This window comes from Dama dama, chromosome 5 (assembly GCF_033118175.1).
Source record: "Dama dama isolate Ldn47 chromosome 5, ASM3311817v1, whole genome shotgun sequence".
Lineage (NCBI taxonomy): Eukaryota > Metazoa > Chordata > Mammalia > Artiodactyla > Cervidae > Dama > Dama dama.
This window is the reverse complement of record NC_083685.1, coordinates 4,092,493-4,142,978: the sequence shown is the minus strand read 5'-3', so window position 1 is coordinate 4,142,978 and position 50,486 is coordinate 4,092,493. Positions and strand designations below refer to the sequence as shown.

Sequence of the window (50,486 nt, the reverse complement as noted above, 5' to 3'; positions counted from 1 at the left end):
CATAAGAGTGTTGAGGAGGGCTTCCCTGGCGGCTCAGTGGGAAAGAATCTCCCTCCCAATGCAGGAGACATGGGATTGATCCCTGATCCAGGAAGATCCCACGTGCGGCAGCGTGGTGAAGCCCTGCGCAGCACCTACTGACGCGCATGCGCCCTAGAGCCCGTGCTGCGGGATTAGAGAGAGCACCGCCCCCGTCCACAGCTGAGAAAAGCCCAGACACAGCCCCAAAGACTCAGCACAGCCAAAAATAAATAATAAATAAAATTTGAAAATAGAATGTTGGGGAGACGCCAGCTTGGGGGTACAGGGGAAGTGCTCACAGGAGAAGAGGCCCGCGTAGGAGTCCAGGTCATGGGGAATGACGTCATAGAGAGAGATAAGAACGCGAAGGATGCTCTAGGCGTGGAGCACGGAATGCTGGATTCACAGAAGCAGGGAAGCGGGGATAAGCGCGTCGGGTCCTGGAAGCACAGGCAGTTTGGTTTTGCTGGAGCGTAAAGCAGGAGGTGATGGGGAACGAGCCTTGGAGTGGGCGGAGCACAAGCTGAAGCCGTGGACTTGATCCTGAGGCTACCGGGGAGCCACCGAGGGCTTTAAGCAGAAGCCGCGTGGGCCGATTTGTGTTTCAGAAAGATTACTGGGGCCCCAGCTTTGAATCAGGGCCCCGGGGCCAGGCCTAGTGTGTCTGGGGGCATCTCTACAGGGACCGTTCCAAGGGCGCCATGTGCCTGGCCTGGAGGTCAGCTCCGGCCTCTGGCTTAGCAGGTGGGAGACCAAACTGCGCTTTGGGGCAGAAGGACCTCCGCCTGGTTGGCTCCGCTCTGTCGCCCCTTCTGTTAAGGAAGCCCAGGTCGTGGGAAGTCTGGGGAAGTGGAAGAAGAGAGTCTGCAGACAGAACTCAAGTGGGGTAGGCAGACAGAGGCCTCCGGGAAAGATGCCTTACAGGACACTCAAGGAAGCAGGCGGCTCAGTGCTCCCCACCGTGTCCACGGAATACAGTTCTAGAAGATCTATGGAATGCTGCACGCACCCCTCCCACCTGACCTAAAGGCTCTGAGAAGTCCCGCAATGAAGACATCTTTTCGATTTTGTTTAATACAGTGTTTCCCAAGGTTTTTGATGTGACGTCCTTTCATTCTCTGAACACCAGTGAACTTTCCCTGAGGGTGAAGAGCAGTAGGTTTCGACCGTCCTCCTCCTCCCCGGGGCCACACTGGTCCCTTGCAGGGACACCCGCCATATCTCTGTGCCTCCGTTTCTTCCTCACTGTCTCCTTTTAAGCAGTTATCATCTGTATTATGGGTTTCCCAGGTGGCGCTAGTGGTAAAGAACCCATCTGCCAATGTGAGAGACGCGGGTTCCATCCCTGAGTCGGGAAGATGCCCTGGAGGAGGGCATGGCAACTCACTCCAGTATTCTTGCCTGGAGAATCCTGTGGACAGAGGAGCCTGGCGGGCTACAGTCCATGGGGTCGCACAGAGTCAGGCACGACTAAAGTGATTTAGCACACATGCACGCTTCTCTATTACGGCGTGTGGTATGTCTTCTGTACTGCATGGCCTCCTTTTAAAAGGGATCTTGTTTTTATTTCTTTGTTTTTAGTGCCGTCTATGGGGTCGCACAGAGTTGGACATGACTGAAGTGACTTAGCAGTGTTTGTTTGGCTGCAGTTGGTCTGAGTTGCGGCATGTAGGCTCCAGCTCCCCAACTGGGGCTCAAACCCGGGTCCCCTGCGTTGGGAGCTCGGAGTCACAGCCCCTGGACCCCCAGGGGAGTCCCTAAAAGGGGTCCTGTGTTTTCACCACCCCAGCCCACCCCCAGGGGTTCTAGTCCCCGGCACAGAGCCAGGCACTGAATAAGTACATGAATGAGAGTTTCTCAAATGAGACCTGACTCTTCAGTCGGGTTATTAGGAAATTAAGCAAATGAATGCCTATGAGATGAGTTTTACATTAGTAAACTTTATAACCCTGCTCACCTGTAAGGAACTAGTTTTTCATATACACTGTAATCCAAGGGTCTTACCCCCCACGGACTTGCCATGCGTCTAAAATTCCACCATTAGTCACTCATTTGCCTTAGGGCGCTGGAGACCCCAATTAAAATGTAAATGTGTGACTTAGCGGTGTCTCCACTGGGCTGCCAGCACCCCTGGGCACAGCATCGTGCCATCATCATTAGTAATTTGTGCATCAGATCGATTCAGCAGAAAACCAATCCAGGTGAAAGAATTAAGAGCTGAGAGGCTCCTCAGTAGAAGAGGGAATAAAACCATGTTGCCAGGGGTTCTGGGGCACAGGGAGCATGAGCGGGGCTACACGGCAGGCCTGACGGCCGTCACACAACCCCATCAAGCACCGCTCCCCTCCAGACAGGGCTGGGCCGGGTTCCTTACCTCCTAGGGTGTCCAGGCCAGGCCCTTGGAGGGGGACAAGCCAAGACTGGGAGGAGCCTCTGGCCCACTCTCCCCGAGGCTGCGGGTCGGCCCAGGGGGTCTGAGCTACGCTCTGCAGGAAGCCCCCCCTGATCTTGACTAACTCTGAGATATGTGTGTGCATGCTAAGTCGCTTCAGCAGTCATGTCTGCTGGTCCCCTGGCCTGGCCACACGGCTGAGCCCAGCTTGGCCAGCTACGGGTTTGGGACAGGACACTCCTGGGAATGGGCGCAGGAATACAGGAAAGGGGTAGCTGCTGGCCATGGTCAGAATTCGGGCCTTCCTCCATTCCCCCAGCTCCCCGCCTCACCCCACTCCTCTGAGGTGGCAGCCCTGCTGGCCAGCAGCTTCTCCCTAGACCAGAGGAGAATATGACAGGCCCCCCTCTTAGGGTTCTGACGCAAAGGGGCTTGAGAAAACATTGCCTCTTGGCCAGAGTTGATCCCTTCCTGCCCTCAGCGGCCCCAGGAGGCAGCAGGTGGGGGAATCAGAGGTCCTTCCCCATCACGGTCTCGCTCACTCGTCTCTTCCCATCCCCAGGTCCGCCACAGCCTCCTGGTACTTGCCTCTTCTGCTGACACCAGCCTGCGGACACGTGGTTTTGATCATCCTCTCTTACCCCCGGGACAGCAGGGATGCAGCATCTATACATGTAGGTAGTTCATGTTTAGTGACCATCCTCGGAGCAAATGAAGGAAGTAAGAACTGGGCCCAGTGGGCTACCCTGGCGGCCCAGTGGGCTACCCCGGCGGTCCAGTGGTTAGGACTCCGAGCATCCAAGGCAAGGGGGTAGTGGTTTGCCCACTGGTTGGGAAACCAAGATCCCGCAAGCCATGAGGCTTGGGCCTGGGTCCAGAGCAGGGAAGGGCCTTTTCCAAGGTCACTTGAAGGTCAGCAGAGAAAAAAATTTTTTAAATTAAAAAAAAAAAAGAAAGTCAGCAGAGGGCCAAGTACAGAACCCTGGCCTCCGTTCCCTGAGGCCAAGGCTTTCTGATTTCTTGCAGGTTGTGGCCACAGGATAAATGCAAGGGCCCACCTTCCTTTGCACAACTTTCCCACACTGCCCAGAAAGGGGAGCAGTTCTTTCATGGGCTCTAGACACACTCCCACCACCCTGAAGCAATCATTTCCCAACTTAGGCCAGGGTTCAGCATGCTTTTTCATTAAAGGATCAGATACTATTTTAGGCTTTGCAGAACAGTCAGGTCTCTGACTCTTGTTATAGCACAAAAAGCAGCCCGAGACAATGTGTCAACAAACAGGCAAGGCTGTGTCCCAATAAAGCTTTATTTGCAAAAGCAGGCAGTGGGCCAGAGTTAGCAAATAAGAATACAGGACATCCAGTTAAGTTTGAATTTCAGTGAGCTGTATTTTATCTGCAACCCCAAGCTGGTGGGTTGCAGCGTGCTGGCCCCGGCAGAGATTCTGGGTGGGTATGAACCTCAGAAGTGACAGGGTAGGGCGCCATCAAGGAGTGGCTGCCACGTGGCAGCACTGGGCTGGGAGGCGCCTCCTGTGTATGATCGCCTTTCATCTCCCCAGCTACCCTCTGAGGCAGGACGTGGGGTCCCCAGTTTACATACAAGGAAATGGGACTCAGAAGAAAAGTAAGGAGCCCAGGTTCCCATAGCTGGTGAGGAAGAGAGCTAGGATCCGATCTCAGGGCAGTCTGGCTGAAAGCCTGTGCTCCCCTAAACCAATCTCTCTGATGCAAAAGCCAAGGCTCAGAGAGGAAAGGGGGCGGGTCTGGGACACACAGAACCAGGATGAAGGCCTCCTGGCCCCCCATCCTCGGAGCTGCCCACCACTTCTGTGTGTGAACTCACCTTGTTGTTGACCTCTCAGATCACTTCCTACGTGCGCGCGTACCTGCCTGTGCTCACACAACACGAGGCCTGAAGCCATGATCAGTTTTGGGGAGCTGCATCTTGACCAGGAGCAGATTAGATGCTGAGACGAGGGGTTTGTTTCATGGAGTCATTTTGAACTGGGCAGAGCCTCTTCGCGATTGACACCGGGGCCCATGAGTCCTCGAGGGGGGCCGTCCTGTGGTTTATAGGATGTTTAGCCGCAAGCCTGGCCTCTACTCTCGATGTCAGTAAGGGGCACACCCACCAGCTCCGTGTGACAACCGGCAATGTCTCCAGGTGTTGCCGAACGTCCTGGGGCTGTGGGGAGGGGAGGGTTGGGATGAAATCATCCCAGCTGAGAATTACTGATCTTGACTAACTCTGAGATATGTGTGTGCATGCTAAGTCGCTTCAGCGGTTATGTTAGACTCTGTGACCCTATGGACTGTAGTCCGCCAGGCTCCTCTGTCCGTGGGATTCTCTAGGCAAGAATACTGGAGTACGTTGCCAGTTCCTCCCCCAGAGGATCTTTCTGACCCAGGGATCGAACCCCCGTCTCTTGCATCTCTTGCATCATCAGGCGGATTCTTTACCACTAGCGCCACCTGGGAAGCTCCAACTCTGAGATTTGAACCTCCTTGAAAATCTCCTGAGGTTACCCATGCTCACCCATCCTTCAGAGGCCCACAAACCTCCCCAGGCCTTTGGCAGAAACATTCTGGCTATCCCGACCAGTGTGATGGGGAAAGGTTAAAAGGTGGGAGAAAGACTTTATCTTGGCCAAGCTGTGGGCACAGAATCAGCCCATCCAATGCAGGCCGGGTTCTGGAGGCAGCAAATGATGCCTGGAGCTGGAGGCTCTGGGCCCTGTCTGTACCCTGAGCACCCTAAGCTTGTTCAGAGGCCCACTCTGGGTCTGTCCTCATGGACCCACTCAGACACTGAAAGGTGATCTGGAAGGGGGTCTGTCTGTCCCATGTGTTTCCACTCGGCCCACCCAGGTCCATGCCTCCAACAGGTGTTTGGGGGCCGCTCCTGTGGGCCCCTCGGAGGGTGGGGAGTGGAGGGAGTCGGGGGCCCAGGGCTGCTGCCGGGGGAGGAGGCCTGGATGTGGGACGGGGGTGTGGGAATCCTGCCACGTGGGTGGTGCTTCTTCTCTGCCTCGGGCTGGTCTGGTGGAGAGAATGACCTCACCTGCTTGGAAGAGGCCTTGGTGGTTGCTTGGATCTGGGGTCGGGGAGGGGTCCTCAGGGCGAGACGGAGAGGAGCTGGGGGGCTGAGAACGCCTCCCCCAGGCCTGGCAGTGGCCCAGCGTGGCTGCCTGTGGTCTGGCCCTGGAGTGGGGACAGACCTCCGCCAGGGCTGGCACCCACTCAGCGGCCTCTTCCAGGGAAAGTGAGAGGGGCTGACGTGGGGGCTGACCTCATGCCCAGCCCCCACCCCCCTCCTCCAGGCTTCCCTGGGGGTTCACTGCTGCTAGCAAGCGGGACCTCCCCGGGGGAGGGGGGTCCCTAGTGGGAGGGGCAGTGACTAGAGGATGCAGCAGGCTGAGCTGAGTTGGGGGTCCTGGGGTCCCCAGCCCTGGCCAGGGGTAGGAGGGGAAAGATGAAAAGGCCCCCCTTGCACCCCAGTGCCACCTCTGCAGCCTCCAGGAGAGCCGAGGTTTCCCTCAGGAGGGTCGCCGTGGCGGGGGGCTTTCGGAAGGTCTGGAAATCAGTCTGGAACAGATGGTCCTTGTGCTCAGGGTAGGAGGAGGCAGCTAGGACTAAGATAATCAGATGCTACCTGACTGGCCCACCCTGTGTGTCGGGCATTATGGCCTCTACTCGCAAAGGCCATCGGAGAGTCACGAGACAGAGGAGGAAAGTGAGGCCCCGCGGATGGCAGAAACGTGCCTGAGCTCCCCCAGCTGGAAAGGGCTGAGCCAGGATTCAAACCCAGGGTGTCAGAGCCCTGGCCCCGTGCTGGGCGCTGCAGGCCAGCCCTGAAAGACTCCAGTGGACAGGATCCTCGGAGACCCACACTGAAATGCAGCTTCCAGCGGGCTTGTCCGAGGCGGGGCCAAGACTCTGTGTGGTGGTTGTTCGTTTGGCCGCGCTGGGTCTTAGTTGCGGCATGAGACATCTTTAGTTGTGACGTGTGGGATCTGGTTCCCTGACCAGGGGTCGATCCTGGGCCGCCTGCATTGGGAGCGCAGAGTCTCAACCACTGGGCCACCAGGGAAGTTCCAAGATTCTGTATTTCTTTGCTCCCAAGAGCTGTGGACGGGGCTGGTCTCATTTTTCATTGTGTAATGTGGTTAAGTGTCCAGCACGGGCCTGTTGTTTTTATTATCCATATAAAGTGCCTACTGCATGCTCTGTGCATAGTAGGTACACAACCAACAGTAGGTATCATTATCCTTGTGAAACATGATCATATAAAGGAAGAGCTTGGTGAATTCTAGAGCCCTGTGTGAATATACGATTGGAGCTAAAAGGGACTTAGGACGGTCAAACTGAAGGGAGTCAAGGAAGACTTCATGGAAGAGGTGACATTTGAGCTGGGCCTTGAAGGACCAGAATTTCCCATGTAGCAAAGGAGGAAAGGTGTTCTCGACAAAGGCAAGAGCCCGAGCAAAGGTGTCACGCAGTGATCAGATGGGACCTTTAACAGACCACCACGCCACATGGCCAGAGGAAGGGAGGCAGCCGCGTCAGGGAGGTCAGCAGAGAAGGTGAAGTTGGGCAGGGCCGGCAGCGTGATTTGCAAAATGAAAACGCAGGGCTCCTTCGAGGTGTAGACGGGTGTGTGAGTGTGCTGGGGCGGCTATAACATTCCCACAAACTGGGTGGCTTGAACAGTTTCCTCTCTCACAGTTCTGGAGGCTGGAAGTCCTAAATCAAGGGGTTGGCAAGCCTGTGCTCCCTCTCAAGGCTCCAGCGGAGGATCCGCCCCACCTCCTCCAGCTTCTGGTGGCCCCAGGCATTCCTTGGCGTGTGGCTGCATCTGCCTTCGCCTGGCCCATCTCCTCTCCTGTCCCCTGTGTGTCTCTTATAAGGACACTTGTCCTTGCGCTGCGGGCTCTCTCGAAAACTCCCGAGATGAGCTCACCTCGAGATATCCCTAACTCAGTGACATCTGCAAAGATTCTTTTCCCAAATACGGACATGACTGCCCAGGTTCCAGGGATTCCGACGTGAACGTGTGTGTTCCCGGGGGTGGGTGGGGGGCACCGTTACACCCCTGCAGCGGGCGATGCCCCCTCTCCAAGGCGGTAGAGGGGGAGCAGAGCAGGTGGAGATGGAGGGCTGCCCGCGTCTGCTCTTGGCGGGTGAATCACTCCTCTTTGAAGAGCCGTCCTCCTGGGGAGCTGGGAGTATTCCAGCTGGCCTGGTGGGGCTGGAGAGGTGGGGCCCCGGTGAGCGGTGGGGCCAGGAGAAAACCTGCTGACAGGTAGGGCCCTCCCCGGCTTTGATTCATTGACCGTCTGGGCAGGAGCTGGACGGAGCCTCTTGGAATTGCAAGAATGCCTCACACATATTTTCCTCCCAGCCAGCGGTTTTGTTCTCAGCCAGCGGAGAGGGCCTGTCTGCTCAGCCTCTCATCCCCTCTCCTGTCTGCGGCTCCCCCCGCACGCCGCCCACCACTCCCACCGGGGACATCCTCTCCTCGCCGCCGTCACTGAGGCTGGAGTGGGCAGGGTCTGACCGCGTCCTCATAATTGAAATATTTGGCCCCTGAAGCCCGGCCAGGGCAGGGCGGTGCTTCCCCCAAGTCAAAGCGACAGATTCAAGCTGGGCTCTGCTCGGGCTGGAGGGCGCACGGGAAGTGTCCTGGACGCAGAAGCCGGGGGCCCCAGGGGACCCGAGTAGCCTCAGAAAGAAGTGGGGAGAGAGGCTGGAGGTCCACGGACCCCCTAACCCCCCGTCTTCATCACAGCGCCCTCTGTCCCACCCCGTCTCCTCATGCACACCTGGCATCACTCTGGCCTCACAGAATCTTCCAGGAGGAAGGAATTCATCTGATGTCCGTTAGATGATGTAGGCATGTTATACATCAATAAAAATGTTTTTGGAAATTCTGGGGATGGGGGAACTTCTGAGGCACACTCAGCACTCTCAGGACTCAGAAGTTCACTCCTGGGGTCAGGCCAGGGCCTTGGTCTGTAACTGTGTCTCCCGGGGCTCTCATTGAGCCCCGTCACTGGATTTGTGGTAGATACGGAGCCTTTGCTTTTGCAAAGACCAATGCAGAAACGGCCCCCAGGCATTCACTCGCTGCGGGTGGGAGCCATCACATCACCCTCTACCCCTGTGGGTCCCCAGGGAGGAAGCCCCATCAGAACCCAGTCCCAGGGCAGGCTGATTTCCATGAGGCTCAAGAAAACCTCCTCCTTTCTAACGATGAGAATTGCATAATAGATCACATTTCCCTTTTTCCTTCAGCTGCCAGGAATCTCAGAGCCAGCTCTGACACGCAGCCATGGCCATCATGAAGCCCCTGTGACGGGAAACATGCATTTTCTTTGTCTCTGTGGACTTAGTTTTCTCTCTGCTTCTGTCTTCTCCAACACTGATCCTCTTTATCAGTGTTTTTATGACGTGCCTTCTGGTGGAAGATGCTCTCTGTGCTCTTTAGGACAAAGAGGACTATAAATAAGGAAATAAATATTAACTGTTTCCATTATGATGTTAATTTTATGGCTGAAAATGTGGTTGCCTAGCATGAGAACATGATTCCCCTTACTGCCTAGTCTGAATTTAGGGCAGAGGTGACCGAGGAAAGCCTTTTTTATTTTTTATTGTGGTAAAAGTCACAGAATATAGAACATACTATATTAACCATATTTAACTGTACATTTCAGTGGCCCCGAGTCCATTCGCATTGTTGGGCAACCGTCACCATCATCCATCTGACCTGGGAAAGTCTTTCTTCCACCCATAACCCTCAAGCTCCTTGGGTATATAGCCTGGCCTGTAGAGTCTTGACCAGGTGAGTGGACAGATGATGATCATAAGGATGAGCGAATATAAAGAGCCTCTCTCAAGAAGCTGTCTTCTCTGTCCCTTTGCCTCCTGGGGCCTCAGTTTCCCCACCTGCAAAATGGACTTGTTGGGGGTATCTCTTGACGAGTAAGAAAATGCACTGTAAGCTGTGAAGTGCAGGGCCATCACAGGGCCTGTGGGACTGCGGCCCCAGCAGCCTCTTGGGATGAGAGGGGAGGGTCTCTCCTGTTGACCTCCTGAGAGCCAGGGTGGGAGAAAGCTCAGCTGGGTACCCAGGCTGCCCTGGCTCATCTCTGGGCTGGCCTCCTCCAGGCCTGCAGCTCAGGGTAGCATCAGAGGAATGATCCCACGAAAGTCTGTCTGCCCTGCTCCCCCCCGCTTCCTCAACCTGGCCGCCCAGCCTGGGACTCAGCGTTATCACTCACTCCTGCCCTCCCTGGGGTGAGGACCCCCTCTCCCCTGCAGAGATGGCCCCAGGATCTGAGCTGGGTTCTCTTTTCGCCATCTCCTCCCATGGATTCATCAGATTCATCACAGTGCCTCTAGCTGCCTGCCTGCGGGTGCCTTTCGGCAGCCTGCAAAGTCGATAGAGAGGCGACATCGGTCGCTGTCCCTCTTGCAGTTTCACCGAAAAGAGAGCTGAGCTCACCCGGGAGGTCACAGGACTGCACGCGCAGCACCGCAGCAGGAGAACCCGGGCCTCGAGGGCACGGCCTTCCCAGCAGAGTGGGAGGCGGGGAGGGGGTGCTTTCTTTCTCCCCTCCACCAGCTGTTTCATCTTTTACGGGAGGGTCACCCATGACCAGTTAACCCTCTTTGGTTCCTCTGGCCAGGATGGGGCACGGCAGGGCAGAGAACAGAAAAGCTTCCCTCTCCCGGGGTGAGAACTCCCCTCGGAGGTGAGGACAGACCCCAGGGCGGGCCCAGCCAGCCCCCAGGACAGCACCAAGGCCCTGACGTCCCTGCACCTCCCTCCTGTCTGGGCTCTGGCGTTCACTGCGTTTCTCTCTAGTAAAGTTTTCTTTCCCAAAGCGTCAACCTCGTCTCCCATGAGAGAAGGAGAGCTGGGGGCTGCTGAGGGCTGAGGCCTGGGGAAGGGATTCAACCAATCCCCTCGCTCCTACCAGGACTTTCAGGAGGGAAGCCTGCAAACAGCATGGGTTTGGGGGCTCCCAGGGGGCCCCCAGCCTCTCCCTCCCGGGCAGCCCCCTCCCTCAGAGACCTGGCATCTTGTGTCCTGGTGGGCTCAGGAGGACGGAGAGGTGGAGGAGGGGCAGGCGGCCCTTCTCGGCCTCTAAGGTACACTCGTATCTCATGGGCTCTTTTTCAAGGGCAGATTTCAATCCGGCAAGATTCCGTCCCTTCCCCACCCAGATGTGCCGAATTGAAACCTGCCCTTTAACAAGGTGGAGAGGGCAATGGCAGCCCGCTCCAGCGCTCTTGCCTGGAGAATCCCTGGACGGTGGAGCCTGGTGGGCTGATGTCTATGGGGCCACAGAGTCGGACACGACTGAAGCGACTTAGCAGCAGCAGCTTTAACAAGGCGCGGAGACGAGGCCTCCGTGATCCCCGCCAGGCGAGGCCAGTGTTGCTGCGAGTCCAGGCCCTTCACTGCACAGACAGCAGCAGCGAGCAGAGGGTCTCGGCCCGCTGGGCAGCGGGGGCGTCTCTCCACCTTGGCGCAGGACTTCCTCTGTGCCATTTCCATCAGTGAGCACAGACACACACACGCACACACTCACTGCCCCACTGGCCTGGGAGCACACACAGACACACACACATACACACACACATACACACACATGCACACTCAGTCACTGTTCCACTGGGCTGGGAGCTTCCAGAGACACGAACTCTATCCTATGCACCTTTGGAAACCTACACGCGACCTGTCACTGACAAACATTCCTGAAAGAGCACGTAGGTGGCTCTCAGAAAACTGCCCACATCCCTAAAGGAATCTCAGCTGGGGGAGCCCCGGACCCAAACCCCAGAGCAGAGGACCAAGAGACACTGGGGACTGCTCCGGAACCCATAAATCTGTGGCCATCCGGTTCCAGACTCTCCTGTTCCCCAAGGAAGGGGGTCCCAGGCAGCTGGGAAGGTTACAGGGAAAGGAGGTCCCCAGGTGTGAGGCAGGAACACGGGTGCCAGTGGGAGAGCTGGCAGGGCCTCCCGGCGACACCCACCTTGTCTGAACGCGCCCACATTCTACCCACCCTGCCCCCAGCCACGCGGACACCCTGGCCCAGTGGAAGCACCCCCTCTTCCCACCGGCCACTCCGGCCCCATCTCCCCACAAGAATACAATCCAGAAAGCTTGCCAAGAGCAGATTCTTTATTAATTTTTTTTCTTTAAAAAAAAAGTATTCCTTCAGTATAAAAAATAAATATCTTAAATATGGACATTGAATAAATAAAAATAATCTGTCAGTATGAAACATTCCCACAGGGTACATTCATCAAAGAGGAATTTGTCCCCCAAGGCCAAGTCCTCTCCAGTAGAAAGAAGGGAGGGAAACAGGGAAGAACGCACAGAGCTCGCCATGTGGATGGGAGCGATGCCCAGGTATGGGGTGGGTGGGGGGGAGCGGAAGGGGGGAAGTGGGGGGGATCCAGAAGTGAAAGGCATCTGTACCATCTGAAGGGAAGCTAATTTCTTGCTTGGTTCCGGCCTCCAGCCCCACGCGCGATGTCTGTCGTGGAGAGCCCAAGGCAGAGCTGGACTTCTGTTTGGGGGCACGTACCCAGGGAGGGGACAAGAAGAGGGGGACAAGGACGAGGAGGAGAGACAAATAAATAGTGGTGCTTTCTCATTTTAAATTTCTTTTTAAATAAATAAGGTCCCCAATACCGCTCTTTCAATCAACTGCAAAAAAAAAAAAAACAAAACAAAACGACAGTCCCACCCTGCTGCCCTCTCCTCCACGGGCCAGGGGGTCATGACCCAGGATGCAGGTGCAGGTCAAAACCAGCAGATGAAATAAAGGAGGAAGTGGACAGCTTCCTGCCCTGCCAAGCTTTTCCCACACAAAGGCTCCAAAATTCAGAGATGCTGTGCAAAGTGGGTGCCCATCTGCCAGACGGGGTCTGCAGAGAGCACTGAGGCGGGGGGGGGGCGGGGGTGAGAGGCAGAGCCGGGGCCGGGCCTGGGGAGGGGTGGAAGTGGGGTGAATCGCTGGTCCCCTACGCCTCGGAGGCTGCCCAGGTGGGCCTGGCCCCGGGAGTCTATGTCCAGGGGTGATGAGATGACGGGAGGCCAGGCGGCCCCAAGCCTTCTGAGCTGCATTCACAGGAGGAGAAGAGTGATGGGGGGGACAGCAGGCTGAGAATATGGACAAGGCTGGGGGTGACCCTCGTTAAGAAGGTGTCGGAAAGCACGTAACCCATGGTGGTCTGCTCTGCCACCCGCCGCAAAAGTCTTGCCAATGGGACGGGCAGCTCCCACCTCCAGCCCCAACCCCGGGTCTTGGGGCCTGCCTGCCGCCTGCCCACCTTGCCATCCCGATGGGCACTTGGCACAGGTAAAGTGCTTAGAGGAGACAGAGAGGTGCAAAGTGAGTGCAGAAGTACCATCACCGCGCTGGCTGAACGGCAAGGCTCACCGCTCCGCTCAGGGTTTGAGAAGAAGCCAGAACCCTGATCTGAGCAGCTGCCCCAGCTCCCAGACCGGAGGGCGTTGCTCGGCTCGCCTGGCCCCGGCACAAAGGAACAGGATCGGGTTCCCTGCCTGGGAACCCAGACATGGGTGGGGGTGTGGGGGGAGGTGGGGCAGGAGGGACCACAGCTTCCTGGTCTGCGTCCCAGGGCCTCCTCGTCCTCCTGCCCGGAGCAGGAGCCTCCTCCCCGGGGCCGCCCCGGCTTCCCTCGAGGCAGCCAGGCCCCCTCGCCCTCTGCGGGTGTTCGGGCCACCGGAGAAGGCGCCTCCCACTGGGTGCGGGTCAGGACGGTTCCGGGGCCCCTCGACTGCTGGTCTAGAGGTGGCCAGGGCAAAAGAAACAGCGGCAGCTTGCCTTGCCCAAGGCTTCGTCTCCGCTGTGAAGGTTGCCTCCAGCAGCACAGTCCTGGGGGCACCCAGAACGCAGTGTTGAATGAGCCCCTTGGAGCCAAGAAACATGACGGCCCCCAGGGCCGGTCACAGTTGCAGTGGGGGTTGGCATCGGGTCCCCCGCCCCTCACCCAGACTGACCAGTTCTCTCAGCTCCTAACCCTTCTCTGAGCTTCACCCGTAAGGCTCACCCTACCTTGTAACATCTTTGACTTCCAGACCAGGTCCTTGCAAAGGCTTGGCCCCCAGCTCCCATGGGAGGAACCATCATATTATTTCCGTTGGAGAGAGGGGAGCAGGGAAAGCGGGGTGAACTTTTGCCATTTGAAGCACCAATAAGTTAATATAAATAGGGCATCAAAATAAATAGACAATCATGCTGAGTCAGGCACACGGCACTCTCGGCTCTCAGGCTTCCTGAGACCTTGACCTCAACTCCCGCCGTCCCCCTGCTCCAGGGACCAGCGACGGATGGCCTCTGGTGCCCCTGGCGAGACCTCATGGGGCCTCGGTGGGCCTCAGAGGGGAGCTGCCACTCTGACCTACTCCATCCGCACATCCTTGCCCACAAGACTCTGGATCCCCTCAGAACCTCCTCACCTGACTTTGCAACCTGCCTGCCCCCATGCATCCCACCTCCAGGTCCAGCCCCTAGACCCCGCGGCCAGCGAGGATGGCAGGACAGACTTTGGGCTCAAGGAAGGGGAGCCCGTCAAGCCGTTCAAGGGCCTCTCTTCCTTCCCCGGCCTGCATGTGGCCTCTCTCTGCCTCCCCGAGAGCCTGGAGGGCCAAGTGGGCCTCCTTCTGGAACCTTCCACCTGACAGCTGTAGGCCTGAACTCCCCAGCCACACCCAAGCAAGACAGCATCTCAAACCAGAGCTCCCATTCTAGACTTCCAACTCGCCATACCTGTAGGGGCTAAGAATCCTAGATCCCAGCCCCTCTGGGCTGCCTGAGCTCCAACCAGACCTTTCAAGGTCAGCCGAGGCACTGATGGGGGTCATTCTGCTGGGGGGTTAGTGCCCCCGACCCCTGCTGTCTCACCCTGTGGCCAGGGTCGCCAGAGACAACTTGCGCGGTTTGCTCACGAATACCCTGGCCAAGGGGACGAGTCGGGGGCTGAAATCCAGCCCGACACCGAGCGCCCGGCTGCAGTCTCCCAGAAGAAGGGGTGCCTTCCTTTCCAGTTGGCACCACACATAGGTTCTGCTTCTGGGAGTTCTGGCTCTGCTCGGCTTCATGGCGGCCCACCCTGGAGGGGAGTGGGCCGGCCAGGAGCCCCCCTCAGGGGTCTGCCAGCTGCCCCCACTCAGGTCTGGCGGTGCTCTGGGCCACGGCTGCAGCTGGAGAGTCCCCTACTATCTAAGACCTCCTGTCTAGAAGGCCTGGGCCAGCACGGCGATGACCTGCTTGTACTTCCCCAGGAGCTGACAGCCCAGCTTCTTCTTCTGGAAGACGTCCTTGCCCGAGGTGTCAGGGCCGTAGGTCACGTCCACATGGCTCACGTGGTACTTGCTGCAGAGGCGGCAGAGCACGTTGCTGAGCAGGCCCCGCAGGACGTCGGCCGTGGCGTTCAGCCTGCCGTGCAGGCCGTGGGCATAGGGGTTGAGGACCTTCTGGTCCCGCGTGATGTTGCCCAGGGAGGCGCCCAGGTACGCGATGATGCGGTACAGCTCCACCAGGCGGGCCTTCTCCGTGCCGTTGGCGTGGAAGGGCGGGAAGTCGGTCACGTTGGGGCCGCACAGCTTGTCCAGGTTGTTGGGGAAGGGCTCCCCCTGGGCCGTGTACTGCGGAGCAGAGGGGCAGAGGGGCGGTGATGTGGGAGGCAGGGACGGCTGCTCCGGCCCTGCCGCCAGCCTGTGCTCAGACTTTGGGCGTCAGTGCCGCACCCCCCCATACACACACACACACACACACACACACACACACACACCCTGGCTTGAGAACCCAATCACTTGCCCTGCAGGCATCTCGGGACTGTCCCGAGAGCCAGAAGTAGCGGTGGGCGTGAATGCGCTTGGTAAAGCCTCCAGCCTCTATCCCACGCAAGGAGGTACCCTCCTCATCACCCGAATCCGGACCACAAGGGAGAGAAGGGAAAACACCAGGTCTCACCTCCAGCGCGTGTGCACCACATACACTTGCCCTTTCACCCACCGCATTCACCCTCTTCCTGGGCGGCTCCGCACCCCGTCACCCACAGCACCTCCCCAGTCCCTTCCACCGCCTCCCTCTGTCTCTCCTCTGCCTCTCCCTCCACCAGGTGGACAAATCCCGATGCTAGAAGTGCCAGCCCTGCCTGCTGCCCCTTCTCTGCCCCCCTCCATCGACCTAGGCACCCTGGGAAAGAGGCCGGACCTCGCTGGGGGGACGGGGAGGACGCTGGTGGGGGGGTCTGGGTGCGGTGGGACAAAACCCCACACCCTTCCCTTCTCTGACCAGCCACGCCAGCCCAGGTCCTTGCTTGCAGACCCCAGTCCCTCCGTGCCTCATCCCTCGGCCCCGAGGGGGAGACTTACATAGAGGATAAAGAGGCTGTTGGCGCTGCTGTTGAGCTGTCCCAGCTGGTTTCTGATCTGGTTCATGAGGTTGCTGGGACACGGATGGCGGGTGGTGCAGGTGGCGTTGACCGGGGTGATGGGGAGGGGGCTCCCGGCCCCCTGTTTCCAGTGCAGAACCAGCAGCAGGGGCACGACTCCTGTGAACAAGCGGAAGGGGGAGCCATGAGCAGGGAGTGGGGAGCGGGCGCGGCGGGCAAGCCGGCTGAGGGGAGAGGTTGCAACTCTGGTCCTGCGGGGACGTTCCCCTCTCAGGCTCCAGCTCTCTCTTCTCCAGACCTGGCGGTTTCTTATTTTCACGATGTCCCTGCATCTGCCTCTCCAGATCGCTAACTTTCCCTGTTTATCACTCCCTGCTCTCTCCTGAGGGGACCAAGGGGGACAGGACGTGAGCTGTTCCTATCAGTTGGGAACTGGGTTCAGAGTGATACCAACCCTCCAGGCCTCTGGCTAGAGGGGACGACGCCCCAGGTCTCAAGGAAAAGATCAGTCCTTAACTCCCCAGGAAAGTCCAGATTCCTAAGTGTTACTTCATGCTCCTGTCTCCCAGAGGGGGCTCCCACGAGGTCCACGGGGAGCGGGAGTTTCTACTGACCCTCATCTCCCAAACTTGTCTCATGATGTGGGCTGACTGGTCCCTTTGTCCCCTGATCCTGTCACCTTCCCCAGCTTCTCTGTGGTCCTCCTCTTCCAAATGTGGCCAGTCCCCTATCTGGGACCCTGGACTCCACCCCAGGGCTGCAACTCTGCCCCCTTCTCCAGCGCCAGGGCATCCTTCAGAACCTCCCTTTCTGGCTCCTGGCTGCTCCTGGCCTCCACGCTCCACCCCCCACCCCCCCACACACACACTCTTGTTCACTGGTTCCCGTCCCAGGTGGCAGGTTAGGACAAGGAGAATCCTGGGGTTCCACAGACGCCCCCAGAGCCTTCGAGAGGGAGAGGGAATGGTGCAACCAGGAAAGAAACGAAGGGAAAAGGTCGCAGGCAGCCAGGTGGGCAGGGGAGGGAGGGAAGTGAAAGGTGAGAGGGAGAGGGGAGAGCTGTCCAGGCCTGTCCAGGAGCGCCCCTCCCCGCCGGGGAGGGGAGGGGGCCCCTACTTGCCACCCACCCCCCTCTGCGTTCCAGGTGACCCTTCAGCAAAGGCTGAGGTCAGGGGACCTGTGAGACTGGAGAAGCGAGGAGATTGGAGGAAGGGGAGGCGCTCTGGAGTCCGTTCCTCGGCTGGGACAGTGCAGCCTCGACTTCTCTTCTGGGTGCCCTGCGCCTCCCAGCATCTCCAGGCAGGGCTCAGGTCCCAGGATGGCTGGCGGGGGGTGCGGGGGGTGCCCCACACCCCAGGCTCACCTAGCACAGACCACAGCTTTCCGGGCTCTAGCAGACGGAGGCGGCACCTGCTCCCGTCCCGGGCCGGAGTTTGCGAGCTGCTCGGGCGGCCGGCGCCCCTCCCAGGGAGCAGCCGGGGACGCGGTTGGAAAAGAAAGCGGAAAGAAAGAAAGAGAAAGAAAAGAGGGAGGGTGAATCCCGGAGAAAGCTGAGCGGGAAGAGCAGCGGCAAGAGTGGCAGGAGCGAGGAGGAGGAGGAGGAAGGCAGCGGCGCCCCCTGCCTGGCCCGCCAACCTGCGGGGCCCGGGGCAGGCTGGGCGCGCGGTGCCGGGACCATGTGCCTGCGCTCGCTCCCGGCGGCCGCCGCCACCCGGCGCCTCCGGCGGCCCCGGGCTCCCGGCTGCGCGGGCGTCCCAAGTGTCCGTGTGTCTGCGGCGGGTGGGTGTCCCGCTCGCGATCGCCAGGGGCCCCATGTTTGCCGCGGCGCCCGCTGCCGGGGCTCCCGGCGGAAGCCAGCCCGGGGCGAGGGGCGGGTGGATTTACCTGCCGCCAAGACCTTCATTATGGGCTGCACTCCAGAGGGCCTTGAAGGAGACCTTAGATGCCGGCAGTTTTCAGAGGTTCATGCTCAAATGGGGAATTTGCCTGATTTATATACTGGAGCCTGTGTTGTAAGACAGAGAGAGAAACAGCTATATTTAGCAGGGATCCCCGGTCCAGGAAGTTGTTTGAGGTGCATCATAGGAAATTATGAATGGAAGAAAGTGAGAGTGAAGGGGGGGGGCAGTGAGGGGGGAGGGTGGGGAGAGCAGACTTTTTCCCTCTTCTAAGAATTTGATTGATAAAATTATAATGAACTCTTCAACAAAACACCCTGCGGTTTTCCTGAGCGGCTTGCCCTAGGAGTTGTTTGAAGATGGGGAGGGGAGGGAGGGTCCCCGAGTCGTCAGGGTCCCCCCTCCCCCCGGGAAGTGGGCGCCCCAGACAACCCTGACTCACCTGGGTTTGGGGAGGTGGCTTGAAACTAGGCAAGGAGATGGAAGCTGACACCTGCAGCCCCCTGGTCAAGGAGTTTGGAGGGGGACAGTGGGGAAGAGGCAGGCTGGGGCTTGGCTGAGGAGGAGGTTCCAGGAAGAGGGGCTGGGGCCCTGGCGTGGACTTTAGACGGCAATAAAGCGAAACTGAACGTGGGCCCTGGAAGCCACTGCGGGGATGGCCTCCTCCATCCTGCCCGCTGCCACCGGGCAAAGCGGGGCTCCCACGGGGACAGGTTGCCCAGGGTCCCACACGGTCAGGCCTCCTGAGTGCCATCAGCAAGCCGGCGCTGCTGACCACGGGGTACCGGGGGGGCCCAGGAGGGGGCTGGCAAGATGAAAGCTGAGGGGCTGCTGTGACTGCCTTCTCTGGGGAGACCCTGGGGAGGAGCTTCGGGAAAAGTGTGGTGTGTCTGGCGTTTGCCTAACCTCTCGGCACCCTTCTGGGGAGGGTGGTCCTGCATTTCCACGTTGAAAGGACATTTGAAGCAGAGACTTAGCCAACTGAACCCGGGCTTGCTCCTCGGGATGCAGAGAGATGGTTGGGGAGAACAGAGCAGCTTGGAGGGCCCTTGGGGCTCAGCATCAGAGCAGGATGATGGCCCCCTAAAGGCGCTTCCGGGGCCTCTTAGGCAGAGTCACGGATTCTGGCGTCTTTGGTGGCAGGTAGGTTCAGAAATGAATGAGGGGCAGGAAGGAATGGTGAGGGCTAGGGAGAATGAGCATGGCAACCCCTCCCCGTTAAAAAGCATTCAAAAAACAAAAAAACAGAGGTGGGGGAGTGCTGGTCAGGCACATATCTGGGACCCCACTGCCAGGGGCGCCCCCGTCTTTTTTGCAGGAGATTCTCCTGCCCCTGGGATCCACCACGGCCCTCCCACCTGACCCTGAGCAGTGAGCCTGGCGGGAGAGTTGGTTCTCCAAGGCCGGGGAGCCCAGCAGCCTTTCCTTGGCTCCCAGTTTCCTCAACCATCCCCCCCCAACCCCCGCCCCGTGCCCCCAGCTCCCACCTCTTGCCACATCCCGGACCTGCCCAGCCACGCGTTCCTTCCTCCCGCTTCGTGCCAGGACGAGCCCTCCTGCGGCTGCCGTGCCCCCTCCCCCCACACACGCCCTGCCCGCTCCAGGCTGCTTCCTCCCGCTCGCTCTCCCAGCAGGGCCTGGACGTGGGGCTGATAAAACTGCCCATCCCAGCGGGCACTTCCCAGCGGGCACTTCCCAGCGGGGAGGAGGAGGCTGGCAGTGTCCACACTGGCTTTCCTTCCCCTTCCTGTCCGCTCCGCACCTTGTGTCTCCCCACCTGGCACTTAGCCCCGCTGTGTGTACACCCCAGGACATCCCAGGTCACCTCCCTCTCATCACCCCCCCCACCCCGAGTCTCCCCTGCCCAGGGGCCTGACCACTCAGGGATCACACGCACCCCTGACATCTCCCAGACCCTTGTCGTTTGACTCCGCCTGACTCTTTGGATGGGGACCCCCAAATGCATTTGAGGCCCCCATCTCTGGATCCTCTGGTTCCCCAAGCATCTCACTAGGTGCCCTGGGTCTCCCTCCTGCCCCCCTGCCTTCCAGGGCCAGACCCTCCAACCTCCTTCCCAGCGGACTCGGCAGGTCCTACACTGCCCTCTGGCTGCCCAGACCCCCCTCAGCCCTATAAAACACCCCCCCGAACGCCATGTCATCTCAGCCCCACCCCACAGGAAACAGGAAGTGGGGCCAAGCCTAAAAGACACTTCACCACCACCCCCCCAAGCCCTGACAGGCCCCCTCCCGCTGCCTCAGTTTCCCCTCTCACGGTACCTGACTGGGTCCGTGCTCCCCAAGTGTTCTGGGCCCCTCGACACCCCAGGCCCAGCCTCCCTCTCCTGTCCATGTCCGGCCACCACCTGCGCCGGGCCTCTCGGGGACGAAGGCCAAGCAGGGTCTCAGAGCCGCCTGCAACGTGGCCGCGGTCCCTGGGAATCGGCGGCCCAGGCCGTGCTCCAGGCCGGCTTTGGTCTCCTGGAGTTTGTTTTCTTCCCTCCCTCTCTACGCTGCTGTGTGTGTGTGTGTTCCCCCCCGCCCCAGCTTCCTCACGGAAGGCAGCCTCCCTTCTTGGCCGCCTGCTCCCAGGGTCGTGACCCCAGGCCCCACCCTGGAGTGGCAGCCCCAGCCCGGCCCCTTCCAGCTGTGACTTCATCCTCAGCCTGTCCTGCTGCTGCACCACTGGGCCTGCTGGGGATCGGACCCGCCTCGGGTGAGGGGGACACTCGGGCCCACACGGCTGGGGCCGGGGGCTGCTCCTCTGGGTGGCTGCGCTAGCCACCTGCTCATCTCCTTTCTCCAGGAAGCAAGTCCAGGGCCGGCCTGAGGCCTCCCTGGGCCCCTCAGAGTGATTTCTCTGCCACTCACTTTAGCACACGTGGCCACCAGCCCCTGCTTTTCTGTTGATCCTCACTCACCAGCCACAAGCCTTAGAATGTCAGATGTCTTATTTTCTGACGGGGAAACTGAGGCTCAGAGAGGTGAAGGCACTTGCCCAGAGCAGTACAGAGAGTTAACAATAGAATGGGGCCTGGGCCCCCAGCCTCTGGCCCGAAAGAGGGCCACATCGATGCTGGCAGCCCCTCATGCTGAGAGGGGAGTGAGGAGTGGTGGGCTGTGCTCGGGCCGCTTCTTCCAGGAAGCCTCCCCTGGCTTCTCACAGCCCAGAGGGGCTGAATCTGCCTCATCCTGCCCATTCTCCTTTCAAGTGGGAACAAGACTCATTCCTCGCTGTTTGAATGCTTGCGAAGGGTCTGATCCTCCATTTGGACTCTTGAAAGCACCTGGCTCGGGGTTATATCAGAGCAGATACTAAGTATTTTTTAAAAGCATTTTAGTTTCCAAAAGCTGTCTGTGCCAGGTCTCTTGTGCCGAAAAGACATGAAGTCTGTGGGTCGGAAGCATGGACTTCAGCCTCAGTCACATTCAGGTTAGAGGTTTGGCTCTGCCAGTGTTGAGCTTAGAGACTTTGAAGAAGTGACTACCTCCTGGCCTCAGTTTACTCATCTGTAAAATGGGTACAATGGCATCTATGTTGTGGGTTTGCTCTGCAGGCTCAGGCTCATTGCAGCTCTGGCCACCCAGCAAGCCCCTTTACTTGTCAGCATCATTCTTCTTTACTGCTCCCCTGTTCTTGTCCCCATTTTACAGATGAGGAAACTCAGGCATGCTCCAGGGCTAAAGGGGGAATGCCGGGCAGGAGAGGAGCCTGTTCATTCTCTCCTGATGGATAACAGAAGCAAAACAGCCTTGAGCCTCCCGCTTCCAGGGTGCCCCAAGAGGATCAGATGGGTTGTTGGGCGGGGGGTGGCATGGCGGTGGGCTCTCTCCCTATGGCCCATCCTGGCCCCTGACCACCCCCATCCCAGGCCTGAGCTGAAGAAAGAGCGGCTGACCCGGCCTCACCACCCCCAGGAGCTGATTCACCCCCACCCCCCGGGGTAGCTCAGCTCAGAGGGGCTTGAATCACCAGCCGCCCCCTGCAGAGCCCTGCGGGGGGGGGGGGGGGAGTTGCGGGGGCGGGGGACAGCCCCCTGCCTGTCTGTCTCTTTCCTGGGCCCCGGGGCATTCAGGGGAGAGGGCAACGTGGCAGTGGCCATTGGCAGGGGGTGGCAGGGAGGTACCCTTGCAGCCGGGCATCCTGTGTGGGCAGCCAGCAGCAGTTACTCACCAGGTAAGCAGCTCACTGGGCATCGGGGAATTCCCCAAGATTAGTGACCCAGAAACTGAGTCCTCCGGGCAACCCCCACCGCCCGGGCCAGCCCCCCTCCTCCCTTCCCATATCTCTTCCCTGTCCTCAGCTCAGATCTGTTCTCTGAAACCCGGCAGCTGCTGTCACCATCAGCTCACACCCTTCTCCTGGCCCTGATGCTCCCACCTGGGAAATGAGCACAGGGGAGTCAGGTGGGCCCAGGGGAGGAAGTTGGGGGTCAGAGGGAGTGACCCGGGACCGTGGCTGGCAAGGGGCAGCCAGAGGAGACAGGAGAAGCCCAGGGATTCCTGGCACAGCCCTGGCAGTTGGGTTTCCTGTCCCCAAAGGCAAAAGCACCTTGTTATTTGGCACTTGAGAAAGGAGGATGTATTAGTAACTACACCTGCGGGGCCGCCCACCTCCACCGTCCACACGCTCTCACGTAAGCTCTCGTGTACTTTCCTGTGGCTTCTGGGTCAGTTTTGCAAGTCACCTTGGGCCCTCCGGGGCCTGGGGTGGTTCTGGTACCCATGGTAAGGGTGTGGCTTAGAGCCAGGCAAGCTTGTATTTGAATCCTGCCCACGCTGCAGGTCACTGTGTGACCTGGGACGTCTGGCTTTCTCTGAGTCTCAGTTCCCCCTCTGGGAGTGGGAATGCTGTAATACTGGACTCATGGGTTGGTCATGGGGATGTTAAGTGGGAAACACACAGTGCCTGCCACGTGGCAGCTTTTCTCACCAGAGCTCCGCAGTGGACTCAGGAGGGGCTCAAACCCCAGCCTGAGTCAGGGGCTTGGATTGTGCCTGGGTCTGGGGATCAGTGTACCACCTGTGGTCTGAGAGTTAAGCCAAGGAGGACTCGTGGGTCCTCTCAGTACACAGAGCGTGGCGTGGATCCTTGGGGGAACAGGCAACCTCCCAGAGCCTCCGGGAGCGGGGGAGGACAGGAATACTTCCCGCCTTGGGAATAAGCAGTACTTCCCTTCCAGCTGTCTTTGGGGCACTTGAGGTCCAGCACCGGGGCCTCTAGTCTGCTCTTCTCACCCTCACCCCATCAAATCTCGGTCAGGGGCCAGCCACATACCCTCGGGAGCCGAGCAGGAGCTAGAAAGCACCCTGGTCTCCTGCCAACTGCCCCCAGCATCATCCTGACATTTCCCGACCGGTTCTGCGTCAGGAATCACCCCCTGGAGGTGAATCAGAGTGACTGCATTTTTTTTTTTTTCTTCAATTCTGATAGGAATGGCAAGGGAAGCAGCAGCCCACAGAACTCTAATCATCAGTGGGGTCAGAGCCTTGCCTCCGGGGTCCATGCCAAGTTGCATGGGGCCTGATGCACTTGGGGCTCTGTCCTCCTTGTCTCCATCTATAGAACAGGTAGTCTCTCCTCCCAGATTGTTCGCGCATCAGCCCTTCATGGATGTGGTGTGTTAGCCTCTGCAAGCACTTTGACCTCCTCCAGGGTTCTCCCGAATTTCAAACTAGCTTGAGACCGGCACAGGCAGAGATAGAGAGCAGTATTTTCCCACTGTAGATCTCTGCCTCTTAGTAGGTGACGGATTCAATCTACCGAGTTGCCGCCAGCACTTTCAAATGAAAATGGAATAGCGAAATCCCTGGGCATCGCCCAGAGCAAGGGCAAGCGCTGCTCTGGGAAACTTCTTTTTTTTTTTTCCGTTGCCTGTATGTGTCATCGTGTGCATCACCTCTGGTTGCAAGGCGCAATGTGTTTCTAACTGTGGGTCGCAGTCAAAAACGTTTGCAAGCCGCTGGTATCGATGATGAAACCCAGGCCCTGAGGGGCTGAGGAGTGACGCCCTGGTCACTAGGCAGCTGGCAGCCTGGGGACCCGGACTTACTCCTCCGCAGCCATCCCTTGCGGACCAGGAGTGGCAGGAGGTGCAGTAGGCAGGGTGGGGCTGGGCGGGTGCTCAAGGTGAGGGAGGCGGAGACCTGGCATCACCGACGCCAGTGCCAGGACAAAGGCCCTCTCCTCCACCGCCCACTCCCTTCCGCAGCCTCAGACCCCCGGGCTCCCCGCTCCGCCCCGCCCAGGTGGGGCCCCGGAACAGTCACAGGCCCCTCCTCGTCAGCCGCAGAGCCCTTCATCCTCGCTGCGGGCAGCGGCAGGGGCACGCGGCCGGGGTCCCAAACCGAGGGCAGCCCTCAGGGGCTACTGTCAGCCCTCAGACAGTAAAGAATCTGCCTGCCATGCAGGAGACCAGGGTTTGAACCCTGGGTCGGGGGCATCCCCTGGAGAAGGACATGGCGACCCATTCCAGTACTCTTGCCTGCAGAATCCCATGGGCAGAGGAGCCTGGCAGCCTACCCTCGATGGGGTCACAAAGAGTCGGACAGGGTGGCCCCCAGCCCCAGAGGCCCAGCCTGTGTCTGGGAGCACTCGCCGGGCTCCCCGCGGGTCTGTGCCTCCCAGCCTGGGTGGGTATTCGCAGGCACATGTGTGTCTGTGTGTTCGGTGAGGCCCCTTGTGCGTCTGCACGTGTGTGTCGGGCTGTGTGTGTGTGTGTGTGTGTGTGTGTGTGTGTCTGGGAGGGAGCTGGCGTGGACGCACCCCTGGCTGAGCCCCTGTGTGATTCCGCGCGCGTGTGCGTCACCGTGTGCCTGGAACCTGTATGATTCTGAGCGGGTCTGCGCGTGGCAGGGGTCTCCGGACACGAGCGGAGCGGCCTGGCGCCGCGTGCGTGCGTGCGTGCGCGCGCCCCCGAGTGTGTCTCCAGCGGCCCGGCTCCGCACCCGCCAGCCCCCGCCCCTGGGAACCGTGCGGCCTCGCGTCACGTCACGGGGCCACCAGCAGCTGTTTCCTCCCCACCCCGCCCCAGCGCCGCCCCCCTGCCCTGGCCACCCTGACTCTTGGCTCTGGGACAAAGCTGAGGTCAGAGCTGAGCTGACAGCTTCCTTCTCCCACTGGATTTTCCAAAAGAGAGAGAGAGAGACCACAGCTCGGCTGCTATTAAATAATCGCGGGGCCGAGGTTGGGGGTGGGGTGGGGCCGGGGGTGGGGGCTGAGGATGTTTCACTCAATGATTTCCTGAACTCGGAGGCAATAAACAGGACAGGAAGCAGTCCCGCAGACCCACTCGGCCTGAAACAGGCCGCCCTGAGGTGGAGCCTGGCCTCCCTCCCCCAGCCGAGCTCCAGCTTGCTGGGCCACCCTGACCCGACCCCAGAGATGATGTCAGGGAAGCGGCCGGGCCTTCTCCTCGAACCGTCCCTGGGCGCCTGTGGGGACTGAGGAAGCGTCCAGAGGATGGTGGGTGGGAGGTGATGTGAGGCTCGGGCCGGGTGATAAGATGGAAAGAGCAGAGAAGTCCAGTCCCAGCAGGCGGGGAGGACGGAGGGGACGAGGCCCAGCTGGGGCTGGACTGCCCTCCTCCTGGAGAGAGAAGATGCGCTCCCTGAAGTCAGGGGAGGGGGGGGTGGGACCAGGTACCGGTGGGCCAGGCCACCTCCTGCATCCTTCCGGCAACCACCTGACGGCGCCATCCCCCGCCCCGCCCCGCACCCTTGGGCCACTCCAGCTCTGCTTTCTCTGCTCTCTGGGGCACGTGGCTGGCCCAGCACAGACCCCATGAGCATCTGTCCCGCTGGATCCCCCGAGCAAGCAAAGCGCCCACCAGACTCTCCAATTATCTCCAGCCCGGACCCCTATTCCCACGGGAGACCTTTGAATCCTGGTTTTACACACATGGAAACTGAGACTCAGAGAGGCGAACGATTTGCCTGAGGTCACCCAGGGCGTGATGGAGCCAGCTCTCCACCCCAAGACCCCCACAACCTCCCTCAAACTGGAGCAGGAGGCCAAGTGTGGTCCAGGGCTCACGGGCAGCAAGGAGCCAGGGGGTCCCCAGGATGAGTCTCAGCCCCCCACCCCAACCCAGGGAGCCCCTCCTTCTGTCTGAACCGGCCGCTCAGCTGCTTATCAGCTGCAGGACTCCATGACACAATCCTGCTCTGATCTCCTGCCCAACCGGGCCTCCTCCACCCCCGCCCCACCCCAGACCCTGTTTCCGCTTCCTCCCTTTCTGGGTGGGACCGAGTCTGCCCCGGGATCACAGTGAACTGTCTGCAGAGCCAGAATCCTGCAAGCCCTTCCTTTGGTGGCTGTGGTCTACCCGGAGCCCACTCTGGCCAGCAGGGTGAGAGCAGGGGACCCTCACAGAGAGGAGACGGTGGCCTGTAGATCCCCACCCTTAGGGTCCCTTCTAAGAGCCCACCTACCTCCTAAAGCGCCATTAGCCTGGGGAGCTTAAAGAACATCCTGGCTTCCGCTGCCTCTGGGCCCCGACTTGTAATGGGAAAAGGCTGGAATGATGAGGCTGCAGGGGTTGGGGTTGGTGGTCTCTGCAATCAGCCAGGCTGAAAGTGCAGTCCCAGCTCGGCCACTCACTACCTCAGACAGGTGACCTCATTGCTCAGACCCCAGTTCCAAGAGCATAAGGACAAAGTAGGACAAAGTGAAGTCGTTCAGTCGTGTCTGACTCTTTGAGACCCCAGGGACTGTAGCCTACCAGGCTCCCCCGTCCATGGGATTTTCCAAGCATAAATCGGGACAATTGTCAACCTGTAAGGTTAGCAATTGCCCTCTGAAAAACCAGGGCAGGCACTGAAGACAGGCCTGAATGACTGACACTATTATTATCTGAGCTGTTAAAGGTGCTTCCCAGGTGGTGCTAGTGGTAAAGAACCCACCTGCCAATTCAGGAGACATAAGGGTTCCATCCCAGGGTTGGGAAGATCCCCTGCAGGAGGGCCTGGCAACCCACTCCAGTATTCTTGCCTGGAGAATCCCACGGACAGAGGAGTCTGGCGGGCTACAGTCCGTGGGGTCATGAAGAGTTGAACACAACTAAAACGACTTAGCATGCACGAGTTGTTAAGATGTCACAGGTGGGACCCAGAGAGGGGAAGTGACTTTTTCAAGGCCACACAGCAAATTAGTGACACATCCCGAACAACCAGGTGAGCCGCTTGCTTCCCCGACAAGGAGTCCAGAAGCCTGGGTTTTAGTGCTGATTAACTGTGAGGGTTCCAGACAGGTTTTAGGAGTCTCGGTTTCCCCATCTTTAAAACTGGCCTAAGAAGAAGGCCATCGGTCTCGAAGGAGCTGGAAAGACTCTCTGAGGTGTGGACTACTAGGTGGGGTGGTGGAGGGTAGAGAAAGCCTCCCAGGAGTCCTGCAAAGCTGGGCCCAGCGCGGGTGAGGGCCAGGTCCCCAGCTCACAGCCCCGAGGTCTCCAGCACTCAGCTGCTGAGCTCAAGCTCCAAGCTGCGGGCTGCAGCGCCCCCCACTGACCAGCGGGCCGCAGGCACCGTGGCTGAGGCACCATCAGTCCCGGGTCCGCCTGACTGGGTCAGTACCTCCCCGAGGGCTGGGCAGGGCGGGATTTGGGGATTGAGGAAGTGGGCAGAGATGCGGGGGGCTGGGAACGGAGAGCAGGCCGAGGCCGTCAGCCCCGGCGCGGGAGCAGGCAGGCGGAGGGCTCCTGGAGGGGCGCGCGCCCTGCTGAGCACCTGAGGTCGGGGGTGCAGAGTGCCCTGAGCACAGGCCACAAGGGGGCGCCAAAGACCACATGCAGCTTGGGGAGGGGGCTTCTGTGCCTCCCTGCAGCTGGAGCTCTGGGGGTGAGGGTGGCGGGGAGGGGAGGTGGGATACTGCTGCCCCTTCCCATCCACCTCAGGCCCAGGACCACCCACCTCGTCCCCACCCAGGACGGGCCCCGGGGACAGTGTCCCCCACCCCCCAAGTGTCCGCCACCCCGCAAGCCTCTTCCCAGTCGTGGGGAACCGCTGATGGCGAAACTGGGGTCCAGCCCCTTGTCCAGTTATTTATGCCAAGGGCCCCCCCCCCCCACCTGGTGCCAGGCTCTGTGCAGACTACTTTCCTCCTTCCCCCCTCCATGGCCCCAGGATCTGGGGCCCCCATACCACAGTTCAGCCCATCTTACAGAATGAGCAAAGCAGAGAGGTCGCGTCCTCTCTGGGTCAAGGTCAAAAGCACAGGGGCCGTGACCTTGACCGACCACACACCCCACAGCCTCCCATCAGAGACTTCACTTTAGCAAAGATTCCCTCTCTTCTCCCTAAAGCAGAGGCAGGCGGGGGCCACCCCGTGACCCACCACAGCCCCTTCTGTGGGGGGACAGGGACCCTCTGCCTGCCGGGTCTCCATCCCAAGGGAAGCTAGGCCATCATGAGCTCAGACCCCTTCACTGTTCTGGGGAAAAGGGAACTTGAGGGCCCTTTGGGAATCCAGGAATCCACACCCCCACTCCAGAGGGGTGACCCCTTCAGAATGACACAAAGCTGGGCTCCCGGCCTCCCCATCCAGTGCTCTCTCCTCTGCCCTTTAACCCCACTGTGATCTTTAACCCCCCAGGTGTCCGCATGAATGACACTTTCACATCTGGTCCAAACTCTACCTCCCTGGGCTGAGAGAGCTGTGCGGGCACGTCTTACCATGCCCATTATGCAGATGGGGAGACCGAGGCCTGGAGAGCCAGGTGGGCCCCCAGCTACCCCCGACACACAAGGGGAGGGATGACGCCTACCTGCGCTGAGGATGAATTGGGGGAAGCCTACCGTGGTTTGGGGCGTGCCGGACCCTTGGCTGTCTTGGCGGGGTGCTGGCTGGGTCCTCAGTGGGGCACCATCGACGTGGGGCTGGGCCCTCTGCTGCTTCCCTTGCCTGCCGAACCTTCTCTGGAGACGTCTCCTCACTCCGCCCCCAACTTGACTTCCCGCCCAGGGCCGGGTGGCCAGGAGGCTCCCCCCACTTCCACCCCCCCACTCCCCCCCACCAGCTGAAGGGCTGGTGGCCAGGGGGGCCGGGCGGCCCAGGTTCCTGGCCAGACTGCCCCTGACACAGGTGGGCCAGGCTCTTCGGGCAGGCCGAGGAGAGGCGCGCGGCCAGAGCTGGGGAGGGGGCGTCCCTGTAGCTGGGAGGCCCCTGCCCTGTGCTGCGTGGCGAGGCCGCCGGGGCGTGACTCACGGCTGACTGGGCCGCGCCCAGCCCGCCAGGGTGATCCAGGCCGGCATAAGGCGATGACTGGGCAGCCCTCCGCATGACCGGCCGGGGTCGGCTTTAGGTGTTTTGACTCAGACCTGCCATGGGCCGTGTGCACCGGACCGTGTCCCCTCGTCCCCGTCCCTGGAGGAGTCACAGGGCTGCAGCCAGCCCCCACCCCCGGACACGGTGCCCCTCAAGCTGCCTCTCCCTGCCCTGGTACCCACCTCGGAGCCCCGGAGCCCCCCGGCCCGCCTGGCCCGCCTTCCTCCACGGGCAAGGGCCCCCACCTGCCCAACCCCACTCCACCCCCAGGGAGACCTTCACCTCTCCCCGAGCCGCAGAGCCCAGCCCTCAGGGACACCCCAGGAAGCCAGCGGCTGGTCGAGCCGGGGTCTCCCCACTCTGACCGTGGGCTGTGACCCTTTCCTCGGCGTGGGAAAGGTGTTCTGTGGGCACTCCGGGTCCCAGGCCTGGCGTGGGCAGTGGGGAGAGGCGGGCGGGGAGCGGGGGGCCACAGGGACAGAGAGAGGAGGAGAGCTGCAAAGAAAGAAAACCAGCGAGGAAAGGGGAAAATGAGGGAGAGAAAAGAGGAGACGTGGCTCCATGACAGCCCCGCAGGCCCCGTGCTCCACTGTCTTGGGGAAGACCTCGGCCCGGCCTGGGAGGCGGCCTGGAAACGGAGACCACCGAGGCTCAGCGGGGAGGACGCGGACCCCGGGGCGGCCGACCCTCCTCGTCCTCTGCCGTCCTCTCCCGTCCCTGGAGAGAGATGCAAAGACGGCGGGGGGCGAAGGCGTGGAGGCCGGAGCCCGCCGGGAGTCTCTCTGGAGGCAGACTAGGTGCCGGCCGCATCCCTGCCGTTTCCGCGCCCTCCAGGCTCCCCCGTCCCAGGGAACTTTCCATCCGTGTGTGTGCCGTGCAGGGTTGACTGGGCGGCTGTGACCGTCACCCTGAAAAGCTTGAGACAGCAACGAAGACCCAGCTCCCGGTCGGTTCCAGCGGCAGGGCTGCCAGAGGCCTCGTCTCTCCCCCTGCCCCTGGACCAGCTGGCCTGTGGACGGCGCCCCATCACACAAGCCGCCTCCGCGGGGAGCTTATGCTGTTTGCGGGCCCGCGGGGCGCGGGGAGTCCACGCACCCTAAGGTGCAAAAGCTTTCCTAGAGCCTCCGCCCCCCACCCCGACCTCACACAGCTGGGGCCGCAGGGAACGGGGAGGGGAGCTGAGAGGGCTTCTCCTGACTCCTGGCGCAGACGATAGAAATGACCCTCAGACGGAGGCTGCAGGCTGCGGGAGGTGCGCTGGGGTGCTGAGCGTCTGTGAGGGCACGTGGGGAGCGGATAGGTGCGGGCTTGGGGCTGAGCGCGGCCTTGAGGGATCCACGGGGCGCCGGCCGAGGTTGTGGCAGCCGGGTCTGCGGCTCTGGGGCCGAGCTGGAGAGGCAGCACCTGCTGCTTGTGGCCTCCTCGGGAGACAGCACCAGGGAGGTGACACCTCCTCATTGACGGACCCCCAGGCCTCCACCCCCGCGTCTGGGGGCTCCCTGATCTGCTTCCTGCCTGCTGGTGCAGCTCCGCTTCAAAGGCAACCCCCAGAGGCCTCTCCAGGGGCCTAACCACAGAGGGGAGGGGGCCGGCAGGGGTCCAGGCAGGGGCGGAGAGCCGCCACCCCGGGCTTGCCCGCTCTTCCTCGCCCAGAACCGCCTCGGCCTCTCCGCGGGCTGCTGCAGAGCCGGATCCCCTTCTGCTCAGGGAGCCTGCGGTGCCTGGCTCTCAGGGTCTGCCCACCTCCCACCCACAGCTTCCCAGCAGCCCGGTCCGAGGAAAGACCACCCCCACCAGCACCACCGCGCTGCAGCAGGGCCGCAAAGACTGAGGCCGGCCGTCTGCCATCGAGGGCACCTGGGGAGCACCAGTCTAGGCTCGTCTCCCTGCCCGACTCCTCACTGGGCTCCTCCTGCATGCTGGGACCGGGCAGAGAAGACAGAGGTGGTCTCTGTCCTTGGAGGCTCCAGGCTAGCGGGGGAGGTGGACAGGCAGTGCAAATGCCACACGAACTGAGGCCCCCGCTGCCCCATTGGACACTTTTGAGAAAAGTAACCACGTTGCTGGACCAACGTGGTTCAAGCTCATCAAGGATGCGCTGACCAAAAGGAGCGCAGCACCGCAGACAGAGAGCACTGTCAGGGGCCTGGTGGGGGGAGGTCCGCCGGGACCCCAAAGTGGCTGGTGTGGCAGGAAGCTCAAGAGCAAGATGAAGCCCCAGTGGGGCGGTGGGCGGGAGGTGGGGGGCAGGCAATGGAGAGTCTTTACTGAGTACTTTGTAAACAGCCTGCAGTACAGAGGGCACACTCTGGCTGGGAGTCGGAGACCTGGAGTTCTAGTCCCAGCCCTGCACTAACTTGCTCTGTGACCTTGCGCAAGATGCTGTCCCGCTCTGGGCCCTTTTGATAAATCAGCAGTACCCTCACTCACTGCACCCTGATCCTTGACTGCTCAGAGCGCGTTTTGCCCCGGCCCTTCCCGCCACCTAGAGGCTCCACCCCTCCTGCGGTGCGTCATTCGGGCTGCAGACTGGACAGCGCCTCTTCCGGGCGCCCCACTGACCACCCCCGTCTCCAGACCCTCACTCTGTTTCCTCACCGCTTTGCTTTTGCCGAGCTCAAGCTCGCACTGCAAACTCAGGTGCTCCTGTTGGTTCTTTTGCGTGTCTGTCATCTGTCTGCCCCCTCTTCTGGGAGCTCTGTGCCCCGGGGGGACTCCTGAACTTGCCAGCAGAGTTACAGAGGTTGAAAGGTGATGGGAGGGTGCTCCCACCCTGACATCCAATGGACCTGAATTCAAAATGTGCCCACCCCCAGGACGTTGGCTCTAAGGACCTGGGCAGGTCACTCAAACTCTCTGAGTCTGAGTCTTCTCATCAGCAAAGTGGGTCATATCTACTACAGGGTGTCCCACACAGAGTTCTCTTCCACCCCATGTTAAATCTTGTTCCCACCAGAAGTGGGGGTCGCCAGGGACTGATCTAGGTCAAGTTCATCTGATTCTGTGAGCCCTTCCTTTGTAGCTGCCACTTCGCATGTCACTGGTCTATAGATGACTTTCCGGGGGGCGAGGCCCTGAGCATTAGGGGGCAGCCAGATGGAATCCCTACCCAGCCTGGGGCCCTTCAGGAAGCAGTTTCAAGCAGCTACCAGGTCATAGGCCACAGCTGAGACAAGATCTATTATTATCTTGTCTGTTTCACACAACACACCAGGGGCTTCCCTGTAGGCTCAGGTGATAAAGATTCTGCCTGCAGTGCAGGAGACCTGGGTTCTATCCCTGGATCAGGAAGATCCTCTGGAGAAGGAAATGGCTACCCACTCCAGCATTCCCGCTTGGGAAATCCGACGGACAGAGGAGCCTGGCGAGTTACAGTCCATGGGGTCGCAAGAGTTGGACATGACTTAGTGACTTCCCTGAGAGCTCAGTTGGTAAAGAATCTGCCTGCACTGCAGGAGACCCCAGGTTGATTCCTGGGTCAGGAAGATCCGCTGGAGAAGGGATAGGCTACCCACTCCAGTATTGGGCTTCCCTTGTGGCTCAGTTGGTAAAGAATCTGCCTGCAATGCGGGAGACCTGGGTTTAAACCCTGGGTTGGGAAGATCCCCTGGAGAAGGGAAAGGCTACCCACTCCATTATTCTGGCCTGGAGAATTCCATGGACTGTATAGTCCATAGGGTCGCAAAGAGTCGGACACGACTGAGTGACTTTCACTTCACTTCACTGTTTCACACGACACCCACGGCACAGATACCCCCAGCCGCTCACCCACGAGGACTGAGAACAACCCACATTCTCCATCTTTCCCCTACTCTCTCTGGTTCCCCAACGTCTGGTCCCCAGTTTCTCAAGGGAGACCCACTCAGAGAAAATGGGCACCTTCTCTGAGATGCCCCGACAGTCAGAGCCCACAGCTGACGAGGATGTGCGGCTTCCCTTCCTGGATAGAGCAAGGACCCCCAGCCCAGCCCTCCAGTGGTGGACGCTTGTGGCCTTGCCACCTAGGGACCCCCCCCCATCTCCAAGAGGCTTCCCCAAACCCCCCTACAATGCAGCAGAGACACACAAGGGCTTTAGAAACCAGGCAAATTTTAAATATATGCACAATATTAACATTAAATACACATCATAAATAAGCCTTATAAATAGAAAACAGATTTAAAAAACTGATTTAAAAAAAAGTCTATAAATTAGTCCTGTCCCTCCAAGGAATTGGCCCAGAAGCTTCTGGGACCCCCGCCTCCAGGAGGGCGATGATTTCAGCACGGAAAATACCATGATGCACCACCAGGGAGCGCAGCCAGCAGCCAGGACCCAAGACCGGGCTCTCCTCTAGACTAGGTCTCCTCCAGAGAGCGGAGCCTGTGCCCAGGGGCCGTCTGCCCGGTGTGTCCTTCTGTATGGAGAGAATCTGATATCCACCCTGTGTCACAGAGTCCCAGCAACTGACAAGCAGAGAGGGCTGCACGTGGTCCCCAAGCCCTTCAAATCACAAAGAGTAAACTGCGGTCCTGAGAAGCAAGGTGGCCTTGATGAGGTCACACAGCAAGTTAGAGGCCAACCTCGGACCGACACCCCCCACCCCAATCAGTGCTCCTTCCTGCGCCCTCTGCCCCATCACAGCTGCCTAAAGTGAGGCCTCCCAGGCATCCAGGGATCTGGCCTGAGACGCGATGAGGCATAGTCGGCCAACTCAGGCCCTGACCCCCACCGCCTTGGAGCCGGGCCACTAGGGAAAGGAGGAAGTACGGGGGCAAGAGCCATGCAAGTCATGAGAGGGACAGTCCGGCCGGTCTCCGGGGAGCGGGGGGTGGGGGGGCCAGTCTGGCCGTGAGTCAGCCTGTGTCATCCGACCCCTGAATCAATGGAAAGTTGGCCCCGTATGGACCTGACCCGGCCACCCCCCGAGGGCCAAGGAACCCAGGGCTGGGGGCGCTCCACAGCCTGACCATCTTCCCTGCAGCCCGGCCTTGGGGGAGGTAGAGGGGGATGCCCGGCTTACACCCCTTAAAGTGCGCTTCAGAGAGGTGGGGAGCGGAGAGGAGATGGGTGGCGGCGGCCTGCCGTCCTGCACGCCACCTGCTGACCTTTCACCTGGCAGGGTGCCCCGAAGGCTACCGGGGCAGCTGGCCCTGGGGCGCAAGTCTCCTGAGCCCCGGGAAGGGCCACGTCCTGCGGGCAGCCCTCTGCAGGCCCCGGAGGGGGCTGTGTCTGCGGTTGCGGCCCCGTCTCTCCCCCCAGCCCCGGAGGACCTGCCCGGCCCTGCGCATGAAGCGGTGGTAGCCTTGCAGGAACTCGCAGATCCTGAGCTTGCGCTTGAAGGTGTCCAAGGGCAGCGTGGGCAGCGGCGGCGGTGGCGGCGTGGGCCCCGGGCCCGGCTGAGTGGGCTCAGCAGCCTCTGGGTCCGAGGAGCCGTGCAGCAGCTGGGCCATGCAGTGGATGTTGTTCCCGAGCCCGCGGATGTTCATCTCCGCCTGTTGCTGGGCTGCTTTTGGGAGGTCCTGCTGAAGGGCGCTCAGCATGCGAAGGAAGAGGCCCAGCGTGGTGTTGAGGGTCCGCAGGAAGTCCTGCCTGCTGAGCCTCCACAGGGTGTCCTCGCTGGGGAAGTCCCCCGGGCGCTCCATGCAGGATCCCTTCAGTACGGGACTGTGCAGGCCTTGGAGGTGGATCTGGGGAGGGCGAAAAGGATAGTCCAGAGGTGAACCCTGGAGCCCCGACCACACACGCATGCATACCTGCTCAGCCTTGAGCCGCTGGACCACATGCACCCCTCCCCCATCCAACCCTCCCATTGTACAGATCAAGAAACTGAGGCCCGAGAAGGGAGGGGACTCCCGGGTCATTGCAGGCAGGACTGGCGGGGGTGACCACACAGGTGGTGACGGTGGCCTGAGGTGTGTCATTGTGGAAGTGATGGGAGGTGACCTGAGCTTAGGAGGGCGGGACTGTTCACTGCGACGTTCCGGTGCCTAAAACAAGGCCCGTGGTAGGTGTGCAATGAGCACGCCGGGCAAACAGATGAAGGAGATGATGGAGTCGGGGTTCACCCTCCAGGCCCACCCACTGTTTCCTTGACGTCTCAGGGTTAGACCCGGTATGGTCACTGTGGCCCAGGAATAACGTGGAGCCTCGGTTTCCCTGCCAGCCCCAGACTGAGCGGGTCCTCTCTGGGGATCACTCCAGCCCCAGCTCCACCCACAGTTCTCTGAGACTCAGGTGCCCCCAGGGGGGCTGGGCACTCACATAGGGGTCCAGGAGCGTGCTGGGGTTCTGCATGAGGTCTGCCTGGCGCTGGAGCTGCAGGAGAAGCTCGTGGTACTTGCCCGAGCACTTGCCCGTGGCCACCATGCACAGGAGCAGGAGTCTGAGGACCAGACCTGGGGCAGAGGGAAGACGAGGGGCCGGCTTCAGTCTCTGCCGGGGGGCGCCCTGCAGAGGGGAGGGTGCTCACACGGGCCTCAGGGGGCACGGCCCATCCCTCATCCGCGTGGAGGCCGGGGCTGGGCACTGGGCGTGCCCAGGGACCCCTGTGAAGGCCAGCACCACCGTCCAGAGAGCCGCTGCCCTGCATCTGAAACAGTGGCTGCGACGTACCAAGCAAGCCTTTGAGAAGCGGAGGTGGGGCCCAGCCGGGGTCCAGCCTGCCAACCTCGGGAGCTGACCTGCAGAGACCCAGATGGGGCCCATGAGACCTCTGGGCTAAGGATCCGCCATTGGGGCAGGCCCCCCTCCCCGGGACAGGCCCCAGTCCCCCCCACCCCCGCAGGGGGCCTCCAGAGGGGTTTGCAGCCCCAGCCCGGAGCTCTGTCTTGAGTACCAGGAGGGTCTGCCTCTCTAGCTGGAGAGGATGCGTGAGATCAACTGGTCTACGCCCCCGTCTGACCCACAGGAGAACCAAGGCGCCAAAGGAGAAGGGCTTGTTCGGGTCACCCAAGGCCACCCTCTGCCCCCGTCTCTCGGGCCTCCCTCCTCTCTCTGGAAATGGCCACTTCTTTCAGGCGCCCCCCAAGAGATGCGGTGAGCCAGAGCGCCCCCGAGTGGGCGGGCAGCGTCACAGCGTCCCCCCGCCCCTCCCCCGCCTCCCCCCACCCACCCACCGGGCACCGCCAACCACGTGGTCGGAAGGGCCTGTGGTGCAATGGCCCGGAAGGCAGTGACACCACCTTCCCTTCCTAGGAACCGTGGCCCCTTGGGGAAGACGCTGCAGCCGGGGCCCAGGGGGCTGGGCACCCAGGAAACGCAACCACAGGCACCCCCTGCCGCCCCTCAGGTACCTGCTGCAGGGCTGGGGCGGGGGGCGCTGGGGTGAGCCCCGAGCACGTGGGACCAGGGTGCCTGTGTGGGCGTGTATCTGGGTCTGCGCAAGGCCCGAGGGAACCGCCCGCCACACACGGCCAGCCGTTGTGACCTGCCGGCCGCAGGGGCCCCGGGCTGCGTGCGGGGCTTCCCAGAGGCTGCCACCGAGGGCCCCGATGACGTCACGCGGCTCTGTGTGCCTGTCACCCTGTGGGTGTGGCTGTGGGTGCTGTGTGATTGTGTGGGCTCTCGGGCCCCCAGACCCGGCTGACAGTGCCCATCCATCCCAGGGCCTGCGAATCCAGGCAAAAAAAAGGAGGCACCCCACCGGCCTTCCAGACATCACACCGCAATCCTGCTCAGCTTCCCCGGCCTCCTCCTCTGCCCCAGCACATCTCCCGCCTCCCTCCTGCTTCCCTGGCTTCTCCCGCAGTGGTGATCTCCTTCCTTCACTCCTTTGCTCCCAGAGTCCACGACTCTGCATCACCTCCACCTGGAAGCCCTCCGAGGATACCCTTCTCCTGTTGAAGATGCTGTGTTCTCCGTGGGTCCCTTTCTGACCCCCTGGCTCTCTCCCCTTGTCAGCATCCTTCTGCAAGGTTCCCAGAGGGCAAAGGGTGGCCCTGCTCCCCGCGGGTGCCCGTGAGCCCGGCAGGCAGGTGCCGGCGGGAAGGAAGGAAGTACTCACTGAGGAGTGTCCTCTGCATACTCTGTGCCCGCATGCTGGGTGACCGAGCTCCGGCCTGTGCCCGCTGGGGGTGACACCTCCCTGCCTGGAGCCCTGAGGGCTGGCAGCCCCTTTATGCCCGTCGGGGTGATTGGCCAACACCTCGTGAGGTGGGTGGGGAGGGGGTGGGGTGGGGGAAGGGGAGGCCTTCTGGGAACATGACCCTAAAAAAAACCAAAGTTTCTACAGGCGGCCAATGGGCGCCCAGTGCGGTGGCATGCCTGCTCCTCCTCCTGTTTTCTTCGAATTCATTCTTCGAGGTCAGCCCCCCACGCCCAAGGATGATGCAAACCACAGCCTCAGCCTTCCTGGGGTGAGCAGGGAAGCAAGGGGGTCCATGCCCGCTGCAGGGGTGCCGTGTCTGGGATGGATGGGAGGGTTTACTAGCCAGGTCCTTGGAGGGCCCATAGCCTGGTCCCTGCCCGGGAGCCGTCAGCCTTGCAGGCCACTGTGGTTGGGGGGTGAGGGGAGCGAGACATCTTCCTTCTTGGGTGCCCTTCCCGCCCTCCCGCGGGGCTGTTGGGACATCTGTGAGCGGAAACCACGGGGTTCTGGGCACAGAGCCAGACCCAGGCTGGCAGCCCTGAGATTGTGGTTCTGGCCCCAAGACCTGCATCCCTCAGTGGGGCTCCCCGCCATCTCCTCTCCCCCACAAGGCACCCCGCATATAACCAGTGTTCCCCATCCCAGGCCCATCGAACCAGGCGCTTGGGGCAAGAGGAAAGGGAGATCAGGACTCAAGCCCGCTGACATGCTGTGTGGCCCAAGGCAATTCACTTCGCCTCCCTGGGCCTCGGAGGCCCCTACCACCTGCAAAATGAGGATTTGAAAAGTATCTCCCAGCTACCTCACCGGGCTGCTGCCATCATGGACATAAAAGGCAAAGGCCCTTTGAAGGAAAAAGGAGCGATGAAGCAGTCTGATTCCAAGTACTGGCTGTCGGGGAGGCGGCGTAGGGGGGCGGAGGGGATGGGGAAGCTGTGAGCTCAGAGGGGAAGCTGGAGGGGGGAGCCGCTGTGGTGACGGTTGGGGACCAGGTTTCACTTTCTCTGAAAGATAGTGATCTCGAGTAGGTCCTCTGCTTCTCAAAGAAACGAGAGGAGGGGCCCCGGACACAGCCTCCTGAGTCAACCTGCTGCTTCCCCACAGGATGAACGGAGGCCCCGTGAGCGCGCGGATGAAGCGGCCGAGGGCTGGCCCGCACACCATGCCTGGCCACCTCAGCGCCTCCAGCAGACCGGCTGGGGGTCCTTGGCCTGCACCCTGAGGAGTGCCGTGGGCAGGAGGGTGTCAAAGGCTGAGAAGCGGGGTGGGGCCCTTGGAGGGACGTGGGGCCAGGGAGGCCTGAGCCGCTTGGGCCCTGCGGAGCCCGGATCAGGAATGCCAAGGTGGCTGGAAGGAGGGAGGCCGGGCACCCACCCCAGCACCCATCAATACCCCCAAGGCCATTCCCAGCAGCCCGCCCCTCTGCAGGCTCATTTATGCAGTCAACAAACATTTATTTGGCCTGCTCTTTTCCAAGTGCTAAGGAACTAGCAATGGGCAACACCAGGGGCACCCCCTCATCCCAAACCCCGGAGGCTTCTCCTCACCCCGCCCCCCACCCCCAGCCTACTCCCTGGGCCTCATCACACCCTCGCCACCGTCAAGGCCCAGTTCTGGATTCTCCTCCTGAGAATGTCACTTCCGCTCGACTCCCCGTCCCGGCGCCCACTCCCACGAGGCAGCTTCCTGGGCCCAGGCCAGGCCCAGATCCTTGTTCATTTCACTCTCTGATCTCATCTCGCTGCAGCCCTGGGAGGGACAGTGGCCTGGCATGCGTGCCTCAGCTCCCTTAATAGTCGTTTGCTTTTTAAAAAAAAAAAAAAAAAAAATGTACTTATTTGGCTGTGTTGGGTCTTAGCTGCAGAACGCAGGATCTTTTGTTGTGGTGAGTGGGTTTCAAGCGTGGTGCCTGGGCTTGGCTGCCCTGTGGCTTGTGGCATCTTAGTTCCCCAACCAGGGATCAAACCTGCATCTCCTGCATTGGAAGGTGGATTCTTAACCACTGTACCACCAGGGAAGTTCCCTGGCTCCTGGTAATGAAAGAAAAACAGAACCTTGGAAAAGCTCAGGGCTGGGCTCCATGTAGAAGAGCCAGGTCTGGCCAGAGAGCCTCATGCCCTTGCTGAGCGGCCTCCACGCCCAGGGGACAGCCCAGGGTTTTCACCCCTCGGTCCAGAGGCAGTAGGGTCTCCTGTGTTTATTTATTTATTTATTTTTTTCTCCTGGGTTTAAAGAGGCCTCCAAGTCCCAGAGACATTGAGATCGACTCACCTGTGGTGTACCTTTTATAAAAACTTTTAAGAGGAGGGTGCTTGCACATCTGAAAGAGCTGGCTCTGAGCACGGAGCTTTAAATTTACATGTGAGTTTGCTGGAGCTGCCATAACCAGGTACCACAGACAGAAGTGTACAACAGTGTTTTCTCACAGTCCTGGAGCTGAAAGTCTGAGCTCAAGGTGCTGGATTCATCCTGAGGCCGCCCTCCTCAGCTCGCAGATGGCCGGCTTCTCGTCATCTCCTCCTACGGCTGCCCTGCCATGTCTGTCTGTGCCCAGATCTCTTCTCCTTTTTAAAAACAATATTTGGGGCCATGTTGGGTCTTCATTGCTGCATGGGCTTTTCTCTAGTTGTGGCCCACGGGCTCCTCATTGCGGTGGCTTCTCTTGTTGCAGAGGACCTAGGGCTCGTGGGCTTCCGTAGCTGTGGCGCACAGGCTTTGCTGCTTCACGGCACGTGGGAGCCTCCCGGACCAGGGATCGAACTCACATCCCCTGCACTGGCCGGTGGCTTCTTTACCACTGAACCACACCAGGGAAGCCCCGACCTCCTCTTCTTCTAAGGACACCTGTTATGTTGCAATGGGGCCCACCCAATGGCCCCACTTTACCCCGATTGCCCCTTTCCAGGCCCTGGCTCTGTGCACACTCATATTTTGAGGTGCTGGGGGTCGTGACCTCAGTGCACACACTTGAGGGACGCAAATCAATGGCTTCAGGTAGAGGGTGTGGTTGGGGGGCTGCAGGGAGTGGGGACACTGGGGAGAAGCCCGGAGCTGGGTGGGAGGAGGCTGAGGTGAGGCAGCCCCACAGCCCCATCTGAGCGAAGCGTAAGGGGAAGATGCGTCAGCGTTTCTGGTGAGGTCAGCGCCTGGTGACGTCCCTCCTGCCAGCAGGAAAGGCTTGCGACACGGCCCCCGTCGGTATAAATAGGCTCCGCGACCACAGGGCCCAGGCTGTCCCTGCTTCCCAGGCCACGTCAGCCAGGTCCGCGTGATCCGGAGGGGAAGAGAGGGCCCACTTGGTTCCTCAGAACTGCTGTTTCCTTGCCTTTCTGATCCACCCTCCAGCTGGGGATCCACCCCCACTTTAAACACAAGGAAGGGATTTGATGTGACCTGGGGCAGGTCAACAGTGGACGCAGGAGGCCCCTGGGTGCAGAGGCCTGCAGGCTATGGGCGGAGACCAACCCAGGCTCCGGTCTCCATCTGCTTGTGGGCCTGGAATTCTTGGCCCAGTCACACCCCCCTCTTCTGAACCTCAGTTTCCCCTCTTGCCACCACAGTGCCACAGTTAAACAACGGAGAAGACAAACAACCCCATTTTTTAATTAAACAAAATTTTTTTTTGACGTGGGCCATTTTTAAGTCTCTATTGAATTTGTTACGATACGGCTTCTCTTCTGTTTTGGTTTTTGGCTGCGAGGCATGTGGGATCTCAGCTCCCTGACCAGGGGTTGAACCCACACCCTCTGTGTTGGAAGGTGAAGTCTTTTTTTTTCCCTCTCAAAGTTTTTGTTTCGTATTGGCGTATAGCCGATTAACAATGTTGTGATAGTCTCAGGGGAATGGGGAAGGGAATCAGCCAAGCCTACGCAAGGAAGGCTAAGTCTTAACCACTGGACCATCAAGGAAGTGCCTACAACCCAATTTTTAAATGGGCAAGGGAATTAAAAAGACTTTTCTCCAAACCGGATATAAATGGCCAATAAGTAGGTGAAAAGATGTCAGTGTCATTAGCCATCAGGAAAATGCACATCCAAACTACACCGAGATGCCACTCCACCTCCACTAGGGCATCTGCAGTCAAACACAGACAATACGTTTGACTTATTGGACCGGGAGAAGTCAGAGCCCTTGTGCACTGCTGGTGGGAATGAAAGAGGGTGCATTCAGCCACTTTAGGAAAAAGAATGTCTCTTCCTCCAATGGTGAACGTAGAAATCTCAGACAACCAGCAGTTCCACTCCTGGGTATGCACGCCAGAGAACTGAAATCAAGTGATCACACAAAAGCTTGCACACAGATGTTCACAGAAGCATTCATGCACAATAGCCCGAATGGAGAAGCAGCCCAATTGTCCATCAACAGGAAATGGATTTTAAAACGTGGTCTGTCCATATGATGGAATATTATTCAGCCAGAAAGAGAGATGAGGTATTGATGGATGCTACAACATGGATGAACCTCAAAATCATTATACCCCATGAAAGTCAGTCAGAAAAGGCCACGTATGATTCCTTTATATGAAATGTCCAGAATAGGTGAATCCATAGAGACAGAGAGTGGATTAGTGGTTGCCAGGGGTTGGGGGGTCTGGGGACAGGCAAGAAGTGATAGCTTATGGATAGGGTTTCTTTGGGGGGTGGGGATGAAAATATTTTTTTAACTATCAAACAGATGATTTCACTGTCTTATAAATGTACTTAAACCACTGAATTATGGCTTTTATAATTTATTTACTTTTTATTTGTTTATTTATTATTTTTGGCTGGGCTAGAGCTTCACTGCTGCATGGAGGCTCTCCTCTGGTTGTGGCCAGCAGGGGCTACTCTTCATTTGCAGAGAACAGGTTTTTTGCTGTGGTGGCCTGTCTTGTTGCAGAGCACAAGCTCTAAGGCACGCGGGCTCCAGCAGTTGGATAAAAGTCCTTGAATTATATACACTTTAAATGCACTTGATGGGCACTTCCCTGGCGGCACAGTGGATAGGAATCTGCCTTCCAATGAGGGGAACGCGGGTTCGATCCCTGGCTAGGGGAGATCCCACATGCCTTGGAGCAACTAAGCCTGTGTGCCACAAGCACCAGAGCCTTCGTGCCTAGAGGTACACGGGCGGTACCGAAATCCCGTGGACGGGGCACGCCGATGCCTGGCCCGTAGTGAGTGTGCGCGAGCCCTCACCCACCAGCCACTGGGGCAGACGGCGGCACAGATCTGCATGTCACAGGGTGACTCTGAGGGTGGTTGGGAAACTCACGTTACATAAACGCCGGGTGAGCAAGGCTCTTCCAGGGCCCCTGTGAGGTCAGCAAGGTCACCCTTGGCCTGGGGGTCATCTGACTCAAGACCTGCCAGGGTGCTCCTGGGACCTGGTGTGTCCCTGGGGATGGGACTGCATGCCCTCCCCTGCACCCAGTGGTTCCCCCAAATCAGGCGACTGGCCCCCGCTTCCAGGAGCCTGAACACCTATCCAGGGAAGTGCAGAGAGAGAAGAGGGACTTGCTTCTCCGCAGCAACCTCACCTTAGCCGTCAGCTGTCAGCCCCCAGACCGGGCCCTGCCACAGGGAAGCCCCCCCCCAAGGCCAAGGCGAAGGCTACTGGGGGCTGCTTCATCTACTCTGAGGTGTGATGGACAGGAGCCGAGCCACCCTCTTTGAGCCCAGGGTCTCCTCTGTGAGGTCCTGGGACAGGAGAGATGACCACAGAGGGTCCGCAACCCTACAAAGCACCACAGGGTCCCGTGGCAGCTCCAAACGCTGAGATGTCACCGTAAATAAGAGCAAACCTAAACATCCAGCCTCCAGTCAATGCAGGAGACAGAAGGGACTCGGGTTCAGTCCCTGGGTCGGGAAGATCCCCTGGAGGAGGGCACGGCAACCCACTCCAGTATTTCTGCCTGGGAAATCCCACGGACAGAGGAGCCCGGCCACAGTCCGGGGTCGCAAAGAGTCGGACACGACTGAGTGACCTGGCAAACATCCAGGAGGATCAAGGAGTCCAACGAATGGAGTCCTGGCTTTTCTCACGATGACAACCCATGAGGCCTATTTTGAAACATCACATTCTTGCCAAAAATGTTTTGGTGCTCCAGGCACATGCTGCGTGCCCAGTGGTGACAATCGGGCTCATTTCTGCAGCTTTTCTGGGGGCCGGGACCAGGCCTCTCTCCTGGGTCAGCTACCTGCATCCTTGAAACCCTCTAATGAGGCAGAGCCCATGGTCCTTGCCCTGCAGGTGGGGAAACTGAGGCCTGAGAGGTGGGAACTTGCGGAAAGGTGCACAGCTAGGAGCAGGCAAAGACGCCACAGAAACAAACGCCAGCGGCTCCCAGAGCGCAGAGCTGGGAGGTCCACTCTCACGGGGTTGGCTGCCTGGGGACGCTGGGGGCGGAGGTGGGTATTTCCAAGGCTCTGCACAGACATTGCTGAAATTGTGAGTTCCACAGTGAAACCTGTGAAATTCCAGGTTTCGTTGGCAGAAAGGCAGAAAAGAAATGCTACAAATTCCAGGTCGAGAGAATTGTAAGGGCAAGCAGGACCTCATGGAACAGTTTACAGGATGAAGGGTGTGGCTCGAAGTTGAATGGGGAGGTTGCAGAGGGGCTGGGAACTACCCTGGAGATCCAGAGATTAAGAATCCCTCTTGCAGTGATGCCTGCAATGCAGGGTACACAGGTTCGATCCCTGGTCATTGAGTAACTAAGGTCCCACCTGTAGCAGGCAATTAAGCCCGCAATGAAGATCTTGTGTGCTGCAACCAAGACCCAACACAGCCAAATAAACACCAAGCCACCCTCCAGAGGGGCTTGTACAACACAACCTGGTCTGATCCTCTTGCTCAAAACACTCCCTGGCTTCCTGTTGCCTCTTGGATAAGGCCAAAGTCATAGCCACAGCCCCCAGTCCCTGCCCCCCTCCCCAGCTTCACCCAACACCTCTCCAGCCTGCCCGCCACTCCCTCTGACCTTCCTCAGCCCCCAGAGGAGCCGAGCTCTTACCCCAGGGCCTTGGCACATGCTGTACCCACTGCTTGAACACTCTTCCTACTGAACTGCCATCGGACACCAACTTTCAGTTCTTCAAGTGACCTTCCTCTACCCCAGCCTAGTTTCCGCACCCCCGCCCCCACGTCAGAGTACCACATACCCCTCTCTGTAGCATTCTTCAGAACCGTAAACTTCTACAACTGTGGGATTGTGTCCCCAGCCAGAATGTAAATTCCAAGAGGGTGTGCACAGTTGGTGGTGGTTCCCCATCGGCTGTCTCCAGAGCATAGCCGAGGCCTCGGAATGTAGTAGTGAAAGTGAAAGTGTTACTCGCTCTGTCCTGTCCAACTCTTTGTGATGCCATGGACTGCGGCCTGCCAGGCTCCTCTGCCCATGGGGATTCTCCAGGCAAGAGTACTGGAGTGGGTTGCCATTTCCTTCTCCAGGGGAACTTCCCAACCCCGGAATCGAACCCAGGTCTCCTGCATTGGCAGGTGGATTCTTTACCATCTGAGCCACCAGGGAAGCCCCGGAATGCAGTAGGTGCTCAATAAATCCTTAATGAATGGATGGATGCACGACCGTGCAGATGCGGCTACAGGGCCCAGGCACGTCCCCAGCCGCCATGTAGAGACCCCTGCAGCCGGGCCTCTACAAGTGTAGGCCTGCTTCAACGCTGGGTGGGACCAGGCCTCTTGGAGCCTTTCCAGTGCCCTCTTTCCGAGGAACGTCAGAATCGCATCACTCACGGTACACCAAGGCATGTGATCCCTCCTTTTCAGGAAGCCTCGATGGTTAAAGATGCTGACTTTTTCTTTTATGATGATTTTTCAAAAGTGAATTCAACATCTATTCTTTCAGCCTCTGCAGATTTCAACACTTCCCTGCAAAAAACAAACTGAAAAGGAAAAAGCCAAAGCATTTCTCCCACTTCCTTTCAAGAATGCATTTCAGGACAAATTCTACGTAAGCCTTGTAGAAAGGCGCCAGCCTCCATTGGAGGGGACAAGCCTACCGTCCCTCATTCAACCTCTAGGTAATAAAGAACCTGCTGCATGTGTGGGGCACCAGGCCAGGTGCAAGTGATAAATCCCCAAGAAAGACAAGGCTTACTCACAGGTGAGTGAAATTACTGTGAAGCCTGGAGGGACCTGGAAGACTCATTTGCCAGGCTGCCCGTTTCTTGCTGCAGGAGTGAACACTGACCCAACCTGATCGTCATGGTACCCTGGGATCTAGCAACGCACCTGCATCCTGTCTACCCCCCCCCGCCCCCCATCAGAGTCCTTCCCGGGACTGATGGTGAGACTGAGGAGACACGCCTCCCTGGCATGGCTGGAGTTTCTGAACCGGGATGTCACAGGTGAGAGTGGGGTCCTGCCACGTGGGCGAGAACGTGGCTGGAGTAGCCAGAGAGGCCGAGGGATTTTCCTGAGCCCCTAGTCCCTGCACGAAGTCAGGTTGCAGCTATACAGGACGTGCCAAGAGGCCAGTTCTGCTAGCTGAGCTGGCTTCCCAGTACCTCCGGGGAGTCCTCAGTCCTCAGGGTGGAGGGCGTAGGGGGAGGAAGTGGGATGGCTGAGCCTGCTCTGGGTGCCAGCTGCAGCCCAAGCTCACCAGCTTTGCTTGGCAACTGGAAGGAGATGGGGGAACAGGCTGGGGGCCCCATGGGGCTGTCTACAAAGTGGTAAATGCTTGAGGCAGGATTCGCTTTGCAGAGATGCCGATTACGGGCCCTGGAGGAAACGACCTGGGATGGGCACTGGGAAGACTTGCTTTCTTCCTCCTCCTGTTCTTGGGGACGCGCTAAGGAAACTCCAAGCATTCATTCTGATATGGAGACAGAAACATCCTCCAGGTCTGAGGGGAGAAAAGACTTGCTCTGTCCAAGGGCCGACTGGTTGGTGGCCATTCAGTTGGGTGACAGAGTGTGTCCGTTTGGGGCCATCCACAGAACAAGTACGTGAGGAAGAGGACAGTAGGGCATTGAACACAACTGCTGTGCACCCCCATGGTCAAGGAGGCAGAGCTTAAACAGGCCAAAGGTGGGAACAACCCGAATGTCCATCAGCGAATAATGGATTAAAAAAAAAGTGGTTATGTCATACACACTGCTGTGTATAAAACAGGTAACTGGTGAGCATCTACTGTGAGAATTCCTGTCTAGTTCAAGGGGCTCTACTCCGTGCTCTGGGGCGACCTAAATGGGAAAAAGTGTTAGTCACTCAGCCGTGTCTGAGTCTTTGTGACCCCACGGACTGTAGCCCGCCAGGCTCCTCTGTCCGTGGGATTCTCCAGTCAAGGATACTGGAGTGGGAGTTGCATTTCCTTCTCCAGGGGATCTTCCTGACCCAGAGATTGAACCTGGGTTCTCCTGCATCGCAGGCAGATTCTTTACCATTTGAGCCACCAGGAAAGCCCAGCCTTAATGGGAAGGAAGTCGAAAAAAGAGGGGATATAGGTGTACATGCAGCTGATTCACTTTGCCATAAAGCAGGAACTAACGACACTGTAAAGAAACTATACTCTGATAAAAATTTTTTAAATGTGGTTATGTCCAAAAAACATGATTCTGTCATGCATTGGAATATTATTCAGCCATTAAAAAGAATGGAGTACTAACATGTGCATTCACCTGTATGTGCCTCAAAAGCATCACGCTGAGTGAAAAGCCTAGACGTCAAAAGTCACATATGAGATGACTGCGTTTGTAGGAAATGTCCAGAATAGAGAAATCCATAAAGACACACTGGTGACTGCCAGGGGCTGCGGGAGGGGAATGGGAAGTGACAGCTGAGCGGTACAGGGTTTCCTCTTGGGGTGATGAAAGTGTTCTGGAATTAGATGAGGTGATGGTTGCTCAACACAATGCGCTAAATGCCTCGGAGGTAGCTCTTCACTTTTAAATGGTCAACTTGACATTGTGTGAATTGCGCCTTAATTAGGGAAAAAAAAAAATTAAGGCAGAGTTAAAAAAACACCACTCCAGGAACACAAAGAGTTTGGGAGGCAGGAAGTGGGCTCCAAAGAGGCAGGAGGGAGTCAGGGGGTCTCCGCAGCCCCTCCTGGGTGAGTGCCGGAGCAGCTCCTGCACCCTGGGCTCACCTTTGTCAACTTAGAAAAGGTGCGCCTGGTGGTCCAGTGGCTAACACTCCACGCTTCCAGTGCAGGGGGCGCCGGTTCAACCCGCGACTGGGGAACGAAGATTTCGCATGCCATGCAAAAAAAAAAAAGAAAAAAGAAAAGGCACACCTAAATGTACAAAGCCAGGGTGTGCCAGGAGGGGACCCAGGCGGGGAGACCAGCGGGAGGCCTGGGGCAGCCACGCTGGCGAGGACAACCCTGGGCTGACTCAGGGCAGCGGGGCTGGGTCCCTGTAGAGAGCTCAGGCGAGGGGCGCACACACGAGGGGCCAGAAAGCAGAGCCAGGCTCCCTTGGGGCTGCAGGCAGAAGAGGAGGGACGGAAATGTGGGCAGAGGGGTAGGAGGGGGTCGGAGAGGCTGAGGGCGGAGGCAGGCGGGGGCCAGGCAGAGGGCAGGGGTGGGGAGGGCAGCACAGCGCACTGCTCCCCTGGGGACTGCAGGGGGCTGGGCCTTCCGGCCTCGGGGAGAGGCAGAGGGGCCCCGGGCGGTGTGAGTCCAGGAAGGAAGGTGCACATGAGGGTACACGAGGGGCAGGGTGGACGTGAAGACAAAGCATGCAGACGTGTGCGTGCACACACGGACACAGGAAAACGGGCCCAGCCACAGGTGAAAACACACGCAGAAACACGTGCTGCAAACGCTCACGTGCTGCTCACAACGGAGCAGATGCACATGCCAGCCACGCATACACGGGACACATGCTGGGACAGAGCCAGGCACACGGCTGAGGGTTATGAGTAGCTGGGTGCACATACAGCCGTGGACACCCAGACCTCCGACACGGGAGCACAAGTACACAGACACATGGACACTCAGAAGCATGTGCAAACAGACAGACACACATACATACTCTGTGGCCAAAACAGACTCGTTTGTTTTGCACAAACAAGGCCTGCACACCACAAGTGCACACCTCCCCTCCATGCAGCACCGTGACCGACCCCCTCCCCTCGGGGAAGGGAGCTCTGGGCAACCCCCCTCTGAGACACCCCTGGATTCAGGAACCCCAGCACCAGGGCCCGCCTGGGAAAGGGAGACACAAACCGCAGCTGTTGCCCAACACCCAGCCCGGGGTCAGGGAGGAGCCAGGGCCAGGCCGCGCGTGCCTGCCCACGCACCGGCGGCAGACGCCCAGCCAGCGACGCAGACAGCCGGGATTGCAAGGGAGCTTGCAAAATCACCCGGGTCCCTCAGGGGTCAGCTACACTGTCCCTGCCCACCCGCCCCCGGGACCTCCCCAGGCCCCATGGGCACTATTGGCCTTCTTTTTAAATTCTACTTCTGCCGTGCCCAGCTGTGTGGCCTTCACAGCTCTGCGCTTCATTTCTCCTGGCAAAGAGGGCCAATGGGAGGGCGTGGTGAATATGTGAATTAATGCAGCATGCCACACCCCTCCCCCACGTGCAGGGGGGACCACGGCCTCCCTGGGTGGCCGACTGGCCTACTGCAGACTGGGCTGTTCCTCCTGCCTCCAGCCTACCCGTCCCACCCAGTGGGACCAGTAGACCATGCTGGGGGAGTAGGTTTTTCCTCCCCTCTATGCAGGAAAAGAAACCCTCTTTGCGGCAATTTTGCAAGCATGGGACCACATGGCCCGGCCTGGCCGAGGCGGGTGAGGACGTTAAACCTTGAATTTCTGCTCAAACACTTGGAGGAAGGCTGACGAGGTCACCTCTGTATGACCGTGGAAACCAGAAAGCGTGGAAATGAGCCTCGGGTTCTTCCCCCTGAGGTGTGCCCACCTCCTGTCCCCACCACCCAGAGCCCCCAGCCCAGGCTCACACCCCCCAGCAGACGAAGGACATGGGGCTGAGGGGCTACACACGGGGCCCGCCCTCCCTCCCAGCTCACAGGCTGATCTTTGAGGACAAGCGTCAGGCCCTGCAGTCTGGGGCCTCAACCTCGCGCTCAGGAGCGGCCGCCACGAGGCTCCGGGTATGCCACTGAGGGCCCCCAACCTCAGTTATGAATGACCTCAAGCCCAAGCCTGGGCTGACCAAACTGTCTTCCTTCTCCCTGGAACTCTCTGGGGCCTGGGAGGCTAAGAAGGTCAGTCCATGAGCCACCGCTGCCCCACCGCACTGGCCTGGGACTTGGGCCTGGACCTGTCCGTCTGATGACACCCACAGAATCAGCTCTGTGAGAGGGCCACAGTCACATCCCCGTCTCCAGGCAGCTGTGTGCTGCAGGCACTGCCCAAGCCCTGTGGGTCTCAGTCTCCCCATCTGTAACCTGCCGAGAGCCAGCCCAGTGACTCCCAAGGGCCCTAACGCCCCGAGAGCTAACGACCCCCCTCCACACACACACACACGCGTAGGGAGGAGATGCAGGCTGGTGTGCTGGCCTCGAGGCCTGGGCCTGAGTCAGGCTGACCCAGCAGGGCACCTGTGGCTCCTGCCCAGGCCAGTCCCGAGGGCAGGCCCCAGAACTAACCGATGCTGTGTTAAAATCCAGTTTGGAGGACTGGGAGAGGCCGGACCCACTTGGAAAGCTGGGGTGACAGGAACACCCAAATAAGGCAGTGACTCACAAACGGACAGAGAGATAGACAGACCCCCCCCAGAAAGACCCCCCCCCCCCAGAGCTGGACAGGTGGCCAGGAGCTCTCTAGCTGCAGGTCAGGCAGCCCCAGGAATTCTGGTTCTAAAGCCCCCATCTCAGCCTGGGACATCCCTCCAGCCAAGGCCCAGAGTGGGCCCTCCAGGGAGAGAAGCAAGACTCCCCTCACCCCAAAGACAATCCACAGACAAATGCCCCCTCCCCAGGGCCCAGCGTGTATCGGACCCTGAGGGGGCTGCCTCCCGGGTCTCCAGGCACTGGGGAAACTGAGGCCAGTGGGAGGGGGGAAGAGGCTGGCCTGGGCCCCCGACCACCACTCACCGGGCTGGGCCGTGCTCCCTGCTCCTCTGATCTGCAGCCCCCAGGTTCCCAGGGGCAGGGCGGGCGTGCTGCCAGAGGCCTGGCCCTGCTCTGGCTTTTCTGGGGAGCCACCACGACCTCAGAGTACCCCGAAGTCACACCCTTCTTCCCTTCCCGTGTGCGGGCGGGTCTGGGCTGAGGGCACCCGATAACCTCCCCCGCGCATCTGCAGGGCCCCACTGGGTCACAGCAGAATCCCAGCCCGCGGAACGGGGAGGTGGCCCCACGGCGACAGGAAACCTGGGCCCAGGTTTGTGGAGCCTCTGGCTGCGGAGGCTCCAGGGGGCCTCCGGCCCCTGTTCCGTCTGCGTGGTTGGGCCAAGCCCAAGCCCAGCGCGGACTCTCAGTGGCC

General features: G+C 59.7%; 2 protein-coding genes and 1 long non-coding RNA gene across 5 annotated transcripts; 1 reads left to right on the top strand and 2 right to left on the bottom strand.

Moving 5' to 3' along the window:
* Positions 1-11,593: 11,593 nt before the first annotated feature.
* LIF (LIF interleukin 6 family cytokine) lies at positions 11,594-19,377 on the bottom strand. 2 transcript variants are annotated; one of them, XM_061141561.1, is made up of 4 exons: positions 19,247-19,377; positions 17,746-17,866; positions 15,842-16,020; positions 11,594-15,109 (listed from the first exon to the last, which is right to left on the bottom strand). In XM_061141561.1, exons 2-4 carry the CDS (start codon positions 17,762-17,764, stop codon positions 14,699-14,701), a joined length of 609 nt encoding a protein of 202 aa, XP_060997544.1. In that variant the 5' UTR covers positions 17,765-17,866; positions 19,247-19,377; the 3' UTR covers positions 11,594-14,698. The 2 variants fall into 2 exon arrangements, with proteins under 2 accessions (XP_060997544.1, XP_060997543.1); XM_061141560.1 differs by lacking the exon at positions 19,247-19,377 and adding an exon at positions 18,202-18,326.
* Positions 19,378-33,129: 13,752 nt separating this feature from the next.
* On the bottom strand, positions 33,130-37,109 carry OSM (oncostatin M). 2 transcript variants are annotated; one of them, XM_061141559.1, is made up of 4 exons: positions 37,006-37,074; positions 35,616-35,683; positions 35,265-35,398; positions 33,130-34,690 (listed from the first exon to the last, which is right to left on the bottom strand). In XM_061141559.1, the coding sequence occupies exons 3-4, from the start codon at positions 35,367-35,369 to the stop codon at positions 34,136-34,138; spliced, it is 660 nt and encodes a 219-aa protein (XP_060997542.1). In that variant the 5' UTR covers positions 35,370-35,398; positions 35,616-35,683; positions 37,006-37,074; the 3' UTR covers positions 33,130-34,135. The 2 variants fall into 2 exon arrangements, with proteins under 2 accessions (XP_060997542.1, XP_060997541.1); XM_061141558.1 differs by lacking the exon at positions 35,616-35,683 and having other exon boundaries at positions 37,006-37,109.
* On the top strand, positions 36,162-41,664 carry LOC133056346 (uncharacterized). Its single transcript, XR_009692790.1, has 5 exons — positions 36,162-36,291; positions 36,608-37,154; positions 37,234-37,357; positions 37,735-37,973; positions 38,194-41,664. It is a non-coding gene; the product is annotated as an uncharacterized LOC133056346 (long non-coding RNA).
* The last annotated feature ends 8,822 nt before the right edge of the window (positions 41,665-50,486 follow it).

Bases quoted from the DNA above. Each gene is read 5' to 3' on its own strand.
- OSM (XM_061141558.1), bottom strand. From the start codon at position 37,039: ATGCGGGCACAGAGTATGCAGAGGACACTCCTCA. The intron at 35,399-37,005 runs GTGAGTACTTCC...CCTCTGCCCCAG, and splicing joins TATGCAGAGGACACTCCTCA to GTCTGGTCCTCAGACTCCTG. The intron at 34,691-35,264 runs GTGAGTGCCCAG...CGCCCTCCCCAG, and splicing joins GCACGCTCCTGGACCCCTAT to ATCCACCTCCAAGGCCTGCA.
- LIF (XM_061141561.1), bottom strand. The intron at 15,110-15,841 runs GTAAGTCTCCCC...TCTGCTCCGCAG, and splicing joins ACAGCCTCTTTATCCTCTAT to TACACGGCCCAGGGGGAGCC.